The sequence below is a fragment of the Saccostrea cucullata genome, unplaced genomic scaffold (assembly GCF_032062105.1).
Source record: "Saccostrea cucullata isolate Sc308-1 unplaced genomic scaffold, CSIRO_AGI_Scuc_v1 ctg2141, whole genome shotgun sequence".
Lineage (NCBI taxonomy): Eukaryota > Metazoa > Mollusca > Bivalvia > Ostreida > Ostreidae > Saccostrea > Saccostrea cuccullata.
Window position 1 is genome coordinate 1 of NW_026934124.1, and position 72,089 is coordinate 72,089.

General features: G+C 35.3%; 2 protein-coding genes, 1 long non-coding RNA gene and 1 pseudogene across 3 annotated transcripts in view; 1 reads left to right on the forward strand and 3 right to left on the reverse strand.

Moving 5' to 3' along the window:
• The first annotated feature begins 67 nt into the window (after window positions 1–67).
• Window positions 68–26,103, forward strand: LOC134239980 (acetyl-CoA carboxylase-like; annotated as a pseudogene).
• An 18,946-nt stretch (window positions 26,104–45,049) lies between these two features.
• LOC134239982 (uncharacterized) lies at window positions 45,050–52,023 on the reverse strand. Its single transcript, XR_009986329.1, has 3 exons — window positions 51,616–52,023; window positions 46,514–46,589; window positions 45,050–45,310 (listed from the first exon to the last, which is right to left on the reverse strand). It is a non-coding gene; the product is annotated as an uncharacterized LOC134239982 (long non-coding RNA).
• A 19,026-nt stretch (window positions 52,024–71,049) lies between these two features.
• On the reverse strand, window positions 71,050–71,649 carry LOC134239983 (uncharacterized; the record flags this gene model as incomplete). Its single annotated transcript, XM_062722110.1, has 1 exon — window positions 71,050–71,649. A coding segment is annotated over one exon (600 nt), but the record flags the coding sequence as incomplete, so codon positions are not given.
• Window positions 71,648–72,089, reverse strand: part of LOC134239981 (uncharacterized) — a 3,623-nt gene continuing 3,181 nt past the window's right edge. Inside the window, exon 2 of the mRNA XM_062722109.1 lies at window positions 71,648–72,089. This exon is cut by the window's right edge and continues 629 nt beyond it. Coding sequence (XP_062578093.1) covers window positions 71,772–72,089 — 318 coding nt within the window. The 3' untranslated portion in view covers window positions 71,648–71,771.

Below are 72,089 nucleotides of genomic sequence, written 5' to 3' on the forward strand. Positions count from 1 at the left end.
TAACATTCAAAATAAAATAGGAAAGAGTTTTACTTTCTATTGTGTTTTACCACTAAAATTAAAGTTTGCTCTGTGCTTTCATTTTAGATTGCAAATGTGATAGACAGCCATGCTGCCACTCTTACAAGAAGAACAGAGAGAGAAAACTTCTTCATGACAACACAGGGCATAGTTCAACTAGTTCAGAGGTTAGAGGTCATAGTATTGCCGACCTTTGGTAATCTCAAGTGTCCCAAATTTCTTCTAAAGCATATCAGAGAGTATATTTTCTTCGACAAGCATGCATGTCAATCCATCCATATCAGATTCATAATTGAACCAAAAATTGAATGCCTCTTCCTTTTGCATGTGACAGTTCTATCATAAAGCTTAATGGAATGAATTTTGTGTATAATTGTTCTTTGTGTAACGCATGTGACATTTTCTTTTGACAGTGGATCTAAGGGGTAATGCTAGTGGGTTGTGAGTAGTATGAATCACAAGGTTTTAAGATTTCTGGTCACCCTTCGAACTTTTTTTCACACTTGATCCGAACAGATAAACTTGAAGTCCAGTACATGCACATAACTGAATTTTCTTTTCATTTTGTTAAAGAATTTAATAGTCAGACAAGATATGCATACCTCTTAAATTGAATAAGAGCGTGATTTGAAAGTCGAAAATACATCATTCCACTTGATACTAACTTTATTTATATATCTAGAAAGAAATTGGGAAATAATTGCCAATGCATTCAACTATTATCAGTTTCTAGGTTTTTAGTAAACATGCAAGGGGGCCCTTACTGAGACAAATAATCTTGAAAACTTGTATGGAACTGTTTTGCACTCTTCATAGACCTTCTGGCATTAACCCCATTTCTCCTCTTTTTGTTTCCACAGCCTAAATGTTCTGTGTTTGTCTTTGTGTGTAATACCAGGAACTACATTCTGTATTTTGTGGTTTTTGTCTGTGTCTGTTGATTGCTTTTCTCACCCCCTCCCCCTCTCTTTCTCCTTTCAATGTGCTTCAATAATGATCATAACTCATTATTAATCCCAGCCCTAAACATATGTACTGAAGTCCACACGACTTTTTAGAGAAATAGAAGGAATAAGTATCTGAAAATATGTTCAATTCATGGTACACTGTATTAATAAAAAGTTTTGAAGAAGAAAAAGACTAGTCTAATATCAAAACGTCGCCATATGTGCTTTGAAAATTCTTCAGTGTTTAACATGTGGGTTATCTCTGAATTCTAGGTACCGGAATGGGATCAGAGGTCACATGAAGAGTGTAGTACAAGACTTACTGAAACAGTACGTCAGGGTAGAGGTCCAATTTCAACATGGTAAGAATATAGTCACTCATCCTCCCCCACCCACTTCCAGTAAAGGAAAATGGATCAAAGTATATACAGTAGAACAAGCTTTTAATGAATATGCTTTCAATTGATTTATTCTTAGAGCAAAGTGATTTTCATTCTTATGAATTTAAAACATAATGTTAACTAAAAGGATTATTTCAATTGGAAGTTTGTTATTAGTGAATTTTATCGTACTATTAGTATACCATCATTATCCTTGTTTGAATCAAATTATAATGGCGTGAAGAAAAACGAAACCTTTTATATTATTAACAATTTATAAGATACAAGTATATTGATTAATGGATTTCCTTTTGACAGGTCACTATGACAAGTGTATAGCTCAGCTTATATCTAAGACCAAGGACATGTCTGCAGTGGCTGGCAGCATCTTCTCTCATCTGGCCGTACAGAAGAAAAACATCCTTATCACCATGCTCATCGTAAGAATCATCGACTTTGAAATCCTTTTTTCTTAATCAAAAAACTAGCTGATATAATAACAACAACAAAAAAATTCTTGATACAGAATTCCTTCAATTTCAGAATTGTTTGGGTTTTTCTCATAAAATATCATTTTCTCAATAAAAAATAACAAAATAACTGCTAACTTAGCTCATAGTTCCAAAATAAATAAGAAAAAATTGAATTTAATCAGGTGATGCTATAGTAATGATAGAAAAAGGGGATTTCAGAATTCAGTCAAAAAATCTGATAACTAGATATATTTATTATAGGATCACCTGTGCAAGAAAGAAGCGGGTCTGACGGATGAGTTGGCCTCCATACTTACTGAGCTCACCACACTGAACAATGCAGAGAACGCTAAAGTAGCTCTCAGGGCCAGACAGGTATTACAATGCCTTTATACACAATATTCATTTTTATATGCGTATCAATCTCACTGCCAATTAGATCTCTGAAAATCATAGGAGTGGATCAAGATATTTTAAGATGATGCAATTTTTATGCAATTTTTCCCCATTCACAAAAGTAAGAAATTCGTTTAAGTTAAACAGCTGGGTACTGTAGATCACTAAATTTTCATGACACCTTATTTTCGCGAGATAGTCATTGACAGTTGATTATGCGAGACAAAATTTTCACGAATTATGGTTTTTGCTCTATATTATCTTAAGGAATGCTATTATACGCTAGAATTAAATTTTCGCAAGCACACTGTCTCGCGTAATTAAGCGAAAATAAAGTTTTCGTGAATTAAAGGTGATTTACAGTATTCTAGATAACTGTGCTATATTCACAAATTCGCAATATCTGTGTTCATACTAAATGAATTTTGCTGTATCATTTGTTTTAGGTGTTGATAGCAGCTCACACTCCCCCCTATGAACTCAGACATAACCAGATGGAATCCATCTTTCTGTCGGCCATTGATATGTATGGACCAGAATTCAATCCTGAAAATCTACAGGTCAGGCAAATTTCTCTCACATGATCTTTATCTTCTCAGTTAAATGTCCTTGTCATTCAACCGAAAAAAAATTGGAAAGTAAAATTTCAGATATGTCTCCTTGTTCAATGTTAAAACGTTCTGGTATATTATTTAGAAGAGAAAGGCTTATTTGGATTTCTTGTATGACGTAAGCTTTCAAGGTTAATTTTTTTTTTGTAGTTTTTTGCATGATAATTTCTTGTTCTAATAGTTTAGATATTGTGGTTTTTGTTACACATTTCTCAGTATTCTGTAAAAATATATGAAATTAAAAAAAGGTAGAATAGACTTTAGCTAGTCAACAAAATGGATACAGATTAGAGAATCAGATATTTTAAAAGTCTGTAGCAGTCAATTCATGTTTTATGGAACATTTAAGTGGCTTTATATTCAATTTAGTTGTCATCAAAAATTATATTCCCTTACCTGGTATATACATCTATAATTATGTATATATCCATATCAGCACTTCAAATTTTTTCTTCAGAAAATCATCCATTCAGAGACGGCCATTTATGACATCCTTCAGGAATTCTTCTGGCACACTAACAACCTGGTCAGATCTGCTGCCTTAGAGGTGAGAACAAAGCAGTCAGAGTCAGGAATCAATTAAATGATCACAGTTTCATGAACTTATAGTAGAAAAGTCTTTCTTGAGTTTATAACGTTCTCTACGCCTCTGTTCACTAAAATGGAATTTCACTTTTATGATATGTTTTCTTTTTAAAAAAATCATATTGTGCTTCCCAAATTTGCTTTGAATTCCTAAATTTGACAAGCATGTATAAGAATAAGAATCATTTATCTGAATGAGAGTTATCTCTCTTAGAGTAGGGTCCAAGCACCTTTAAAGGACTATTTACTTCTCATTGCACTGTCTATATTTTGTAAACTAGTGCTTTAATATTTTGCAACATAGGTGTACATAAGGAGAGCCTACATTGCATATGAGGTAAACTGTCTCCAGCACAGAGAACTGAATGGGGACATGTCAATGGTGGAATTCAGGTTCCTACTCCCCAGGTCACACCCCAACAGGTAAAACATAATGAAGATATGTACACAAGTCAAAATACCTAATGAAAATATTTAGATAAAAATAAAAAATTCTGAATCAGTATTAAATTTGTCTGTTTTCTGGTCATTTCAGTAATTAGGATCAGATTACAGTTTCAAATTCTGTACTTAATTTTGTCGCTACTGTAGAGTATACTTGTACAATGTACATTAATAAGAGCAAGGGAGATATCTATTTTGATTATGAATTATAACAGTAACCAGTTAATTGTTTTGTTAATTATCAGGCTGATGGTGATGCGCTATGACAGCAGTGACAAGGTGTCCGGTCTGTCGGACCCTGAGGCCCACATCGATCAGCTGGAGGAACCGCCCACCTGTCAGAGAATGGGCATCATGGCCTCATTTAACTCCATGGCTGAATTCGAAATGTGAGTAGTGTCTGACAACATACCAAAGTTTAAAAGAAAACAACCCAAACCAGACATTATATGAGCTTCAGAGTCAAATTTTGTTTTTCTAGCATTTTTTAAATAAAAATAATGACTTTTCATTTAAAATCATTGGTAAAATTGCTTGTAAAAATATCATGATATTATCGTGATATTTTGGGAAAAAATTGTTAGTGATTTATCGCGATGCGAAATTTTTAACGATACCCATCCGTAATATTTGATGTGCATAAAGATTTTTTGTACAAATTCTCTTTGCAGCCACTTTGAGCAGGTGTTGGAGTGTTTTACAGTGGAGTCAGACAGCCCACCTAGCAGTCCCACTATACTGGCCAAGAGTCCCGCCGGCAACGAAGACTCCATCTCTCTTCATGTCAGTGTTACTTATTGTACCTTCTGATATGAAAAAATAAAAAGAAAGGAAAAAAGTTTATAAAAAGTCTTAAAAAATCACTTAAGTTAATTAACAATAAAAAGGTGCCAGACAATCAATGTTGATAAATTTTCTTGACAGAGTTCCTCAGATCCAGATGAACCCATCCATATCATCAATGTAGGAATTAAATTCAGCAAAAAAGAGAAATACGACGACAATGCCCTGGCCGTCAAATTCCAGGATTTTTGTAAAGAGAGGGTATGGACTCAAACCACAGAATACAATTATGAATTTTAAACTGCAATTCTCTGTTATAAATTTATTATGGCTGTAGTTTGAGATTATTGGATTGTGTGTTTTGTGATATTTTTAGGAGCAATATTTGTGTGAGAAGGCCATCAGAAGAATCACATTCCTTGTCTACTGTAGGGTACGTCTCAAAATGAACTTTTTTGCTGTTATTTCTGTAGGGCAGGTTTCAAAATGATAGGTTAAAAATTGAATGCTTTCACTGTGACTGAAGTTAAAAAACCTGGTATGGTAATGTGTCATAATTTATTTTGATTTATATGTGCAAAGCAGTTGATTATGTATTTTACATTTATAATTAATTTGAATTTTTTTTTCTCTTTTAGAGAAGTTCACCAAAATATTTTACATATCGTGCCAAATTTGATGTAAGTAAATGACAACATCAGGTAACAAAAAGAAATGTTTATACTTTAAATGATGTAAATAATACACCTGAAAACAAGTGACTGTGTTTCAAGAAGTCTTGTTCCTTTCAATGATTAGACTATGATAAATAATAATGGTTTATTTTTAGTTTGGAGAGGACAGCATTTACCGACATTTAGAGCCAGCCCTGGCCTTCCAGCTGGAGATCAACAGACTGAGGAACTTTGACCTGGAGGCCATTCAGACCAACAACTACAAGATGCATCTATATCTCGGAAAAGCTAAGGTAGATTTTAACTCCATTCTGATTAAAGGGAGAGAACTCTTACTGTATTTGTAATTCAGATTAAAAAAAGCCTAGTAGACCTCATTTGTAAACAAATCAAGTGTTTTGAAAATTAGTGAATAAATATGTCTTATCTTATTGAAATCATATTATTTTTATTAATGTTTGTTGCTCTACATAAATTTGTGGGAAATTGAAGTTGATTGAAAAATTTCATAATGTTGCAGACTCCGAACAAAGTTGATTGTATATCCAACAGTCCAATAAAAGGGACCTAACTCTGTGAAACTTACATTATAAACGTATTTGTTTATTGTATAACAGGTGGCAGCGGGACAGGAAGTGACGGATTACAGATTCTTTGTGAGGGTCATCATACGGCACTCTGACCTCGTCACCAAGGTAAATACAGACAATGAATCGACACAAAAATTTTTCCTCTCAAAAGGAAAAATAAATATGTTTTGATGCAAAAACAGTAACAACTGAAGATATTGTCTGATTTATACCATCATGTGTATATGCATTTTTGCACTTCTTTATTTTCCTCCCCTAAATTCTAAATTCTACTAGAATCAAAAATCCAATCAAGCAAAGTATTTCTTATCAAAGTTGTCCAATTTTTGTGTGTATGTGCTCTATTTTAAACAAACACAAGCCTTAAGTAACACTGAACTGACAAGTTTCTAATGCTTTTAATTTATTTCATCAGGAGGCCTCTTTTGAGTACTTACAAAATGAAGCAGAGAGAACCCTCCTTGAGGCTTTGGATTCATTAGAAGTGGCGTTCTCCCACCCACTGGTGAGCTAGGGTTTATAAAGTCATGTAAAATTTCTTATTTTCATTGATTTAGATTTTAATTTGGTATGTAGAAAAAGTATTGGTTCATGGGGATTAAATTCCATGGTTAATGTAAACAATTATGGTACTGGAGTTTGAAAGTTCCAATTTAATTTTCTGGAGGACACAATATTTAAAGAAAATCTTTGTACCTTGAAAAACAAAAATTACCCCCAACCCACCCCCACAAGAATTAGTAATTTCACAGTATTTCAAAATTTATCAAAGTGATGTTTTCAGTTTGTATCAGAATGAACATTCATGATACTAAATAGATCTTGTGTTATAATTCAAGTCCAAGAAGACTGACTGTAATCACATATTCCTGAACTTTGCACCAACCCTGACCATTCCAGAACCAGGCAAGGTAAAATCAACATTACCATGTAATATACTCATGTTTGAATATAAATACCACTCATTTTCTTACCATTTCTGGTCATTACCATTGTGAATCCACCATAACTCTGTGTTTACTTATATCTCGACAGCTGGAGGAGACAGTCAGAGCTATGGTGATGAGATACGGCAGTCGTCTTATGAAGATGAGAGTTCTTAATGCCGAGCTGAAATTCACAATCAAGTAAGACTACTTCTTAATGCTCAAACTTCCTATGAGACAAATAGTTTTGGTTGTACATACTTGTACAGTGGATTAGATCTAATTATAAGGATGAAAATTCTGGATAAGCTTTTAACATACAACACTTATTTTGGAATGTTTTAGGTTTGCATCCAGTGATACAAGCATTCCTATTCGTCTATACCTGACCAATGAGAGTGGATATTACTTGGACATGAGCATGTATAGGGAGGTCACAGATCCTAACATGGGACAAGTATGTGTCATTTCAGATTGCACTGCATTAGCAGCATTACCCCTTATAACCCTATAGTAAATGTACCTGTATTTTGAGATGGTCCCTTAAAATACCTATACAGATTTTGCCTAAACTTGGCAAGTATACTGATGTCAATGTTAGTTAAATATGGTATAAATTGAAGAGTTTTCTTCTGTAGTTTTCCACAATGAAACCCCAGACAGCTCCTTTGAGCTATCAAACTTGAGATTATCTTTTGTAGGTGATGTTTGAAGCCTATGGAACAAAACAAGGGGCCCTTCACTGTCTGCTGATCAGCACGCCCTACCCCACAAAGGACCACCTACAGCTGGAGATTCCAGGCCCAGTCAAGTGGAACAACTTATGTCTATGATTTTCCAGGAATGTTCACTCAGGTATCACAGAAATTAAGTCTCCATGTAATTATTTTTTCCACCAAAAATACCTGCTTCCATGTTATCTCATTTTTTCAGCATATTTCATAATTAAAAGTTAAAAAAGAATGGAAAGGTGATTAGTAACCAAATTTTTGCTGTTGTAAGATGACTGTTACGAATCATTTCTTTCTCATTCAGGCCTTGCAGAAGTTTTGTTGTTGTGGAGACATTATTATGATTCTGTCTTTCTCTTTCAGGCCTTACAGAAGTTTTGGAAGGATCACAGAGAAGAGAACAAGATTCCTGCTGATGCCTTCAGTTGTATAGAGCTGGTCCTAGATAAAGACAACAACCTTTGTAAACAGAACAGACTGCCAGGAGAGAATGAGGTTAGACTGTAGTATTGATACCAATCTGTTTTCTGTTCACGTCTGGAAAGTAAATCTCTTGATATTATGCTTTATTGGAATGTTATCCTCTGTTTGACATTTTACCTTTCAGATTGGAATGGTGGCCTGGCAGATGACCTTGAAGACACCAGAATGTCCTGAAGGTCGTGACATCATTGTTATATCTAATGACATCACATACAAGATTGGCTCCTTTGGACCTGTAGAGGATCTCCTGTTTAAGGTACTGTATGTGTACTTTAAAAAGTGAGCTTTCATATTTTAGTGGCTTTGGTGCAAACAAGATGCCCTATTTCATGAATACAGCTAACAAATCATTTATAAATACAACGCACAGCCCGGACCTGTGTAGTGCCAGATAATGATTACGCCATACCCAGTGACTACACTGCATTCATGCATTACAGTATCATCCAGTATCATAAAGCTTATTAAAGTTGGAAAATGATAAATAAAATAAAAAATGATTGATTTAAAAAAAAGTCTAATATGAACAATACCTATCTGTGAAATGGAATCTGGAAATTCCAGAGGTGGAATCAAGTGGCTTGGAGGAGTGAGCATCTTCTGTTGACTGTTGAAGACTATGTGATGATTACCTTTAATTTTCATTTTTGGTTGAAAAATCAAAGACTTCTTAGCCAGATCAACATTTTTAGCCTTTGAAAATCACCTTTCAGAAAGCCTCAGAGAAAGCCCGGAGAGAGGGACTTCCCCGAATCTTCATCTCGGCTAACAGTGGAGCCAGGATAGGTCTGGCTGAGGAGATCAAGCACCTGTTTAAGGTGGCCTGGAATGACCCCAAAGATATAGAAAAGGTAAGGCTTAGCTTATAAAGGTGGCCTGGAATGACCCTAAAGATATAGAAAAGGTAAGGCTTAGCTTGTAAAGGTGGCCTGGAATGACCCCAAAGATATAGAAAAGGTAAGGCTCAGCTTTTAAAGGTTGCCTGGAATGACCCTAAAGATATAGAAAAGGTAAGGCTCAGCTTATAAAGGTGAACTGGAATGACCCCAAAGATATAGAAAAGGTAAGGCTTAGCTTATAAAGGTGGCCTGGAATGACCCCAAAGATATAGAAAAGGTAAGGCTCTGTTTGTAAAGGTTGCCTGGAATGACTGATTATATACAGTAAAACATGGTTATGCTGAAAATGCTTACAAGGAATTCATTATTAAAGTGAAAAATTTTTCATTCCCAGAAGTTAAAAAAATATCACATGTAGTCAACATAAAAAATATAAGAAAAGTTGTTCATAAAGACTCAAATTGCTTGATGCCTGTGCATATATACCTATATTAAGCATATTGTACTGTATACAAAAGTCAACATTGAAAAAGTACGCAGAGATGAGGTTACTTTGTTTGAGGTCCTTAAAACAGTAATTCTTGTTTACATTTGTATTCTATAGAGAGAATTTTGTTTTGTTTTTAGGGATTTAAATACCTGTACCTGACCCCTGTAGATTTTAAGAAAGTTAGTGCCATGAATTCCGTCCATGCTGAGCTTATAGAAGATGAGGGAGAACCTAGATATAAAATTATTGACGTCATTGGTAAGGACTTCATTTCACCTTTTACATTGTGACTAGAGATTAAGACTGATTACCAGCAGAACATTGTTCTATTTTAACTTTTTATTATTTCACAGGTAGAGAGGAAGGACTGGGGGTAGAAAATCTAAGAGGATCAGGAATGATCGCTGGGGAGTCATCTATAGCTTACAATGATATCATTACAATCAATTTGGTATGTGCTTATTTTAACAAGAAATATTTTATTGAAGTTCATAAAACATCATTTGGACCTAAAAGCATTCATAAATAGCCTTAATAGTTCTCTTGGTTAGTGCTTGATTGAAAAACATTGACAGTTTTATTGTTAATACTGATGGTATAAGTTGAATTAAAAATAAAAAAAAACTAAATTATGACAGAAAAAGTCAGGAAATGCAAAAGGCTATAAGGGATTTTGGAAGCCATTTGAGTCATCTTTGGGTTAAAGTTTTTTAATTTGTTCAAAAATAACTTTATGCAAATTTTCATGCTGTTGGCATCATATAATTTGCTTGGTTCTACATGATTGTTTTGGTGTATATATAGGTAACCTGTCGAGCTATAGGTATGGGTGCTTATCTGGTTTGTGTGTAGCTTACAGATTGTCTGTTCTATATCTAGGTTAACTGTCGAGCTATAGGTATAGATGCCTATCTGGTTTGTGTGTAGCTTACAGATTGTTCTATATATAGGTAACCTGTTGAGCTATAGGTATAGATGCCTCTCTGGTTTGTGTGTAGCTTACAGATTGTTCTATATTTAGGTAACCTGTCGAGCTATAGGTATTGGTGCCTATCTGGTTTGTTGATAACTTACAGATTGTTCTATATTTAGGTAACCTGTCGAGCTTTAGGTATAGGTGCCTATCTGGTTTGTTGATAACTTACAGATTGTTCTATATTTAAGTAACCTGTCGAGCTATAGGTATTGGTGCTTATCTGGTTTGTATGTAGCTTACAGATTGTTCTATATTAAGATTACCTGTCGAGGTATTGGACAGGTGCCTATCTGGTTTGTTGATAAATTACAGATTGTTCTATATTTAGGTTACCTGTCGAGCTATAGGTATAGGTGCCTATCTGCTTTTATAGCTTACAGATTGTTCTATATGTTACGGATTTCCCCATGACCAAAATTACCCACAGATTGGATCACCCCAATTTATGCCCTGAATATTTAATCTACGTATCGTAATTTTATTTATAGATATTATGGGAATATTACCAATCATCGTATGTCATTTATGTATGCTTTATAATTCATTGTCTTTGTTTATTTCATGAATATCATTTGGTTTTATTGTACAAACCCGAATTTCCTCCATAGTTCAGCCCAATCGTAATAGCAAATAGCTGCCTGGCATTGTTATTCAATCAAGGTACCCAAATCCAACTTGGCATCGTAACCAAAACAATTCCCAATCAACAAATCATTCCTTTTCCCGCATTTGTAATGCTAAAGCCTTTACTTGATGCAAAAGTTATGAGTGTTACCATACAAACGTCGCGCGAATACTGGCGGTACCGCTTGTTATTCGCGCGTGAACTAATTCGCACCGGAATATGAAAAGGTATATAAAGAAGGCACTCTAGACTTTTTCTTCAGACTGGGGGGTTGGTCAGACCCTTTAACATCTGACCAACTAAGAGTCCCAACTTCCCATCATTGGGTAAAAACTGAGGCCTTCACATTGGGTAAATTAATCCAGTCTCCAATATTGGGAAACCCAATTCTATATATCCTGACCCAGCCATAATCAGCTGAACAGATTGTCCCATTGTTGATGTTGTGGAACCCAATCAGCTGACCCTTATATATATACTGACCCAACCATAATCAGCTGAACAGATTGTCCCATTGTTGATGTTGTGGAACCCAATCAGCTGACCCTTGTATATATATCCTGACCCAACCATAATCAGCTGAACAGATTGTCCCATTGTTGATATTGTGGAACCCAATCAGCTGACCCTTATATATCCTGTCCCATTATCCATTAGTATACTCTGTATTTTATAAATAATAAATCATTATTGTTATTGTTTGAATAAATTCATTTTATAGATAAACAAATCTTGTTGATTAATCGAGGTAAATCTCAGGAATAAGAGGACCCACATAATTTTTGTAACACCCAAGATTGGGTCACGTTACAATTTGGTGTCAGAAGTGGGATATCCATTTGCTTATTTCTGTTTACCAAAATTTTTCTATTATAAAGACAAAAGAATTCTTAAATTTTTGTATATTTTTATTGACCCAATCAATTTTTGTACCCAATAATTACAATGGAAACTGAGGTAAGTTTGGATTCAGAAGTCACTTTCAAATCACGCCCATCCTTGTCCAGTGCAGTGGAAGATAGTCGTGATCATAATTTACCCGCTCCCAGTCTCCAATCTTCCCCAATGGCATCAGATTCAGTACCGCCTGCAAAGAACAATCAATTGGACATGTTAGTGTCTATGGTACAAAGTGTTAACCAACAATTGTTGGGTATGAGACATAAATATCATGAATTGAGAGATCAGGTAAATCATTTAGAAAGAAAATTTGAAAACCCAACCTATGACGGGGGTGACAATTATCACACACCCAGTGTCTCAATATCCAGACCCATTCACCCAGTCCACTCTTATGATGATTTCCAACCCCATATTCATCCAGACCCAACGAATGGGCAAAGGGAATATACATGTCACCCAAGAACAATGTCGGGTACCCATTATTCCCCCTTACTTGAAATCAATAGAAATGAAAATGGAATGCCTCTCCAATCTACACCCAAAACCCATGTTACTATAAAACCCCAAACATTTGATGGATCAGAGGACTTTGATGAGTACCTTGCCCAATTTGAAATTTTAGTTGACTTGCATGGGTGGGACTATAAAACCAAATCACTGTATCTAGCCAGTAGTCTGACAGGTAGTGCCCGTGCCCTCCTGAGTGAACTGAATGAAATCCAGAGAAGAGATTTTAATTCCCTTGTGAAAATCCTAAATAGGAGATACGGCTCTATTGAAAGGTCAGAAATGTTCCGTGCCCAACTCAAAACCAAAACTAGGGGTGCAAATGAATCCTTACCTGAATTGGCCCAATCTATTAAAAAGCTAACTCGTCAAGATTACCCAACAGCCGACCCAACTATTATAAGCATTCTGGCCCTTGATCAATTTATTGATGCCCTACCAGACCCAGATATGCGATTAAGGTTAAGGGAAGCCAAGCCCAAAGATATAAACGAAGCTGAAATTTTGGCCATTCGTTTGGAAACATATAGATTGGCAGACGCCCAACGCAATAAAACTGTTCATGCCATTAACAAAACAGAACCCATTCAAAACTTGCAGGATGATCTCCAATCCCTTACCCAAGAAATCAGAGCTCTAGTAAGGAATTGTCAAATGCCTACCCATAATTTGATGGAAACCCCTTATGCACAGTATCATGTATATGAGAACTCATACCCCTATGCGAATTATTCCAATATGGGCTCCTATGGAAATTCAGTAAGACCCGACTACCAAAACAACAGACCTACAAATTATGGACCCAGACCCCAAGGTTCACCCTACCAAGGAAATTCCAACAATTGGAAAAATTACCCAAAGAACCCAAGTCAAAATCAATTCCAACCCCAAAATCAGGGAAACTACCCAACGTCGAATTCGGGGGTCGGAAGTCGACAGGTTCAAGGGGCAGGCCCAAACAACACTCACCATTAAATATGGCTCAACCTCTCTCACTAAAACCCGAACCCAATATTGAAAATAAAACAGAAATTGAATCCAAGAAAGATATCCCTTGTACTGAACCTATCCCCAAAGAAATTTTAGTGAGAGATATAAATGGGGAAAATGATGGAATTTATGTGACTGGAAAAATTGGAAATAAAGAAACAAATATACTAGTAGATACGGGTGCCAGTATGACTATTGTCAGCACCCAATTCTTCCAAAATTTGGATACTGCGGAAAAGCCCCAAATTACCCCGGTACATCTGCAAGTGGTAATGCAATCCCAGTTAAGGGAGAATGCCCAATCAAAATATCCCTTGAAAATTTACAAGTTACCCATAAAGTACTTGTGGCTGACATACAATACCCATGCATATTGGGACTAGATTTTATGACCCAGAATTCATGTGACCTTTTTGTTAAAAATATGAAACTAAAGGTACAGGGTATAGACATTCCCTGCTTTAGTAAATCGTGTGTAAAAATTGTGTCTTGTGGCAAGATAAGTCTTGCTGAGGATATTGGAAATCCTCCCCATTGTGATTATGTTGGACCCAAAAAAGGTAGATAACCCTTTACTTAAGGATGAGGTTGGAAAAATAGAACCTATCCCAAGTTTTGTTGAGAAAAATGATTATTGATTCCCCCTGAAACTGTAGACAGAGAAGTCACAGTTTGTCACATGAATGTGAATGAAAATACCCAATGTGCCACAGTCAAATGTGATGACAAAATACTAGATGTATTGGAAGACCCAATCAATACCCAAACCATTAATGCTTGTAGCCAAGAGCTCGGCCCTCTATGTATGAATGTTGAGAATGTCCCAAAAGAAATTACAAATGGATCCAAGAAAGAGTTCCATTTAAATGAAAATTGCCATGAAGCTTTCGACAAACTCCAAAGAGCCCTAACAAGTTCCCCAACCTTATCCTACCCCTACAATGGAAAATTACAAAATATTGTTGGAAAATCATATGTGTCATACCCATCACTTAACCCAGACATGATGATCCCTAGTTCATACCTTGCCGTGAGGGACCCGGAGCATTCCGAGCCGTATGATGTACTTCCGGACATTGATCCTGGACATTTCCCAATGATGCTGGATTCCTAATACATGGACGTACACTGGACCTTGTGGATATTCCAATGGACTATCTCGTATAACTTTGTGAACATTATAATAGTGAATATTCTGTGACTTGTGTCCGTCATGACTTTTCTATTCCAATGGATCCAGGATTGGTAAGAAGCGATGAACTGTGATGAACGAAAACATTTTGGTAAAAGTGAATGTGTTGATGATTATGAACTGTTATTCATAATTTTGTTATTCATGCCTATGATTATAATTTGTTGACCACATTGTAATTATTGATATGTATGTATTATTGTGGCCCATGATTGTGTTTACTGTAAATATCACTCTCAATGACAATATTCCCATGAAATATAGTCCCAAAAATGAGACTTGATGAAACGATCCAACATTCGGGACGAATGTTTTAGGTAACCTGTCGAGCTATAGGTATAGGTGCCTATCTGGTTTGTATGTAGCTTACAGATTGTTCTATATTTAGGTTACCTGTCGAGCTATAGGTATAGATGCCTATCTGGTTTTTTAGCTTAAAGATTGATCTATATTTAGGTTATCTGTTGAGCTATAGGTATTGGTGCCTATCTGGTTTGTGTGTAGCTTACAGATTGTTCTATATTTAGGTAACCTGTCGAGCTATAGGTATAGATGCCTATCTGGTTTGTTGATAAATTACAGATTGTTCTATATTTAGGTTACCTGTCGAGCTATAGCTATTGGTGCCTATCTGGTATGTTTGTAGCTTACAGATTGTTCTATATTTAAGTAACCTGTCGAGCTATAGGTATAGGTGCTTATCAGATTTTTGTGTAGCTTACAGATTGTTCTATATTTAGGTCACCTGTCGAGCTATAGGTATAGGTGCCTATCTGGTTTGTAGCTTACAGATTGTTCTATATTTAGGTAACCTGTCGAGCTATAGGTATCGGTGCCTATCTGGTTGATAGCTTACAGATCGTTCTATATTTAGGTAACCTGTCGAGCTATAGGTATTGGTGCCTATCTGGTTTGTAGCTTACAGATTGTTCTATATTTAGGTAACCTGTCGAGCTATAGGTATTGGTGCCTATCTGGTTTATAGCTTACAGATTGTTGTATATTTAGGTTACCTGTCGAGCTATAGGTATAGGTGCCTATCTGGTAAGACTGGGACAGAGAACTATACAGGTGGAGAACTCCCACATCATCCTCACCGGTGCAGGTGCACTTAACAAGGTATGTCATGCAAGATAGTAACTCATTATTAGTGAGAAAAAAATTTCAGGAATTGTGGTCATTGCTTAAAGGATTTCTAATATTTGGGCTTAATTACACAAAAATAAAGTTTTCATAAAAAACAGTGATTTACAGTACATTTATTTTAGGTTTCCTGTAGATGTAAATTCAAGAGAAAGGTTATGTTCATTACTAACCCCCACAAACAATGTTGTTTTCTTATTATAATTTGAAAATTTAATTAAAACAGGTCCTTGGTAAGGAGGTGTACACCAGTAACAATCAGCTGGGAGGAATCCAGATCATGTACACTAACGGAGTCACTCACGACGTAACAGCTGACGACTTTGAGGGAGTCTACAAAATCATCAAGTGGCTGTCATACATGCCTAAGGTACTGTCCATTCTTATAACTGTCACTGGAGAATAGAGTACAGCATAAAAGAAAAACAATATCCTTAGTCAAAAGAATTAGTCAAATAAGCTTTGTTTTCATTTTTACAGACTGAAGCAGTCTTTATTTTATCTGTTAGTGAATTATGTATTTAAATTAGTGTAATGGCTAGTTATTGAGTGCAATTTATCTGGATTGTTGTTTCAGTGTAAGGGTTCCCCATTACCAGTACTAGACACAGGGGACCCTATAGACAGACTGGTGGACTTCATCCCCACAAAGGCCCCCTACGATCCCAGGTGGATGCTGAATGGCCGACAAAATCCAGGTAAACATAGTGCATTTATAATGCTTGTACAGTCTCTGAATCTCTGTTAAAACATTTCTGAATCATCAATAATGTTCATTACTGTGGTGTTAATTGTAGATGACAAGAATTCCTGGCAAAAAGGTTTCTTTGATCACAAGTCTTTCCATGAAATCCTACAGCCTTGGGCTCAAACAGTGGTCACAGGTCGAGCAAGGTTTGTCTCCCTTTATGCATTTACTGTAGCTGAATTATACATCCAAAATAATAAGTAAGACTTGTATCAAAGGAAGAGGAATCTTGATCTGTGTTATTTTTATGTGTGTGTCTTACAGATTGGGCGGGATCCCTGTGGGGGTGATTTGTGTAGAGACCAGAACAGTAGAAATGACCATACCAGCTGACCCCGCCAATCTAGACTCAGAGACCAAGGTACTGGAACATATTATTTTACTTTGTACATCTAGTGTATTGTTAGAGAAATTTGTCAAAACAATAACAAATTAATTTACATATTATTTTTCTGTGTTCTTCAAATGTTTTGTAAAAGAATAAAATGTCAAAATATAAAAATTGAGCAATTTGTAAAAAAAAAATTTGCTCCAAATCTTTATTTAATTTGAAATATTTTAGATATGATATGATTTTAAACTGAGGATTCTTGTTAAAGGTACAAGACTTTAATTTAAAAAATGAAATTTTGTTTAAATGAAATTGCACTTATACATGTAGGTGATACAACAAGCAGGTCAGGTGTGGTTCCCAGACTCTGCCTATAAGACAGCTCAGGCCATTAAGGACTTTAACAGAGAGGACCTCCCTCTCATGGTGTTTGCTAACTGGAGAGGATTCTCAGGGGGAATGAAAGGTACTGGATATTAATAAAGTCAGAAAATCATGGGATCATGAAAGTTTTCATACGTAACTCTGGTATTTTTGTTTTGTTATTTTTGTATTTTTTGTTCAAATTATTCTCGTGGAAGGATTTTAATACAAAATTTCGAAAGATTTTTTTCTGTACAGTAGCTGTCTGAAAATTTTATTGAGCATGAGTTCAAAATATGCATCAGCATTTTTAGCTCTACTGGTCAGAGACCAGAAGAGCTTATGCGATAGTAATGCGTCCGTCGTCCGTCCGTCTGTCTGTCCGTCTGTCTGTCTGTCCGTCTGTCTGTCTGTAAACAATTTTTCAAAATGCTACTCCTCCTACAGTTTTGGTCTGATTTTAATATAACTTGGCACAGAAGTAGACTACACTAAGATACATAATTCTATGTATCGGTTTTTGTTTTCAATGAACGGTGTTGCCGTTGTTACTAAAAATAGAAATTTCAGTGAAATTCTTTCAAAATGCTACTGCTCCTACAGTTTTGGTCTGATTTCAATATAACTTGGCACACAAGTAGACTACACTAAGATACATAATTCTATGTATCAGTTTTTGATTTCAATGAACGGTGTTGCTGTTGTTACTAAAAATAGAAATTTCTGTGAAATTCTTTCAAAATGCTACTCCTCCTACAGTTTTGGTCTGATTTCAATATAACTTGACACACAAGAAGACTACACTAAGGTACATAATTCTGTGTATCGGTTTTTGATTTCGATGAACGGTGTTGCCGTTGTAACTAAAAATAGAAATTTCTGTGAAATTCTTTCAAAATACTAATCCTCCTACAGTTTTGGTCTGATTTCAATATAACTTGGCATACAAGTAGACTACACTAAGATACATAATTCTGTATATCAGTTTTTGATTTCGATGAACGGTGTTGCCGCTGTAACTAAAAATAGAAATTTCTGTGAAATTCTTTCAAAATACTAATCCTCCTACAGTTTTGGTCTGATTTCAATATAACTTGGCATACAAGTAGACTACACTAAGATACATAATTCTGTGTATCAGTTTTTGATTTCGATGAACGGTGTTGCCGTTGTAACTAAAAATAGAAATTTTTGTGAAATTCTTTCAAAATGCTACTCCTCCTACAGTTTTGGTCTGATTTCAATATAACTTGGCACACAGGTAGACTACAGTAAGATACATAATTCTATATATCGGTTTTTGATTTCAATGAAGGGTGTTGCCGTGGTAACTAAAAATAGAAATTTCTGTGAAAAAGTCTCAAAATGCTACTCCAAGTACAGTTTAAGTCTGATTATAATATAATGTGGCATGCAAGTAGATTACACTAAGAACATAAAGAGACTTAATCAAGGATCATTATTCTTTTTATTGCTGTGGTAAAGTTTCAATTCCCAACTGCTTAAGAACTTTTCTCTTCCTTTGCTATAAGTACAAACCAGTAGAGCTTCAGTCTCGACAGAGACTTCTGGTTAGAAACATATTTATGAATGACAGATGTTTTACCTGTATTTGCTTGGAAATTTATTTGATATAATACTTAACTGTACAGTAAATACAATATTTTATAACTTGATTGTTTTAATGGTAAACATTAATTTGATATACAGTGAACCCTCAGATATCTGGACGCCAGATATCTGGATGCTTCAGTATCCGGACAATTTTTCATTGGAACGAAATTTTTAAATGTTATTTTGTCTTGTTTAACTGGTGATTCAGATATCCGGATGCTTCACATATCCAGACAAATTGACTGGGAAAGTGTCCGGATAAATGAGGGTCCACTGTATGTATTGAACACCTATTGCAATGTAACATTAAAAACCTTGTTAAAAACCTTGTTCATGTTTCAGATATGCATGACCAGGTACTTAAGTTTGGCTCCTACATTGTGGATGCCCTCACAGAATATAATCAACCCATCATGATTTACATTCCCCCGTACGCTGAGCTGAGGGGTGGAGCCTGGGTAGTGGTGGATCCAACAATTAACCCCACCCACATGGAAATGTATGCTGATGAACTCAGCAGGTAGGAGATTTTGATAGAGGATTAAAGAGAAATATGAAATTATCCTCATAGCTACATTGAGAAACTAAGCAAAATTATTCAAATATACTTAGGTAAAAAAAGTTTGTTTAAAAAAAAAGAGATGGCTCAATTTTTCATTTACTATCATGCATGCCTTTGTAGGGAGAGGGCTATAATAGGCTTTTAATGCTGCTTTTCTAGCTGCCCATTTGTGAATAGAATATAATATTGTATGAATTATATAAAGTACTACCATGCACATATTTACTTAAATAAAAAAAAAAAACAAGAGGAAAGAACATGTTTAAATCTATCTCTTTTTAAGTCTTCCATACTTTCTCCCCAAATGTACAGTCTAAATGATTGTGCTGATTTTATTCCAGGGGATTGTCCCCAAATGTACAGTCTAAATGATTGTGATGATTTTATTCTAGGGGATTGTCCCCAAATGTCCAGTCTAAATGATTGTGATGATTTTATTCTAGGGGATTGTCCCCAAATGTCCAGTCTAAATGATTGTGATGATTTTATTCTAGGGGATTGTCCCCAAATGTCCAGTCTAAATGATTATGATGATTTTATTCTAGGGGATTGTCCCCAAAATGTACAGTCTAAATGATTGTGATGATTTTATTCTAGGGGATTGTCCCCAAAATGTACAGTCTAAATGATTGTGATGATTTTATTCTAGGGGATTGTCTCCAAATGTCCAGTCTAAATGATTGTGATGATTTTATTCTAGGGGATTGTCCCCAAATGTCCAGTCTAAATGATTGTGATGATTTTATTCCAGGGGAGGTGTCCTTGAACCAGAGGGAACCGTAGAAATCAAGTTCCGGAGGAAGGACCTGGAGAAGACCATACAGAGACTGGACCAGACGTGTCGCCAGATCGTGGAGAAACTGACCAGTCCACAGCTGAATCCGGACGAGAAGGAGGAGCTCCAGAAACAGCTGGCAGCTCGCCAGGAAAAGTTACTCCCCATGTACCACCAGGTGGCGATACAGTTCGCTGACCTCCATGACACTCCCGGTAGAATGGAGGAAATGGGGGTTATTACTGTGAGTGTAATTTAATGAAAGAAATGAAAAGAAATATTTAAACACTGTACAGATCAAGTATTTGAAAATGATTTGCAATGACCTATTTTAAAAGTATACATTCAAATATAACATATGAAAATTTCATAATATGTGATGATGTATTATAAATGTATTATAAAATTATAAACAAAAAAAAAAACAACAAAAAAAAAAAACAAAACAAAACAAAACAGTTTTTTTTTGTATCTTTCTTTGTATTTTCATGTTTTAAAGATTAAAGATTGACTTCTGAATTTCACTAGTCTGAATTTCTTTCATTCTTTGCCATACGTATAAAACAAACTTTAACTTTTCTAATAGGTAGTGATTTCACTGATATACATTGTATGTACTCTAATGTAATTTGAAAAGCATAAAGTATTGTTATAAAGACACAAACTTTTTTTTTAACACTACACTGCACTTGTTTATAAGTTTGTTGCACAACATAACATAACTCTTTTTGTCACATAGGACATACTTAAATGGCAGAAGAGCCGTGAGTTCTTCTACTGGCACCTGAAGCGACGGTTGTTAGAGAGGCAGCTGAAGAAGAAGATGAAGCAGTTCACACAGAACGTCGGGGAGGGGGAGCTCAACTCCATGTTACATCGCTGGTTTGTGGAGGACAGGGGCACTGTCAATGTAAGTAGTTGAGCTGTACCAGTCCTATTTATAGTTAGTTAATAAGTTAATTTAGAGGTTCACAGTTATTGGAATTTCATTTACTTTTTCATAATTTATAAATTGATATATTGACATACCGGGTATATTTTTGGCAGTCCAAACACTATCTCTTTTAAGAAAAAAGTACAAGAAGCGTATTTTGTTATAAATAAACTTTATTTGAGAGTTTTGTATCATTGAACAAGTAACTTGTGTCTATCTCCTAGTAATTCAGGGTTCGACACTAACGGTAACAGGCTGGGCTGGGACAACTGCATATTGAGGTCGGGCTACTAAACATGCCTATAAACTTGCCCTGCAGGGCTATTAAGATTTTTACCAAATACTCACTCAGAGCAACAGAAATAATTATCAATTACACACAATGTACATGATAATTGTTAAATTTATTTTTTGACATGTGTTATCAACATAATTATTATTTTTGTTAGTCAGAATAAAAACTTTAAAGGTGATTCGAAATACCATAAATGATTATAAATGTTGACTTTTTAAATAGAAAAATGTACATACCCGGTAGGTAAAATTATAGAGTGACATATAATTTTTACCCAAAATACAGCCAGAATGCAGAATTTGGCATGATCTTTATTTTCAAAATTTCCTGGGGGAGGCCCCCTGTATCCCCACCAGCATGAGGGGGAAATCCTACCTCCCGCACCTACCCCTCTGGTTGCTTCGCGACTCGGCCACCAGCCTTCGGCTGCTGAACCAAGAGTACATGAACAGGGCTAGTAGAAATTAGAAATGGCTAGCCCTGCTGACAACTATGGACTTAAATTTAGTGTCGATCCCTGTAATTGTATATTTTGGCAAGGTATATGGTGTAGATTTTGCTAAATCATATTGCCATGCATATGTTTAATTTCCCCCACTTTCGCGAAAGCGAGGGGACATTAAATCTCATTCGTCTGTCAGTCAGTCTGTCTGTCCGTCACAAAAACTTTAACCTTGCTCATAACTTTTGATTTAGTGAAGCTATGACTTTTATATTTCATATGTGTATTTCTAGTGACAAGACCTTTCTTTGGGTACCACCAAATTTGACTTTTTGACCTTGACCTTGGAGTTTGACCTACTTTTACTAAAAAATTCCAAACTTTTAATTTGGCCATAAATTTTGAACGGTAGAAACTAGGGCTTTCATATTTCACGTATATATTCTTTGTGGCAAGACCACTCATTGGATACCAACAACTTTGACCTTTAGACCTTGATCTTGGAGATTTCCGTCTTCATGAAAAAACTTTAACCTTGGCCATAACTTTTGAATAGTAAGGGCTAGGGCTTTCATACTTTACATATATTATCATTATGAGACGACGTTTCAACAACTTTGACCTTTTGACCTTGACCTTGGAGATTTCCGTTCTAATGAAAAAACTTTAACCTTGGCCGTAACTTTTGAATGGTAAGGGCTAGGGCTTTCATACTTCACATATGTAATTATTGTGAGATGACTTCTCATTGAATACCAAGAAATTTTACCCTTTGACCTTGGAGTTTGACCTTCTTTTCTTGATCTTGCCATAACTTTTGAATGGTTTGGGTAAGGGCTTTCATATTTCACGTATGTAATACTTGTGGCAAGACTTTTCTTAAGAAGCTACCAATATATATAATCTATTTTGTAATATGGGGTCATCAGGTTCACTTCCTTATAACTTATGATTGAGAAGAAATAGGGCTTTCATAGCTGACATTTGCATTACCTTTGACAAGATTTGTCACAATATGTCATAATAAAAAATGACATCCCACCCACAAAGACACCGAAAGCTGGGGACCACAATTCTTTGAATTTGCTTGTTGACACTTCTTTAAAAAAAAGCTGTAGGTAAGTAAATAGCTTTAGTAGTGATCAATGCCCTATGGGGTTTTTTTGACTGAGATAATCTCCTGATCTATCATTGATACTATAGGCTTACCTGTGGGAGGATGACAAAGCTATGGTAGAGTGGTTGACAGAACAGATCAGAGAAGACAGTGTAGACAACGCTGTATCAGACAACATCAGATGTCTACAGAGGGAACACGTCCTACAACAAGTCAGGAGGTAGGTATCAAATGTCTACAGAAGGAGCACGTAATACAACAAGTCAGGAGGTAGAAATCGGACAACAACAGATGTCTACAGAGGGAGCATGTCATACAACAAGTCAGGAGGTAGGTATCAGATGTCTACAGAGAGAGCATGTCCTACAACAAGTCAGGAGGTAGATATCAGATGTCTACAGAGGGAGCATGTCCTACAACAAGTCAGGAGGTAGGTATCAGATGTCTACAGAGGGAGCACACACTACAACAAGTCAGGAGGTAGGTATCAGATGTCTACAGAGGGAGCACGTCCTACAACAAGTCAGGGGGAAGATATCAGATGTCTACAGAGGGAGCATGTCCTACAACAAGTCAGGAGGTAGGTATCAGAAAACATCAGATGCCTACAGAGGGAGCATGTCCTACAACAAGTCAGGAGGTAGGTATCAGATGTCTACAGAGGGAGCATGTCCTACAACAAGTCAGGAGGTAGGTATCAGACAACACCAGATGCCTACAGAGAGAGCACATCCTACAACAAGTCAGGAGGTAGGTATCAGATGTCTACAGAGGGAGCATGTCCTACAACAAGTCAGGAGGTAGGTATCAGATGTCTACAGAGGGAGCATGTCCTACAACAAGTCAGGAGGTAGATATCAGATGTCTACAGAGGGAGCACCTCCTACAACAAGTCAGGAGGTAGGTATCAGATGACTACAGAGGGAGCACGTCCTATAACAAGTCAGGAGGTAGGTATCAGATGTCTTCAGAGGGAGCACATCCTACAACAAGTCAGGAGGTAGGTATCAAACAACATCAGATGTGTACAGAGGGAGCACGTCCTACAACAAGTCAGGAGGTAGGTATCAGATGTCTACATAGGGAGCATGTCCTACAACAAGTCAGGAGATAGGTATCAGTTGTCTCAAAGGGAGCCCATCCTACAACAAGTCAGCAGGTAGGTATCAGACAACACCAGATGTTTACAGAGGGAGCCCGTCCTACAACACGTCAGGAGGTAGGTATCAGATGTCTACAGTGGGAACATGTCTTACAACAAGTCAGGAGGTAGGTATCAGACAACACCAGTTGCTTCAGAGAGAGCACGTCCTACAACAAGTCAGAAGGTAAGTATCAGATGTCTACAGAGGGAGCATGTCCTACAACAAGTCAGGAGGTAGGTATCAGATGTCAACAGAGGGAGCACGCCCTACAACAAGTCAGGAGGTAGGAATCAGATGTCTACAGAGGGAGCATGTCCTCCAACAAGACATGAGGTAGGTATCAGACAACACCAGATGTCTACAGAGCGAGCACGTACTACAACAAGTCAGGAGGTAGGTATCAGACAACACCAGATATCTACAGAGGGAGCACGTCCTACAACAAGTCAGAAGGTACGTATCAGATGTCTACAGAGGGAGCACGTCCTACAACAAGTCAGGAGGTAGTTATCAGATGTCTACAGAGGGAGCACGTCCTACAACAAGTCAGGAGGTAGGTATCAGACAACATCAGATGTCTACAGAGGGAGCAGGTCTTACAACAAGTCAGGAGGTAGGTATCAGATGTCTACATAGGGAGCATGTCCTACAACAAGTCAGAAGATAGGTATCAGTTGTCTACAGAGGGAGCCCATCCTACAACAAGTCAGGAGGTAGGTATCAGACAACAGCAGATGTCTACAGAAGGAGCACGTCCTACAGCAAGTCAGGAGGTAGGTATCAGAAAACATCAGATGTCTACAGAGGGAGCACGTCCTACAACAAGTCAGGAGGTAGGTATCAGATGTCTACAGAGGGAGCACGTCCTACAACAAGTCAGGAGGTAGGTATCAGACAACATCAGATGTCTACAGAGGGAGCACGTCCTACAACAAGTCAGAAGGTAGGTATCAGACAATATCAGATATCTACAGAGGGAGCACGTCCTACAACAAGTCAGAAGGTAGGTATCAGATGTCTACAGAGGGAGTACGTCCTACAACAAGTCAGGAGGTAGGTATCAGATGTCTACAGAGGGAGCACGTCCTACAACAAGTCAGGAGGTAGGTATCAGATGTCTACAGAGGGAGCACGTCCTACAACAAGTCAGGAGGTAGGTATCAGACAACACCAGATGTCTACAGAGGGAGCACGTCCTACAACAAGTCAGAAGGTATGTATCAGATGTCTTCAGAGGGAACACGTCCTACAACAAGTCAGGAGGTAGGTATCAGATGTCTACAGAGGGAGCACGTCCTACAACAAGTCAGTAGGTAGGTATCAGACAACATCAGATGTCTACAGAGGGAGCACGTCCTACAACAAGTCAGGAGGTAGGTATCAGTTTTCTACAGAGGGAGCACGTCCTACAACAAGTCAGGAGGTAGGTATCAGACAACATCAGATGTCTACAGAGGGAGCATGTCCTACAACAAGTCAGGAGGTAGGTATCAGATGTTTACAGAGGGAGCATGTCCTACAACAAGTCAGGAGGTAGGTGATGGCTCAACTAGGGTTTGATAGCATTATTTCATTTCTTCATGTATAGATGAAGAACAGCATACTTTCAATATTAGGAACCAGACTGTCTGACTGAAAGGCTTTAAATTCTGATATTTAAATATCAGTTTAATTAACCATAAGTTATTGCTTGGTTGCACACTCTAGAAATTCTGATAGTTGTCTTCTCCTCAGGGTAAATTAAATTTAGCTAAAATATCAGGTTTTTGACATAAGATTTACAGATTGTCTCCCTTTAATTTATAAAATAATGCTCTAATCTTACTTAAAAATCAACACACTTTTTGTTTCTGTTTTCAGTTTGATACAAAACAATCCAGAGGTTGCTATGGATTCTATTGTCCACATCACACAACACATGACCTCAAGTCAAAGGTCAGAGGTCTCCAGAATTCTGGCCAACATGGACACGTGACCAGGATGGACAATTAGAATCAACAGTGACTGTATTTAAAAACATGTCTATTTAACAAATCATATGAAGTCATTAGGTGCAATTTGGATCAAATTTGCATAAAATTGCATTATATTATTATATGAAATCCATATCTGTCATTCATAATGACTATTATTATACCCCCCGCTTGAAAAGCGGGAGGGTATATAGTAATCGTTAATTCCGTCCGTCCGTCCGTCTGTAATTGTCCGTCCGTCCTTCTGTCTGTCTGTCCGTCCGTCTGTTACGCTTTGGGGTACCCATCTCTTATCCGTAACTCCTCTCATACCACTGAATGAAATTTGATGAAACTTTCACAGAATCTTTATTACATATTGCCATTGTGCACCTCCTATTTTACTTTTTGATCCGACACATATTTTGGGTTTCCCGGCCACAGGAAAACATGGACTTTTTCACCACTTATAACCATAAGGGAGGCGGGGGGTATCATTTAGTGAGCTCATCGCTCACAGTACCTCTAGTTATTAGAATTGTTCATGAATTCGTTTTGTAATTCAATTCAGTGAACCATTACCAGGGTTTGTAATTATTTTTGTACTAATTTATTATTACTCTACCTATGATGAACATCATGTATAGTGCTCACTTTTAAACCAAGTTATGTATGTTCTGAATATTAATTTATTGACTGTTGAACCAATTGTCTATTTGTGTGCATTGAATTTCAGTAAATGTAATTTGGTATATGGAACACAAATTTAATAATTGAATGTAAAATTAATATTGCTTCACCTAGCAATGTTGTGAATTTTAATAAAAAGTAAACATTTACACGAAAGTCATTATCAATGTCCATCAGAAATAAAGTTTAACACAAACAAATCGTTTTATTTTATAATTAACAAAAGAAACGCCGTCTTTGACCATTTGATAAGCAACAATCTAAACCGGAAACATATTGAATAAAAATATCTAAAACCTGATACAGACGTCTAACATATTTAATTCCGATTTCCGAGATACCAATACTAGCGATGTTTTACGACACTTGGAATATAAAACTTGATGTATTTTGATTAAATAAATATAAAACATTTTTCACAAGTCTTTTTCACAAGTCTTTGAAAAGTGTTTTGATACAGTCAGCAGGTCTTGTTTTACTTTTTTCAAGATTAAAAGATCCATCTTTACAATTCTTCTTTCTACGTCCGGTATGTAGCCAAACAAACCAAGCAGTTGGGTGACGAGGTAGAAAGTGAATGAGTTTAATGCGCCTCAAATTCTTACGTTTAAGTCATAATGACCAACAATGTTGTAATAACAACTCATACTTATATTAAAGTGAAAGAATTGATTATTAAATTCGAGTTTCATGAGTAAGTAGCCATAAAAATCCAACATAGAATATCTCCCGTTTAAACGGTACCGTTTCGTTTACTGCTATCCGTTTAAACGTTTACAAAATTCAGTAAACGTTTCACCCTTATTTGGAATTAACAGTTTCGTTTTTTCCTGTGCATTTAAAACAGATGGTGAAATAGGATATAATCTGATGTCTGTACTAATACAGACAGGATATGTAAAGATCATTTGTCTTTTCCATCTCATTTTAGCTACACAAATACTAAAGAGGGAATTTAAAACTGTTGAAATTAGATAAAGGCTGGTAGTATACAGTGGTGGAAGAAGGGGGCTGACCCCCCATGTGTTTCTGTATATATTTATCTTTCGATATAGAAATTTTCATTTTGATGCTTTGATTGGCTGCTTTACTTTTTTGTTGCCAACCCACCACCTCTTTCAAAAAAAAGGGGTTTCGAGTTTTAAAAATTTAAATGTTTTGTTTCTTTATTTTAGCTCTACTGGTTGAAGACCAGATAGTAAGGTGTTTGTCCGTCTCTCACCCAATTCAATCCGTGGTTACAGTCATGTACAGTGAATGGTTGTCGCTACTGCCTATCTTATTAACTTAGTGTTCTTTGATACATGACTTCATCTCATATTATACTGACTCGCAAAAGAAATACTAGTAGGACAAGCAGTGAAATACAAATATCTGAATATTTTGTGAAATGATTCTCGAAAATGAAGACAGTAAGGTAAAACTTTATTTCGACAATGTTGAATGTTATCTTTTACAAATGTAAATTCAGATGGTAACACATAACTGCCCTACCCCCTTACCTTTGCCATTCCCAGCGTGCAAATCCACCATTTACACAATAAATGCAGCCAGATTTTTGCCATGCATTAAATTTATCACTCTCTTGATCAGAACAAAAGAATGAAATCTTTGGAAATATAAGTGCCTCAGATGCTGCAGTAGAATTTTCTCGAACCTGGCGCAGTGAAGTAACCCTTGGACTTCCGGATCACGGACTGTCTTTTATGTGAATGTTACCGGTTCACATAAATGACTGAATAAAAAAAAATCTTCTTAAGCTTCTCCCTCTGTTGACTAAATATTGTAGAACTTCTGTACATACAGTGACAGGTCCCCCCAGGGTAAGAAGACAAGTGTTTTTATACTAAATTTGATTGCGAAATGCTCCGTTTACTTGATCAACACATATAGCTCACACCGATCAACAAGGGATGCTTACTCCTCCTAGGCACCTGTTTCCATCTCTGGTATTCCGTGGGGTCCGTATTTTTGCCCTGCTCACATATTTGTATTTGTAAATTTTTCGACATAAATCAATGCACATTATCCTCACTTTTTTAACAGAAATATTCGACTTTTAAATAGAATGGGTCCAGACTCCATTTAGAAAAAAAACACAGTGGGTTTACTTTTCCGTAATATAAGCACAAAAATTAGGATAGAAACCTGACCCATTCATATTCAGAAATAAATTCTTATGGCTGGAATCGTTTAATATTAACGTACCCATTTACCATGTTTACCACTAAATTAGTTTAAAAAACAATTTTCAATCAACATTTCTTACAATACAATACTATTATATGAATCAAATATGTTGAAGATGACATAACCGACAACATAATAGTAGAAAAATCAAATTTTTTTCCTCATAGAGCGGGTCCTTTTCCTAATTATAAAGTCACCGAATTTGCGTTACTAATAATATACATTCTGATTTCATAAACCTTTATATCATTTTACTTTCTCTACTAATAACTAAAAAAAATATGTCTGTGCTTAACCCTATAGCTGTAAGAATATGCTAGAGTGTGTAATGTTAGGACCGGGGTTGCAACTGAAGTAGATCGAGTAGATTAGGTAGTGTTTGTGTTCGAAACTTTCATGATAGTACCAAATCTTTGTGAATATTGTCTATTACTCCAGTGGATCAGTTTCTCAAAAAGTCTGTGACATGTAGACTGTTAGTAAACGAATGCAGTTGATTATTCGTTTTCTAATGTACTTTTGGTTTCAGAATTTAAATGTTTATATGTAATCAAGTTCCTTTGAACTTCCCAGTTTTGAGTTTAAAAGTTAAAAAGTGTATTTTACTTTTAATTTTGCGAGACTCGCTTTGATGCATGTGAGTACTATTTTTTTCAGATGAGTAACCGGTTAACAGTTTGGAAGCAAATATGACTTTTCTTTTATACCCAAAAATTATTATTTTGTCCATAAACTTTATTTCTACTAATTTTATTTTGTAACCCTATTATATTTCAAAATTTTAAAAGAAATCGTTAGATCCACTGAAAAATTAACACATTCCTTGTCCCAAATTAAACTAAAGGGTCTTTTGTACGAAAGTCTATTAGAATATCAAAAGAGAAAAAAATTAAAACCTTTCAAAAAAGCGTAATTACACGTGAATTAAAGCATTATAACGCCTTTCTATTCTAAAACACTCCCTTACACCTTTGCAAACTGTCCGATCGGGACAAAATACCGACCAAAATGCAAAATCTGCAAAATGACCCCCATTGAAAAATGACCCCCCTGTAAAGTGAAAAGAGATTCTTTGATTGAAAAGTAAATAAAATTTCTTTTTAATATTCCTCCTTATCGTGTTTGCTTAAAGAATATTATTCTACTTGTTTTTAGATATCAAACTATGCAACAATCGGGCTCCAACACTCTTTAATAGAAAAATTAATTGTTCCTTCATTTCATTTTGTATAAGTTTGGTAAGTCCTATCTGACAATGAAAGAGGAGGAAATTTTTACCCCCCCCCCCAAAGATTATGTTTAATCAAAACAAACCAAAAAAAATAAATTTTTAATTGTAATCGTGATATGAAATCCTCCCTTTTAAATTAAATTTATAATATATATCATACAGCCATGATTTTTCTTGTCATTTATTAAATTATTTGATATATTGATTATATCTATGGCATATTCTTATGAATTAAAAAAGAAAAGAACGATTTGATTGCCTCTTTATCACTTTGACATGTGCGGTAGGAATCAAAAGCCTGAAAGTTAATTCGATGGTCGGTACGATCTCCAGACAAGGTACACAAGATATACACAACAGCAGCAAACTAAATGTCAATCAAATCAAAGTATCTAATCCCATGCTAAATTTCGGATGATTGATAGGGGTTCTAAGACCAGGTAAATTTTAAGGGATGCTTATTTCCTCCCCCCTTTAAGCTCCACCCCACACCAAACTTACCTGAGGAAAACCGTACGGTTGAAAACCTCGGCCTTTAAGAAACCATCAACTTTGACCATTTGACCTTTGAGTTTGACCTTCCTTTGAAACACTTTTCCTTAACGATAAATTATGAGCAAGTGGTGCTAGGGCTTTCCTATTTTGCAATTGTATTTCTTGTGAAAAGACCCTAATTTGGGTACCATTATATTTAAATTGCCTTTAAGGAAAGTTTAATCTTCGCTATGTTGACATACAGGGACATAGCTGTTTTACAAATACATCTTTTTATATATAAGAGCAGTTGCGGATAACAGATGGATACCCGAAACCGTAACAGACGGACAGACATCCCAATAACTATATATCCTCCCACTTTTAAAGCGGACGATAAAAAATATATGATACTGGTGATTTTTTCTGTCAGTACGATAATTCCCACCATCGAAAAACTATGTTTACCAAACCCTTTAGGCTCGATAAATCTTTACTCCTTTAGATTCTGAATCATCGTATTGACCTTAAAATATAGCTATGTGGCAACGCACTTTATCATACCGATTATTTGAAGGAATATTGACCAATCTTTACATTTTTTCAAAGTGTGTTAATATGGTCGATATTAACGCACTTTGGAAAAAAAATATTTTCAAAGTGCGTTAGCTTGGTCCAAAATTTTAATGCACTTTGAAATTTTTTTTTCAAAGTGCGTAATTTTTCAAAGTGCGTTGTAACATAGCTATAATCGTATGTTGTGAGATCAACATATCATCAATTTATTCCAAATAAGCTCAAGTGAGCATTTTGGCCAAATGCTTCTTTATCCATTTTTTTTTTGCCCCCTAAAATTTCAGCTTTAACCAACAGGGAGTCATTTTTCTACGGGGGTCATTTTTCTTCACGTGGGTTCTGCAAATTTTAGGGTGGTGACAATTTTTTTACGGGCAAAAGGGTCATTTTTCTACGTCGAATAATGACCGGTGGTCATTTTTCGCTTTTGAATAATGACCCCCGGCCATTATTCTATCGGGGTCATTATTCGTCCTTACACCGGCCAGAACTCAAGTTACCCGGAACGTTTATTATGCGACACTGGACACTTATCGAGGCGTAAAGTGTCGACCACGATGACAAAGCCGTATATTGGTGATTCAAACGTAACTGGCAATTTAAAGAATTAAATCGTGCCTCGATAATGACCACTACTAACCTACCCTGAAAACCTTGTATTGAACTAGCAAAATAGCCAATTAGATTTGTCAATAATGCAGTGTCTAAGAAAAATAATCAGGTTGTTTTAAGTACCCTGATATTATATTTGAATCATTTTAATTAATAAGATTTTAAATGTAACAAATTATCAAAAAAAAAAATTGATTTCCTTTGTAGACCAAATAACGATTATTTCAGATCGACTGTTGCAAATCAAAATATCATCATTTAACCTTTTCTAGAAAATAAAACAACTTTTTCATTCGTCAGTAAAAATAATTTAGCGTTTTTTGTAAACTACTCGTACTTGAAAATAAAGCTGTTCTGCCTTTTTGCGATTTTATTTTGGTCAACGTAAACGCTTATAGCATCAACCATTTTCTAACATGTACCCGTATTTCATCCGCAGAATTATAAACAATTTTAATCACAGTGTTATAAAAATTGAAAAGATTTTGCATTTTGGTCGGTATTTTGTCCCTATCGGACCTTTTGAAAAAGTGTACGAAATGGAGCGTTTATGAATGACGAATCAATTTAACAAATCAAAGTATAAAGTTTAATCTTAGCTAAAAATACATCTCCCTCTTTAATGTTTATACAATGTTATAGACAACGCAAACAACAAGAACTTTAAAACTTAAAGGTGAAAAAAAATGTTTAACTACCAAATAGAATACGTATTATTCTGCGATATAGAAAATTAAGTCGTGAGGAAGTCACGTGAGGAAGGCGATAGCAGAATAAAGTACCCACACTTGTTTTCAACCTATACGATAGGTTTAAAGCACACGTATTCAAAGCTTTTAAAATCTCCACTGCATCTTAGTTTAGAGCTGCTAAAAATCAAGCATTCAATCTTGTCTTTATGATGCTTAATACACACCTCTCCAAAAAAAAAGTTTACCGAATGTTGTAAATCAAAAGATCTTAATCTGTTCATTCGAATTCAATGTCACGAATTCTCGATCGGTGTTACATTGTATCTGCTATGAGTCAACACACAAACTTAAAGTCTCATGCCTTTTGTATTGAAATTCATCTGCAGTCATCTCCAATTCTTCTGATATTTCATAAGAAATCTTGCACGTGTAATGCTGAAAATCAGGATTGGAAACAGTTTGCACAGAAGCATTGTCTTCGGCAATATTTTCTCGAAACAGATCTGTAAATTGTATGTCGAAAAAGCTATCCTGCTTGTTTTCTGAACAATCTTGTTTTTTCTTTGTATTGTGTAGTTTCTGATTTGGATTATTTTGTTCGTTTATTGAATCATTTGGTGTCTCCTTTGCATTGTCTTGCTTTTTATTAAGATTTTGTTGACTGTCCTTTGAATCCTTTATATTTTCGTTTGTATTGTCTTGTTTCTGATTTGGATTGTTTTGCTTGAAATTTGGAATATTTTGTCTGCTTTTAGAATCCTTTGGTGTCTTCTTTGTATTGACTTGTTTCTGATTTGGATTTTTTTGTTCGCCTTTTGAATCCTTTAATATTTCATTTGTAATGCATTTAATGTCTTGTTTCAGCTCTAGATTATTTTTTTCGTTATTTGAATCCTTTGGTGTCTCCTTTGGTGTCTGTTTCTGTATTGATTTATTTTGTTCGGTTTTTGAATCTTTTGGTGTCTTCTTTGTATTGCCTTGTTTCTGAATTGGATTATTTTGCTCGCCTTTTGAATCCTTTAATTTCTCATTTGTAATGCATGTAATGTCTTGTTTCAGATCTAGATTATTTTGTTCGTCATTCGAATCCTTTGGTGGCTTACTGGAATTGAATTGTTTCTGAAATGGATCACTTTGGCCGCTTTTTGAATCCCTTTGTGTCTCCTCTGTATAGTCCTCTTTCTGATTTTGATTATTTTGTTCCTTATTGGAACTCTTCTGTTTCTTTTTTGAACCTTTTTGTTTCTTTTCTGAACAGTTTTGTTTATTTTTTGATTTATTTTGTTTCTCTTTTTTAACTTCCGCGTTTTTCATCTTTTTGGGATCTTTAGCAACCTTTTCTCCAGTTTTATGTCCACTTGCACCGTCTTCGTAAATCTGTTGAATAAAATCAATCCATATTACAGGATCCTTTGGATTTTCTTGAAGGTCATGGCATGTTTTAAGAAGTCCACTCTTTTTCCCTTCGCCATTAATTTTCGAATCAATTGTGTAAGATAGAGAGTCCATCGCCATTCCTCCAGATATTCCCCCCGCCACAGCCCCCGCAGGACCTCCGACGACCATTCCAGCAACAGCCCCTGCCGCTACTCCAATCGGTCGAGAGGCAGATTTCATAATTCTATCCCCTCCATCCTTATCACCAGCAGCATAATGAACTACAGCTTTCAAATGTCCAAGACCGGGCTTACTGTCAATACATCCGGCTGCGTTACAAACAAACTCTTTTTGAGTTTTTAGTGCAGCATCTGGGTCACCAGCAATGGCCTCAACCACAGATCTGATCTGAGAAACACCGACACATCGTTTTGTAAAATTGTCACATGTCTTCTTTGCTCCTTCAAAATCGCAGCAAACCAACTGACACGCTGCTTTCACACAGTCAATTCCTAACAATGAAAAAGTCATTTATATTCTCATTTAATAACTCAAAATATGGAATTATAACGTATCCTGGAAATAACACCAGTTTAAGCTGAATCATCTAAAATCAATGACTGATAGAAAGAAATGCGGACATTTGAAAATTTTCAGTGTTAAATTTCTGTACAGACAAAAAACACAGGTTAAGAATAACTGGGAATTTCTGGTTCATTTTAAAGTTCAAAATCAGTGTATTAGTTTAAATACAGCATTAAAAATAAAGAATCAGCCAATCACCTCTAATGTGCTTTTCTGAATATCGATTTTTTCAAGACGGATTCTTAGGTAGTTTGGTTTTTAAATGGTGCCTTTCAAACTTGATCAGTGTCTTTGTCATTTAAAATCATAAAATTGATTTATATAGAAATTCAAAGTAAACTGGAATAATTTCAAAAATTTAATTAAATTCTCTCTTTTGAAAATCTGTAATGATAGTAGTCGCAAACTGCATGGACGACATTTGATTTGATTATTGCGATTTAAATGTCCTTCATTTTTTTAAAATAAGAGTTGCATCATTGACTGCAAAAGTTTTAATTTATCATTGAACACAAAAGTTTTCTTTCATCTGTCATCCTTAGAAATTATTTCAAATGTTTTTGGTCCAGTGGATGTGTATAATACGCAGACGAATTCCTTAAGGTGGTTGGACACCAAACAAAACTTCACCTGCATATTTTTTAACCCCAATAAAAAAGATTTGTAAAACCATCATTGTTCAGTTTTTTTTGCTAAAATGTAATTTTAATATTTTTCTTGTTATTTTCATGAGAAATATATAATTGATCTGTTTCTTAATTCTTAATCCCTAATTCTTTCAAAAGCTTAATATTGAAGACAAGTGTTTATAAATATGAAGTGTACATAAACTTAAAAATGGCATAGAATTAATGTTAGCATTTTTGTTAAGCATAAAACAGGTAAAAGTTCATTTCTTTAAAACAGCCGGATAACTTCCCCTGAAACTGTCATACTGTCATACTGATTCTACCTCATCAGTCTCCAGTTTACTTCGAGACTTGTTTATTTAAAGTAGCAGTAATTTACTGGCGGTTAATTAGTGAACAAAGAATTTTGTAACTGGGGTCATTTGACGATGAACTAACATCAGATTGAAAGCAAATTTTTAATGCTTTGACTAAATGTCAAAGCACTATGGACACAGTTGCTACTGGCATCAATTAAATGGGATATGCTTTTTCTGCAGTTTATGATTAGCTACAGCAGGCCTGGCTTTCAACTTCCAACAAGCGTTCTTCTGGAGGAGGGGAGGCAGATTGATGCTTAGTATGATGATACTAATGGCATTACGAGTCTTTTGGAATCCGGAAATTCCGGAGCCAAAGCTGATTAACAGAGTGGTTCAGTGTTAGAACAAATAGACGACCTTTAAGAATGATGTTGATTCAGCAATTTCTAAAAAAAATTGCCAACAAAACTAGCAATGCATTTGTCTAAATAGCATTCTGTTGATGCTGTAAAGAGAGAGTTATATAATTGTGAAAAAGTTATAGTGCCTAAAAGTCAACAAGGACATTTGGTGCCAAATACACAAACAAAATTTTACTAAAAAGCATGACCCAAGAATGATGAATGTTCAGAGTTTGATCACAAACTTGATCATAAAATCAACTTGTTCGATTATTAATGTATTCTACCACGGTTATTGAAAACTTGAAAGGAAGCCGCAAGACATCATTCGCCAATAGACCACGAACGTCATCAAAAAATTATCAGATCAGAAACACGTTTCAAATCTGAACAATTCAAATGCATGTTTGGCGGTAAAATGAAATACTTCATTAGACCGCATTGATGTGTCGTCTTTTGCAGTATAAAACTGTAAATTGCATCAAGTTGCTTATGAATGTCGGTTTTTATAGCTAAGCGGGGCAATTCCACGGACCTCCCTACACATTAAACAACGAGTAAAACAAGAACATGTTTTTGTTTTTGTATATTCATTTTAACTGATCAATATATATAACGAACAAATTTGTAATTAAACAAGACTATTTTTAATGCACTGAAAGCTCAAATCATCTGCATTCTATATATAGGTAAGTCAACAAAATTTCTCTCTGGTGTTTAATAGAACAGCGTAATTGAGACATGGTGGCCTAATTCGTTTTTCTATAGAGGAAACAATCGACCGTATTTATCGCCCTTGGTAGAATAGAAATAAAGTCCTTGTTGTCGTGAATGATGCAGAATAACCTCCTCGATCTCGAAATGTTGGTTGTCTGAAATATAAAACAACATTTCTCGACCTCGGAGGTTATTCTGCAACATTCACGAAAACGCGGACTTTATTTCTTAAGCAAACAAGTTGTTGAATTTGGATGGCCAGAAGCATTATGCAGAAATAAGAAATTATCTTGGTTCACCATGCAATACCATTTTGTCTTTGGTCCGGAGAGATTTTTAAGACCAGTGATTAAAAGGGATTATGCTGCATTATGTGACAGAAGGCTCGTCAAGTAATCAGTATTGGAAGGGATTATAAAAACATAGGAAAAGATTTGGACTCATTCAGAGGAACAAGAACGATTTTTCTTGGAAGAAGAAGAATCAAAGTCAGCAGAAGAGATACAAGAAAGATCAGTAACAGAAACCCTGACTGAGGTAAAACTTCAATCTACTACATCTGAAGAATATGCAAGTTTTATGCAAGTTTATAGAAAAAACTACTAGTATGAGTAGGCAAAAAGAGGCATTTTACAATTTGAAGGTGGCAGGATCATGCATTTTAAAGATCCAGAAATATTGAGAATTGTGAATGATATTGAACTTGAGTTTATTCGTAAACCAGTTCAGAACATTAGTGCAATGCATCAATGCAAATTTAATTTGATAGAGAAAAAAGCAACTGACGACGAAATACAGAAATTACCTGATAAAAAGTAAATGGAGATCTTAGCACTTTTACAGGAAACTTGACTTAGAGTGGTGGAAACTATACATTGGGTTTCTAAGGCCCCAATCACCTGAGATCAATCAGATTTGATAACTGAAACAGATGCAAGTTTGCAAGGCTGGGTTTGCAACTGTTTATCACTGAGCATATCAAAAGGTGGCCCACGGAAAGATTCCGAAAGGAATTCTCATATAATGTTTCAGAACTTCAAGCTGTTTATTTTTCATTGCAATCAATATGTAATGATAAGAAAGATATGCACTATTAGCGTTTAATGGACAATACAACTTCTGTAGCATACCTATGTTGTATTAGAGAACAAGGAGGTAGTCGTTCTTTAGAGTGCAATTAAATGGTCAGGAAAATTTTGACTATGGCATACCGGTATCAGAGAACTATACTTGTCAAAATTTCTAATTCCCACTTTTATTTTTTCAAAAAGTTAATCTTTACTTCAATTTACTAGTTGCTCACAAATTTGCCTTTTAAAATTTGCAATACTAACCTGCCAAGGTCATAACATTGTAATCGAATGTGTAATTACTCTACCGTGACCTTTTTTGTTTTAAAGCATGAAGTGCGAATTCCAAATGTTTTTCGGGTATATACTTCATTTTTTTTTACTTCCATGTGTTCTCCATTTTTAATTCTCCACACAACAATGTGCAAGTGAAGTTAAATGGCCCAAGCTGGGCGTAGTTAACGAAATTATGTTTCCTTTTACTATAAGACTAATATAATTTACTTAAAACTTTATAATTACCGTCCTAAAACCTAGAAAGCGGGCCTGAATTCCTTTTAATCGATAGAAATCGCTAGATTTTCAACAAACACCACAAAATCATCTAGAGTTTATCTGGAAAAATCAATTAGAACCGGAACTGAAGTGGCCTCCACTCAATGTCAAACTAGAGGATTGGGGAATGCATATGAAGACGTTATATTACTATTGTTGAGCGTTGATAAACCCCTTTGTTATTCTAATCTCAACCATAATTTGCATGCATGGAAGAAGAGAGATCGGAGTGCAGGACAGATTTTCCAGCAGCAGAATCTAGTGGAACTAGAGGACGACCTAGTCTAAAAATTCAACAAAATAATTTTCTTAATAGTGTGAACTCTTTGAGGAAGGGTTGTCTGCTGTGAATTCGTTTGAATGGAGAATAATGCAGTATTTAACGTTGTGAATTTTTGAATAATTTCTAGGATTCCTTAACGTCTCTGCATATTGTGTTAAAGCGCTTCAATAAAATATATTTAAGTGAGAAAAATTGTTTTGCTACTTTATTTTCCTGTATACTTATTAAATTATACTATTAAAATAATTCAATATAAGAGCAGTGTAAAGCAAAAATTTGCTCGGGGGACTTCGAAATTTTGACTAGTATATTTGGTTACAGCTGCTCATATTCCAGGGAAAAAACACTGCAAGGCAAATTTTGAAAGTAGAGAGTTTAAACATGAATATGAATGGATGCGAAATAAACAATTTTATCAATCAGCTTGTGATAATTTGAATTTTAATCCAGATTTTTATCTAGTTTGCTACACGCCATAATCGTCAATTAGAACAATTTGTGTCATGGAAACCAGAGAATCTTTTGCAACTGATGTTTTTTTCTATTTCTTGGGCAGGCATGAAATTATACTCTTTTCAACCTTTGATTTGATACCATCAGTTTTACAGAAAATAATGTTAAATAAGCCATTGGTACTTAAATAAAGATTGGCCAACGCAACCATATTATGCAACTGCAATGAAATTACTTAAGAAAGTCTAATCTTTGTTCAGAGGGGGAAACTCTGTTGGGCATTTCAGAGACAATGCAGATATACAAAATATGGGAAAATGTCTGTTATCAGAAGATCAATCCAGAGTAGAGATTTATCACGGCAAGCTAAAGAAATGTTGTTGTCTTCACGGAGGGAAAAAACAACTAAATAGTACAAGTTGCCTGTAAGTGGGAGAAATTCAGTATCGTAGACAGGAAGTTAATCCTTTTTAACCACTGAGAATGATGATTTGGGGTTCTTAATTTTTAGCTTACTTGAGCTGAAGGTTCAAGTGAGTTTTTCTGATCAAAATTTGTATGAGACAACATCAGATTTCTACATATGGAACACATCTTACAAAATGTCAGGATGTAGGTATTATATGTCAACTTAGGGAGCATATCCTACAACAGGTCAGCAAGTAGGTATCAGACATGATCAGATGTCTACAGAGAGAGCATGACCTACAAAAAGTAAGGAGGTAGGTATAAGACAACATCAGATGTCTACAGAGGGAGCATGTCCTACAACAAGTCAGGAGGTAAGTATCATATGTCTACAGAGGGAGCACGTCCTACAACAAGTCAGGAGGTAGGTATCAGACAACATCAGATGTCTACAGAGGGAGCACGTCCTACAACAAGTCAGGAGGTAGGTATCAGATATCTACAGAGGGACCACGTCCTACAACAAGTCAGGAGGTAGGTTTCAGATGTCTACAGAGGGACCACGTCCTACAACAAGTCAGGAGGTAGGTATAAGACAACATCAGATGTCTACAGAGGGAGCATGTCCCACAACAAGTCAGGAGGTAGGTATCAGACAACATCAGATGTCTAGCTACAGAGGGAGCACGTCCTACAACAAGTCAGGAGGTAGGTATCAGACAACATCAGATGTCTACAGAGGGAGCACGTCCTACAACAAGTCAGGAGGTAGGTATCAGACAACATCAGATGTCTACAGAGGGAGCACGTCCTACAACAAGTCTGGAGGTAGGTACATGTATCAGATGTCTACAGAGAGAGCACGTCCTACAACAAGTCAGGAGGTAGGTATCAGACATCAGATGTCTACAGAGGGAGCACTACCTACAACAAGTCAGGAGGTAGGTATCAGATGTCTACAGAGGGAGCACGTCTTACAACAAGTCAGGAGGTAGGTATCAGATGTCTACAGAGGGAACACGTCCTACAACAAGTCAGGAGGTAGGTATCAAACAACATCAGATGTCTACAGAGGGAGCACGTCCTACAACAAGTCAGGTGGTAGGTATCAGACAACATCAGATGTCTAGCTACAGATGGAGCACGTCCTACAACAAGTCAGGAGGTAGGTATCAGACAACATCAGATGTCTACAGAGAGTGCATGTCTTACAACAAGTCAGGAGGTAGGTATCAGCTGTCTACAGAGGGAGCACGTCCTACAACAAGTCAGGAGGTAGGTATCAGATGTCTACAGAGGGATCACGTCCTACAACAAGTCAGGAGGTAGGTATCAGATGTCTTCAGAGGGAGTACGTCCTACAACAAGTCATGAGGTACAGGCAGATACAGAATACTGAAAACAGAACACCAAAAAACTCTGTTTGACTAATAGGTTTGACATTATGTTACAAAATTTTTAATTTGACACCTCATTACTCACCTGGGAATCGTTGGTATTATTTCGTTTCCTTATGTAGAGAAGAATGAACAAGCTTACAAAAAATAGGAAAGTTTCTATTAGTGACTGAAAGGTTCCACATGCTAATAAACTATATATATATATAACAGACACTTGCAGAATATAGTGCATTTAAAGTGTAGTGTGGAACATTGTACATGTAATTTACGTATACGATTTAGAATTTTTTTCCTTTAAATGCTGCAATTAAAAATTACCATTTCTTTCATTTGATTATCAGAAGATTGAGATATTTGAACATCAGTTTAATACAGGTAACTCTTGATGGCTCGAACTTCGATCTCTCGAAGTTCTTGATCGCTCGAAGTGAGTCTCCGGTCCCGATTTTTCCCCCTATATAATTAAGCAAATTTACTCTTGATTTCTCGAACTCTTGATCTCTCGAAACCCTTGATCCCTCGAAGTCAAAATGCAGTCCCGCTATGCATATTCTATTGGAATTTACCCTTGAAACCTCGAAGTGGCTATTTGTATACAATGTTACATAATTAGAGACCTTACCTGGACATTTAAATGGCCCCAGGCAGAAGACGCAGGTCTCGAGAAACGGGATGTTTATTCAGGTGACAATTATACTGCTAGGTGATAATTGATTTAGAATTAATTATATGTTGCCTATATGCTATTAAAATAATTATCATCAACTGACTTACGATAATTCGGAGAAGCGGTGTCAATGAAAAGAAGTAAATTGAAGAAAACGAAAAGCTAAATAGTTTAATTTTTATTTCGAGTCAGCGTCAACGTTAAACGAAATATGACAAGCTAATTCAGAGAATTCGTGTCCCCCGCTTAGGGAAAAAGTCGGCTCCCCCTGACTGAATTTGTAGAATTATTAAATGTATACATGTATACTGAAGGAAATAAAATACATGTATGTCAATATCCATATAAAGATTTGATTGCTTATTCTTTATTATGTGTATAGAAGATTTTTTATATGGAATATTTATCACACTGTAATGATGATTTTATAACCTCATAAATTTTTCATTTCACATGCTGAATACTATCATTTAGTAAAAAAAAAAAAGTATTTAAAAAAAAAAATGAAAGGTTCGACCGAGATTCGATCCCGGGACCTCTCACACTTGAAGCGAGAGACATAACCAATAGACCAAGGAGTCGCTTTAAACGGAGTGAAGTATATGCAGAACTGAAGTCACATACATGTGTATATTCATGTTTTCATGTTCGGTATTCTCAAAATTTTACACAATCCATGGTGTTTGATTTATTTAGCCTTTATTAAACAGTTATGATAGATGTAATAAGAACATAAAGTCCGCCGAGAACCTGTTTTATACGCACATGCCCCTGCGCTAAAAATAGCGACATGTAATACTATAAATACTAATAAAACAAACGGGGCGGGGCACTTTGAGAGGGGCGAGAGACGTCCTAGGGAGTTTTGGTATAAAATTACATTGCATAAGCTCAAAATCTTCTTGAAATTTCGCCCGGAAATGATAGTGTTACACACAGACAGAATGTATAAATTTACGACCTTGAACTTTGACCTTTTGACCTCAAAATCAATAGGGGTCTTCTTTAGGCCACGGGGAGTTGTTATGTAAAATTTCATTGCGATAGCTCAAATGGTTCTAGAGATATCGTGTGGAAACGAAAGTGTTTTAACAGAGAGAATTTGCTTATTTATGACCTTGACCTTTGACCTTTTGACCTCAAAATCAATAGGGGTCTTCTTTAGTCCATAGGGAGTTGCTATGCTAAATTTCATTGCAAAAGCTCAAAGGGTTCTCGAGATGTCGTGTGGAAACGAAAGCGTTACAGACAGACAGAAAGACGGACGGACGGACGGACGGACGGACAGACGGACGGACACACATTTGGTTATATATTGGGTACATCAAGTCCAAGTCCTATTGGATACTGCTTATTGGATACAAAAAAAGTGTACACACGAGAGAGCATTATTTGGGTAGTTACTGTTCAAATCTTATTGGATATTAATCCTCGTGTCCGTATTTTATTGGGTTTTTTCTTATTGTTTTTTATTCATTTCAAATTTATTATATATTTAATGTTTGCTGGTAAATTAAGACAAGACTGAAAACCTTTGGTTTTGAACCCATATTTTTGTCAATTTCTGTGATATAGCTCTTTTATTGTGTCACCAAACTAATTTGTTCTTAGCAATAAGGATAAACACCTGTATATTTCAAAATAACTAATATTAAAATATATGAATACCTAAGTGCAAAAAAAAAATGAATTGTGAAAACACAACTCAACACATCTCAGACTCTGTTCAACCTTTCTTGAATAACAAAATTAAGTATTTAAGGAGAAACCTTTTTGAGTCATGACCAATTAATAATAAGCAAATGCCCATTACATGTTTGACAGAATGAAGGTATCCTACAGGCATTGGACAGGTGTCCTATACCTGTTGGGTTGTATTTTGACGAAGGGATTAAACTACCCAAGAACAATTGAACATGTGTACATTGTCCAATTCTATTTGGGTTTCTTGAATCTCCTCATCAAAATACAACCCAACAGGTAATGGACACCTGTCTAACTCCTCTTGGATATCTTCATCCCACCCAACAGGTAATGGACACTTGTCCAATTCTTCTTGGGTTTCTTGAATTGTTTCATCAGAATACCACCCAACAGGTAATGGACATCTGTCCAATTCCTATTGGATATCTACATCCCACCCAACAGGCAATGGACACTTGTCTAATTCTTGGGTTTCTTGAATTGCATAATCAAAATACAACCAAACAGGTAATGGACACCTGTCCAACTCCTCTTGGATATCTACATCCCACCCAACAGGTAATGGACACTTGTCCAATTCTTCTTGGGTTTCTTGAATTGTTTCATCAGAATACCACCCAACAGGTAATGGACATCCGTCCAACTCCTCTTGGATATCTACATCCCACCCAACAGGCAATGGACACTTGTCTAATTCTTGGGTTTCTTGAATCTCCTCATAAAATACAACCCAACAGGTAATGGACACCTGTCCAACTCCTCTTGGATATCTACGTCCAACCCAACAGGTAATGGACACTTGTCCAATTCTTCTTGGGTTTCTTGAATTGTTTCATCAAAATACCACCCAACAGGTAATGGACACCTGCCCAACTCCTCTTGGATATCTAAATCTCACCCAACAGGTAATGGACACTTGTCCAATTCTTCTTGGGTTTCTGAAATTGTTTCATCAGAATACCATCCAACAGGTAATGGACATCCGTCCAACTCCTCTTGGATTACTACATCCCACCCAACAGGCAATGGACACTTGTCTAATTCTTGGGTTTCTTGATAATCCCCTCATCAGAATAGTACCCAACATGTAATGGACACCTGTCCAATTCCTCTTGGATATCTTCATCCCTTCAATAGAATATAAACTAAAAGGTATTGGACATTCTTCTTGGGTTACTCAATTTTTTTTTCATAAGAAAGAAAACCCAATAGGTATTGGACATTGGTTCAACTCTTCTTGGATACTACATCCCAACATTAAAATAAAACCGAACAGGTGATGTTTACCTGTCCAATTCTTCTTGGGTTACTTATACCCTTCATTAAAATTGTCAAATTTGTCTTGGATATTTATACTCTTGCATTAGATTGCAAACCCAATAAGTATGACATTTACCTTCCCTAGTTGAATTCAAATTTATCTGCATAAGCATACATAAGTCCAAAACATATTCAATACTTTAATTCTAACATTCCACATCTCATTCAGTGTACACTTTACAAATAATAGGAAATATATAAGCATTTTGTGCCTAAACTATTTGGCTTTTAAAGAATTTTATAATCATGTTTGCAAAATTTAAATTTTAATATTGGAACTTGGAGCAAGTCATTACAGGTAGAGCAAGATGCTGAAAACCATATCGATAAATAGATCACACCCTTGATAAAATTTTGCCTTCAGTTGCTAAGATTGTGTTGTATTATATGGAAATTTTCTATAAGTCTGTTTATTACAGATACATGTACAATGCATATTTTCCCTGTAACAATAAAAATACTTCTGAGATGTAAAAGAATGGATTAAATAGTCACCGATGTTAAAAGATATTACACGATCTCATTAATCTGGTTTGGAAATCACAAACTTAGTTTCGAAGCCGATAAAACAGTGTCACTGAGAAAACTCAGTTACAAGTACAATGAATGAATTCGTTGTATCAAAACTTTAAAATAATTGAGGCACTATGTCCAAATCTTTTCGACAAATCGGGATAAAGATATTCAATTAAATCATCACTGTTATAAGTCTTAGAGCTGGAGAAAAGTCATTATATGCCCAAATTTTACATGTAAGACTTTGATCCTATATTTCAATAAATGTCAAAATGGTTTTATTTTTGTTTCTGTTCAATACTTTCTTCTTCAGGGTCTCTCATGGCCTATACTGTATGATACCTCCATTGACCCTGCTCTTTTATATTGATATATGCTTATCCAGTAGCAGTGGTTATGCTCAGGCAATCTTTGAAATATTCCTCATTTCATGCATCTCCTTCAGTTCTGCCTCTGTCCATTTTATTCATTCTGCAATTAGATAAAGGCATTTCTTTGCCGTATAAAACATGTTTTTCTTGACTACAGCAAGATCACCCTTTATGTTGATCAAACCCAACCAAGAAGTAGAAGTATATTTCTTATTCAGAAATATGTATTGATAAATAAAATGGAAGAAAAACTAAATTCTATCAACTCTTTTTTTTCTTCTATGTCTAACTGCATCTTCATCCTAGCCCCCATCTGCCATAATTCTATCAAAATGGAATCATCATTCAACACACAAAACGATGTTGCATATTAATTAGACAGTATGTTAGTTTCTGATTGTTAAGAAGTAGATTTTAAAAAAGGTTTTACACCTATTCCTTGCAAATTTTAGACTTCTAATGTAATCTAAAACATTTCTACACTTAATGATAAAGCTTTCACATTAGTATTGTTTTTTGCCCAATGGTTCGCTAAAGAGGATTTAAAATTGACCCAAACCTTACTAACTGCTTTGAAATTATATTGACAGGGACAGAGACACACTTGAAACTCCATCCCCCCTTCCTGGGGTATGCTTTGCACAAAATTTAATTAAAATTGACTACGCTGGATAGAAGTTGAAAATATGAAAAATTACAGTCAAACAGATTATGAAAAACTTTCAGCACATCAGACATGAAGTAGTGTTCCTTAAATAAAATACAGCTACAAGATGAAGCTGTTTTATTCCTTTGAAGTGATATCTAGTATTATTTCTTTTCCTGTATGCCACCTCTATCATAACAAAATTGTTATACATGTATTAACATAACCTATGACCGTATAGTACCCCAGTATTTACTTTACAATTAATTAAGTTTTGGAACCAACCCTCAGATGCCCTTAAAACAAATGATTCTAAACTGGCAAAGGTAAAGGGCATCTGAAGAATTTAAAATAAAATGATAGTACAAACAAGCAAACAGTGTGCATGAAAATGTTGGCAAACACTAGAAAAAATACTAAGGTACTTTCTCAAACTTAACATGAATACCAAAGAGGTTTTATGTAGGTAATGACTAGATGCTATGGCGTAAAAGAAGTCGATGGCAAAGCTTTCCTGCAGTTAAAGGTTGGTTGCCTAGTAGTTATTTAGTATGTACAAGTTTTTCCCTCTATCTCTTCTAATTTAAGGAGCGAAAATGTCTCTAAAAATCTTATGGTTGGCATGAAGTATTCCTGTTCATTTTACTGATTACTTACAATTGTCCTATTTCTGAGGGTCATCTTCTGATGAGTGTGTTCTCTGCAATGTTCACAATTGAAGTTCCTGTTTGACCTGTTACATATTGAAAATCCTCAATGAGCATGATTATGGTTTTAATTTCCATTGTAATCATTGATTACTTTTATATAAAAAAAAAATCTAAACCAATTTATTGTAACATAATACTTAGGAAAATATTTATGTAGTATCAATGGAAAAAAGGAATCATTATCTGCAGTTATCCTAAAATCACAAGTTAGCATTAATCATATAAATTCACATACGTAAACCCATTAGCTTTTTGTGCTATTGAATCATAGTCATCGCTGTGCAATAAAGGAAATCAAAGTACTAATCCACAGCTTTGTGGCAATAAAGTTACTATCCCCGAGTAAAAAGTGACAAGCCCAAATATAGAGGCAAAAATTAAAAAGTATACATTGAAAAAAGTTCATCGTGAAAAAAGTCAGGGGCCCGTTTCATCAAAAGTCGTAAAGTTAAGCCTTAACTTTGGCGTACTTCCGGGGATTACGCCAAAATTTAGTCGGGCGTAATTTGCGTTTCACCAAGTGGCGTAAGTCTAGTCGTAAAAGATACGCTTAGTCACAGGACCAAGTGCTTGACAACATTGCATTGCGCAGGCGCAAAAACATAAACATTGCCCAAAGCGTACAAACATGTATAAATTGTAGCACGTCAAAGTACAGAACAAGAAAACATTGATGTAACCATCAATAGTCGCCCGGGAAATATATAAAGTAAACAATGAAAATGAGTCTTGATCATCAAACCACTTCGATATGAGTGAAAACGCATGCGTCTAATTGATGGAGACGATAGTCGAACTTAAAGTCGGATAAAAATTATTAAAAAACGATACCATTTTAAACTTGATCAATTCCTCAAGTAAATGTTGGCTGTATAAAGTATAAATTCAAGTTAGACACACGCATCACCTATATCTAAAAATGTATTATTTTCAATTTTATAATATAAAACACGAACTGTGCAGAGTACGTTTTTATCCGAGAAGTAAAATTCGATGTTCTAAAAAAAGGATCTGTCGTTTTTTCGATAGAAAATGATAAGCAACTATATATATGAAAAACGTATATATTTTTACAGATTCACTTTATGGAAGTAATTATATTATGTATCTCGTAATTTATAAACTGAAAGACCATTCTGATAAACAGTCTTTTCAATGTTTAGAAAACCTTTAATTCTAAATAACTACTCCCACCCCAATCCCCATACACCAACACTTAAACTTATATGTATAGAGCAGCCCGGTCCTCCGGGCTGCAATAACACAAGTTATAGATAAATTAATACTTGCACTAATTGAAACATGCATGGGTATATAGTGTTATGTAAGAGACATGCATCTTTTAAGAAACCAATTTTAGTTTTTTACAATATTTCAATAATAAAAGTCTAATAAATTGAAAGGATGAAAAGGTCACAGAACATGTACTTGTATTTCGGAATTAAGCAAAACTATTCATTTTGGAAATTTAATTACAGCCAAACCCCCTCTTCCCGAAATTGATACAGGTTTATAACTTCGCCTTTGATAATAAATTTCATGATTCGATAAATACTGATTCTACTGACAAATACTAATAATTATGTTCCCCAAACGGAGTTTGGGAACATATTGTTTTTACTCGGTTTCTTATTATTATTATTATTATTATTATTCTTTTTTTTCTTCTTTGTTCTCCGGTACTTTTTTTGTCCGCGAGTGTTCTCAGAAACTGTTCACCCAACTAAGTTAAAACCTTTTTAGGGTTAATAGGTGTCAAGTGTAGGTGTGCACAACGAAGGTCATTTTGCGCGCATACGCATGCACGTGCGTGCGCGTGAAATGAGTGAAATGACTGATATACTTATTATAGCCATAACTTTTACATTTTTTATTGAAATGCTTTGAAACTCATTCTATAAGGATATATTTATAGTCTAGATAATATGACATGTTCAAATTAGCACGAACTCACGTGCATGCACGTGCGCTTCCCTCTGATTGGCTGAAACAAAGATTTAAATATCTCTTTCGTTTTTTGACGAAATGCTTTGAAATTTTAAACATAGTCATGCATTAGGATATACTACAATATAATATATAGTAGGTATCATGAAAACACGCGCATGCACGTGCGCTGCAATCTGATTGGCTTAAACTTTAAATGGGTATAACTCCTTTGATTTTCAACCAAACAGGATGGGATTTAGAACATAGATAGACATAGTGGATTCCTACAAAAAGGTAAGGTCATCATGCACATGCATGCACGTGCATGCACATGAGATGGATAAAATCAAAAATACACTTGATGAAGCGTATTTTTTAATACTTTTGGATTAAATGCTTTATTATTTTATTATATTAATGTATATAGATAGTGTAGACAAGAGAATATGGTCATTACGCACATGCATTTACATGTGCACGCGTGCAAATGCTAACATTTGAATATACTCGGTATACTTCAGGGAAACGTTGTTAAAGTGTAAAATGCATAGAGTTTGTTGTTTTTAATGAAGCTTAAAGGGAGTATGGCACCAAAAGGGAGTTGGGGAGCGTTTGGGGAACATCTGTAACGGTTCCCGTTACAATTAGCCCTAGTTAAGTTTGAGACAGAATAAGATTTAAAAATTTTAATAAGAAATGTATATGCAAGCAAAAATAATGAAAACAAAATGCAAATGGTTTACATATGAACAAAGTTTGAGTCAAGAAATAAATTTTACACGTTTGCTACTATGGTACATGTAAGATAATGCTCTCTGTTAATTTTTTGTCAATTCAATTGATTCATAATTGTTCAGTTATAGAAAAAAATTCTTCACTATCTGCAGATTAAATGTGATGTACCGTTTTAAAAGTACGCAGAGAGAGAGAGATAGAGAGAGAGAGATGTTTGGAAAAATGACTACAAAGATATTCTTACAAAAATTCTCTGCTTGTGTGGTCTCTGTCTTTAAAATTTAGTTACAGCTACTCTTTATTTTGTTTTCATTAAAATGTAAGTAATGCAGGAAATCAAAAACATGTATATTTTCATCTTATATGTGCTTTATATGCGCTCAGATTATCTTATACTATGTAAGATTTGTTCTTTTAAACAAAATTATGAAAACTAAAGATGTCTTCTGCATCAATGTTTGTCTGAGAAAAAAAAAATTGGGAATAATTCATTCTTGAACTTAACTATCAAGGAACCTTACTTTTTCTTTAGAACTCGCTAAAATTTATAAAAAGGCCTTATTTTAACTTTACGCCCTAACTTACGCCTACCCATGAGTAGACGTAAAATTTTGGCCTAAATTTAGTCAGGTGTAACGATACGCTCTTTAATGAAACAAATATTCGTGCTAGTCCGACTTTACGCCGGCGTAGCGCTACGACTGGGCGTACGACCTTTGATGAATCGGGCCCCTGGGTATTAACTACAGATGATTCTTTTTAAAATAAAAGTTTAATTTAATTTTCGCTTGTAAAATTCAATTATATAAAATATATAAATTAATGATTTAAAAAAAAATGAAAAAAGATTTTAAATATTCCTTCTCTGGTCATTCACTAGTTCGTCTAATTAAAACGAAGCAAAAATCATTTTGTTTTCATCTTGAATCATTTAAAGCAATATGGCGTATGTACAATGAAAATTATTAAACTAAAATTATAAGAACTTATAATTTGTATCATTACTTTATATAAACATGATAAAGATAGAAATTTTCCGTAAATTACAAAATCTAAGTCGATTGCGTTATAAAGATATCAAAATTTAATTTGGATTCTCGGAATTTTCTCCGACTTGGAAGAAAATACAGAAGATTTAAATAACACATTACAGAGAAGATAAAATCGTATTATTAGATAAAACGAGGTGTTCTCCGCGCTCCGAATTGTATGAAAAGCTTTAATTTAAATGTATTAACTATATTTCTTTACTTAATTTTGTATTTTTCAAAAATATATTTTTTATCAGTTACGTCATATATGGCTTTAAATAAAAAAAGCGCAACATAATTGCATGACACTTATCATTGAGCTGATTGAGTAAATGTATATAATTTAATATTGAGATATCTGTGAGGCATATATGTACATGCAAATATTGCTATATTAATTAAAGGAAAGGGGGAATTCAAATTAGGAAATAAAAGATCGTTTTTTTTTTAGTAAATCAGCCTTGTAGTACTGCAAAATGGATGCAGTTGTGGAAATTTATGGATAATATGAGGATGCTGTCTGGAATACTTCCATATTAGGGAATTTAATAGCAAAAAAGAGTGAAAATACCGGTGGTGCTTTTCATGTATTACATGTGTATTTTATAATTCCTAATAGCCAAAGGGGATTCCTCAGTGCAGAAAACCACTAGCCCCATCCTCAAAAATGGAAGCCTCGGGTGTAGCGCAATGCTAATTACACACCCATCATGTGAAATAGTCATAGTAGCCCTATATCAATTTCAGTATTGTTTTAAATTAATTAAAACAAATGACAAAAACAATAATTAAAGAAAAATCAAAATAAAGCAGATACTCAGTCAAAATCAAAGACAGAAAGAAGCACTGTTTTTACTGAAAGTTTTTCAGTAATACAATGAATCTCTTAAGTTACATATCAGATGAGATAAACTTATATACAAGTATTTAGTTGTTGTCAATTATCCCATTTATCATCATCTCGGCTCACTTTGCGATTGTAATACTGTCTACATGAACCGATAATTTACAGCTGATTTATGAACACACGATTGTTAAAATTTTCATTTCCCTTTTCATTATACATTGTCAAAACATACTATAGTAAGTTGTTATGATATAAAATTCAATAATAAACACTTTCGATTTATTAAAGATTATCTAACAATACACGATCATTTACTAAATATTTCTCGCCCTCAAGAGAGTTAAAAAGACAGAGAAAATTCAAAATACAAATAAGTGCAACTTAGGATTAATTGTTCCGATATATCTATTTTAATTTTGTGCACAATTGTTTTCAAAAATTACATTAAAATCTATTTTCCTTAAACAAGAACCCAGCAATAAATAAATATTAATCGAATAAACTTACCTTTTCTCTTGTCAATCAGAAAATCTTGTTGACATCAAGTGTTTCTTAGTCGCCATATTTTTTTTCCATGAAAACAAACGTTGTTATGATCAGGATCAACGGAAGTTGATTTTCGGAACTCTCGAGAATTTAGAGTTCCGAATGTAAAACTGAAACAACAAAACACGGTGCGTCCGTGAAAGCAACTTTTTTGGACACTTTTTTGGACAAATCGTCGTGTCCAAGTTTTGTTGGGTACTAACCTGCAAATACCCAATTAGGGTGTTTTAAGCATATTCAGCGACACTTCTTATTGGGTATACCCAATAAGCAAAAAGTACCCAATAAGTACAATCTTGGCATGAAAAATACCCAATAAATGCACTCTCGTAAACACGGACGGACGGACGGACGGACAAACCCAAATTAATATCCCCCACTTTTCAAGCGGGGGACAAAAATGCAGAATCAGCTTCAATGTCAATATTACGACTGTTGTTGCACAAATACTTACAGAACTTCGTTCAACATTCAATTATCATGTTTGAAGTACTTGTCAATGCTGTGTACGACGCGGTAAAATGTCGTTTTCATTCCAAGAATGTGTAACATGCATAACAATTATTACATCCGGTAAGACTAATTTCAAAATCGGTCCACAAACCCGGAAAATTCCGGACTCTTGAAATCTCGAACTCTTGATCTCTCGAAGTTTTCTCTCGGTCCCGCGGACTTCGAGGTATCGAGAGTTACCTGTATTACCATTAGTTATTTATTGGTTCCATAGGCCTGATATTCTGAGTTGGGATTTATCTTAAAAAATCATGTTTTTGTCAAAAAGATTTTCATATTGTCTCCCTTTAATTGATAAACTTATGCTATTAACATATTAAAAAAAACACACTTTGTTTTTGTTGACAGCTTGATACAAAACAATTAAGAGGTTGCCATGGATTCCATTGTCCACATCACACAACACATGACCTCAAGTCAAAGGTCAAAGGTCTCCAGAATTCTTGCCAACATGGACACGTGACAAGAATGGACAATTAGAATCATCAGTGACTGTATTTAAAAACATATCCATTAACAAATCATAAAATGTATTTTAGAACAAATTTGCATAAAAATGCATTGATGAAATCCATATCTGTCATTAATAATGACTTAATTTTTGTAATAATTTTTATATATGAATTTCTATTGTGATTCATTTCTCAGTATGATACATGTAGATTGATATGATACACTTTTAGATTCCTCGACACCTGAATTTAGGCTTGGTTCTGTGATTATGGATATTGCATATCATAGGCTTTTTAAACCCGCACGTTACAAGGAAGAAAATGCAGCTAAAACAACCCGTCTTTTCCTTAAACTTCAAAATGCCAATAAAGGAATTGACGCGGTTAATATTAGTAATATTCTTAATCACAAAAGGGTCCAGTATTGTATTTCACCATATTTCAAGTTAAAGACTTCACCTTGTATTTCCTACAAATATACATCGACCATTGCTTCCAAACTTTTCAATTACAAAAACACTTTACATGGCCTGGATATCGACTATCTGAAAAATAATCCCCCTTCGTGTTCATGTTCTTCTTCGCCCTATAACTATAGTCATGCTGGACACTTTACTACGGGTGACGTAAGAATAGTTCGTAATGAGGGCCTTAGAGCACTTATTTTAAAAGGTCCAAAATATAGGGAACCCGGATCCTTCAACTGGCGTCGGAATTTCATAAATATAATGGATCCTGTTGAAAATTATGCCAGACGATGGGCCAGATATGAAAAATAAGACATTGACACCTTGTCATTAAATGTATCAGATCCATGTTAAAGTCACTTATTAAAAGATTGAGGGGCAAAATGAAAACCATCTATCCTTCTGTGTTCAATAAACCAGAAGTGAAAAAAGAATTAGATAGATTACACGATCAGGACGTACTGGTTCCTGCCGGCAAAGCAGGTAACAACATTGTCTTCCTTTATATAAATTACATTCTAGAAGAACTTGGATTTGAATCTACGAGTGGTAATCCTACTTAAACTCATACTTCTCTTTTTAAGGAAGAAATTCTTCAAAATCACTTGTCAGTTTTGAATACTTTTAATATTCCACAGAGCCAAAATAGAATTAAACTACTTTATATATATTAGATTCCGAAACTTCATAAGAATCCTTACAAACAAAGATATATTGCAGGTTCCAGTAAATGTTCAACCAAGCCTCTTTCGTTACTTCTCACTAAAATATTGACAGTAGTGAAGAAAAAACTTCAAAAGTATTGTACAACTATATAATAAAGAAGTTTTCTAAATCAGATGTGAATACTTAAAAATTCTAAAGAACTTTAAGATAATTTGAAATCACAAGACTTTACAAAAATCAACAACTTAAAAACTTACAACTTTTCAACTTTATACACAACTATTCCCCATGACAAATTAAAATCCAGGCTTTTTGATATTATTGACAGCTGCTTCTTCAACAAAAATGGAACTTGTAAATTTACTTACCTCGTCATTGGTCATTTGAAAAATTATTTTGTTAAAACAGATTCTGATTGCACACATAAGCACTCTGAAGTAAACATCAAGAAGATGCTTGAGTTTCTGATTGACAATATCTATGTGGTGTTTGGAGACCAGGTATTCCGACAATCTATTGGAATTCCCATGGGTACAAATTGAGCTCCCTTATTAGCAGACTTATTTTTATATTCATATGAAGCAGAATTTATGCAAAATCTTCTGCGTGAAAAGAAGAAAACAGTAGCTGTGGCCCACAACTCGACATTTAGATGTATCGACGACGTACTGTCAATTAATAATGATAATTTCCATTCCTCCGTCGACACAATATATCCTAGTGAGCTTGAGATGAAAGAGACCACAGAGTCCGACACTTCTGCTTTTTACTTTGATATTTTACTTGAAAAAGACACTAATGGTAATCTAACAACCAAGCTATATGATAAACGTAATGACTTTAACTTTTCTATCGTCAACGTCCCTTGCTTATGCAGCATTATACCTTCATCACCTGCATACGGAGTATATATATCTCAATTGATTCGATACGCAAGAGCATGCTCTACGTATAAACAATTTCTTACACGAGGTAAATTATTGACAAGCAAGTTGATGAAACAAGAATATCAACAGTCTCGTTTAAAGTCATCATTTCGTAAATTCTATGGTCGATACAATGACCTTGTCAGCAAATACAATTTATCATTGAATGAAATGCTGACTGACGTTTTTCATACCAATTGTTTGTCCATTATTTATACACTGAATTGACGACAGATTTTTTCCGTTATTTTCTGATTATGACAACGAGCACACGGCGGGTGTGACCGGTCGGCAGGGGATGCGCACTCCTCCATGGCACCTGATCCCGCCTCTGATGTTTCGGAGGTCCGTGTTTGCTCTGCTCTTATTTTGTATATTGTTTAATGGACGTTGCGAATGAATAATGTTCATTATTTCCATATCCTTCATGTAGATTAGTATGTGATGGTTTGCCAGGGTTAGAAAAAGATTATTTTTGTACTTATGTATTTTTATAATTTTATTATTTTAACGGTAATGAATGTTAAGATAATTAAAGTGCTAAATCTTTAAACAAGATGTAAATATTTTAAAAATCAATTTATTGACTTGTGAACAAATTATTAAATGTGCACATAGAATTTCAATGAATATGTATTAAAGTATATTGTAATATGTTAATTACAATGACATGATATGTAAAAATCCTTTATATTTCATCAGAAGATGTGATGAATTATTAATAAAAGATATGAATAAGGTATGAATCTTCTAATGGTCCACATGAGCAATATACTATAAATGTATTATATTTGGCGTATAGAATATTTTTGGGGAAATTGAATACTGAGTATACACAAAGCATTTAGCGGAGGCTGCTTTCCGTGAAAGGCGCTAAAAGGAATACACAGCCAAATGTAATACGTTTACAGTAGTCTGGTTATTTAATTATGAAATTTGAAGATGATAATATCCCAAGATGTGTGTTTAGTGATATATTTAAATTGACAATCTCATAAATTAAATATGGAAATCGTTTCACAGCTTATTTAAAAAAAAACAACCCAATTCAAAGAATTTGTCTCCCCCATTAAAGAAAAAAAGGAAGAGCAAGCAGCACGTATCTAGTGATCTATCTAAACATGTTATAACTTTGTACATGGGACATAAAACATGGACCCCTGGAAATTCTAAAGGTGGAATCATGAGAAGTAAGCATCCCTTGTTGACTTGTCACATCCACATCCACTTTGATCCAAACGTTTTGATTACGTACACACAATGAATTCAGTTTAATTCAGAATCTTTAAAATAACAGATTTTAGATTTTGCTAAAATTGTTTAGATTTGGAGGTTTTACTGACTATAGATAATAAAAATCAATTAACAACTAAATTGTGTATGAAAACCAGATGATTTTATTTCCATCTTTTTTGTGAAGTAATATCCCTCTAGCGCCTATATATAGTTTTTACATATACATGTACCATTTAATTCAAGGACATGCTCCAAGTAAATATTTATTTCGAGGCTATTGTCAGTTAAGTTAATGTTGCAGGAATTGGGCAAGGTGTTTTATAACAATTCTTACGTTTTTGTTTTTATATCTAATTTGACGAGGGAATATTATGACTACCTCACCAAAAATAAAGGCTCAAGGCAGGTGTGACGAGTCAACAGGTGATGCTGACTCCTAGACACTTTATCCAACCTCTGGAATTTGCAGCTGTCCTACCTACAGATGTTTATTATTTATCATGCTGTGAAATTCAGAAAGTGGTGTCAAAAGTAAATGTTATGCATGAAAATAAGTTAAATCTGTACTTATCAACAACTAAGTTCCATACTCGGGTTGATGTGCCTATTTTCTTTTATTCTAAGAAAAAAAATGAATTGAAATATAAATATATACTTATATAGACACAGTTAATCTCCATGATATTAAAATATCTGAGTAAAGACAATTCACAACTCCCTAGTTCGGGTCAATATTCAACTGGGTCAATTTTAAACATGTTGAGGTCATAAGATATTAGAAAAATATCCAGACTGTTGAAAAATGACCCCAATCATAAACTCCATGACTTCTGAGTCGCTGAGTGAAGAGTTGATCCTTAGACGTCACAGGTTTGAATCCCACTGTTGGACGTGGAGACGGTCCTTTGGATGAGATCGCATAAACCGAGGTCTCATGTCGCAGTAGGTCCTGGCACGATAAAAGATTTTTCACTGCTCAATGGCCGTAAGTGCCGAGTATTATAGTATATTAAGCATTCGAACACGGAACAGATGTGGCAGACCTCGTGTTCTCCTCCACAGCATGCATAGCGGGAAACATCAACATATGAATGAAGTAGCTATCACTAAATGCTTTGTCGATATTAATTTAAAAAATATAAAAACTTATTTAATGATTAACATCAATTCGTGCAGCGTCTGCGTTTATGTCCCGGTTAAAGATTTAGGAACAAGTCCATTCCCAAGTAACTTATTAGGTCCTATCGTGAAAAAAACTTGCATCTCTTAGGATACACTCTATCAGACTTAATTCGGATAGTGGACGCATTAATTTTGATTCTTAACTGTTTCAGAACATTTTTATTCGAAATGCCTTGAAAACTTGCGTGCTACATATTAATACTACGTACTTTTCTTCTATCTCTTTTATAGTAACATAAAACTTTTTAAACTCAAATTAATGATTTTTAAGGTAAATAGCTCGAAAACATATGCTACCAGAAACTATTGAAAGAAAAACAACTCATCATGAACTGCACACATGACTATTTTTTTGTCCCCCGCTTTCGCAAAAGCGAGGGGACATTAAATCTCATTCGTCTGTCTGTCTGTCCGTCAGTCTGCCAGTCTGTCCGTCACAAAATCTTTAACCTTACCCATAACTTTTGATTTAGTGGAGCTATGACTTTCATATTTCACATGTGTATTCCTTGTGACAAGACCTTTCTTTTGATATCACCAAATTTGACCTTTTGACCTTGACCTTGGAGTTTGACCCACTTTCACACAAAAATTTCAACTTTTACTTTGGCCTTAACTTTTGAATAGTAGGTACTAGGACTTTCATATTTCACATATGTATTGTTTGTGGCAGAACCTTTCATTGGATAACAACAACCATGACCTTTTGACCTTGACCTTGGAGATTTACGTACTTATGAAAAATCTTTAATCTTGACCATAACTTTTGAATGGTGAAGACTAAGGCTTTCTTACTTCATATATGTAATCCCTGTGATAAACTTTTCATTGGATACCAGTAACTTTTAACATTTGACCTTGGAGTTTTAATTACTTTTTAAAAACTTTAATCTTGGTCAAAACTTTTAAACATTAGATAGTCAAACTTTTACATTTCACATATGTATTCCTTGTGGCAAGACATTTCATTGGATATCAACAACATTGACCTTTTGACCTCGACCTTGGAAATTTACGTACTTATGAAAAATCTTTAACCTTGACCATAACTTTTGGATGGTGGGGGCTAGGGCTTTCGTACTTCACATATGTTTTTCTTTTGAAAAAACCTTTCATTGGATACCAACAACTTTTACCCTTTGACCTTGACATTGGAGTTTTAACTACTTTTGAAAAAAACTTTAACTTTTGAACGGTAAATACTACGACTTTTATATTTCAAATATGTATTCTTTGTGGCAAGTCCTTTCATTGGATATCAACAACTTTGATCTTTTGACATGGACCTTAAAGATTTACGTACTTATGAAAAAAAACTTTAACCTTGGCCATTACTTTTGAACGGTAAGTACTATGGCTATCACACTTCATATATGTAATCCTTGTGAGAAAACCTCTCATTGGATATCAACAATTTTGACCCTTTGATCTTGACCTTGGAGTTGTCCTACTTTTAAAATTTTTTTTTTCTTTGGCCAAAACTTTTTATCGGTCAGGATTACGATTTTCATCCTTTAAAAAAATCAACTTCAGTGTTACATTCTAAATAAATGACTTATGATAAGATGTTCATATTACACACAATATGTCATAAAAGATAACATCTCACCAACAAAGACACCAAAAGCGGGGGACCACAATTCATTAAATTTGCTTGTTTGTGTCAGATCACAAGGGGTTGATCAATATGCACCTTGATAAATTCGAAAAAATAGCGGTCAAGTGTAGGCTTTGCGTACTTCCCACCCTGCTGATAAACACCTGCGAAAATCATATGACAAGTTTTATCTAACCTGATTCAATTCAAATTTATTTTAAAACAAGATGTGTTTGTGAAACACTGATGCCCCCGTATGGCAACATAGAGGAGATTAAACTTTAATTTTCTTAGATGTAAATTTAATATGTCGGTACCCAAAGTAGGGTCTTCTAACTGGAAATACGATTGTAAAACATGAAAGCCACAAAGATCACATATTTGAAGTATGTGGAAACCCTATCCCTAACCATTCAAAAGTGATGGCCAAGGTTAAAAGATTATATGAATACATTATACTCTAAGATCAAGGTCAGAATGTTAAGGTTTTGGGTATTGAATGAAAGGTCTTGTTACAAGAATTACCTATATGAAGTATGAAGCCCTAGCCCTTACTGTTCAAAAGTTATTGCCAAGGTAAAAGTTTTTTCATAAGTCCGGAAATCTCCAAGGTCAAGGCTATTGGAAGCAAATAAATGCTCATGCTACAAAGAATATATATGTGAAGTATGGAAGCTCTAGTCCTTGCTGTTCAAAAGTTATTGCCAAGGTTAAAGTTTTTTCGTTATTACATAAATCCCCAAGGTCAAGGTCAAAAGGTCAAGGTTGGTGGTATCCGGTAAAAGATCTTGCCACAAATAACATATATGTGAAGTATAAATGTCCTGTTCAAAACTGGTCAAAAGTTATGGTCAAAGCAAAAATTGGAATTTTTTGTGTAAAAGTGGGTCAAATTCCAAGGTCAAGGTCAAAAGGTCAAATTGGTGGTACCCAAAGAAAGGTCTTGTCACAAGCAATACACATGTGAAATATGAAAGTCACAGCTCTACTAAATCAAAAGTTGGGGACAAGGTTAAAGATTTTGCGGACAAACAAACAGCTAGACAGACAGACAGACAGAGAGACAGCTAGACAGACATATGGACACGACAAAAACTATAAAACCCGAAACTTCGTTTAAGGGGGCATAAAAAAAGAAAAGGGAAAGAAAACAACATTTTAAATAATATTTATAAGTGAAACCTCTCGCAGTTTTCTATATCTACAGTTTGTACGGAAGCCCTGGAGGGACAATGACTTAAATTACTTCTTAGGTGTTCTGAATTATAGCGAGCGCAGCGAGCGTCGCGAAGCGAGCTCAATAGACTAACGTGTATGAACAGAGGAAATTCAGATTGAAATCTGTACATACGTCAGCCAAATTTCTCTGTGCAACATTCCCAGAATTCCTGGAACATAGTTTCTTACCGAAATCTTAACGAAATGATTTTGCCTCACCTTATTCAAAAAATACCCCCATGCCACAACACCGGCCTTCACCTTGCCTTTTGGAAATGATACAAATTACGTCACCGGAAACTTACGAATATTGACGAGTTATGTCGGTTGCTTCCGTGAGACTCGGAAAACATGTTGCGGTGTATATAGCAACATGGTGGTTAAAACATAGGAATTACAACTTACTTGAAAAGAACGATTTAATGCAATCTCTTTTCCAAAAAACTAGCGTTTGCGTCCTAAGTCAACAGAACCTTTCATCTGAAGTCATACTTTCGTCACTTCAACGGTTCGGGTATTTCCGATTTTGTCGGAAACTTCCGAGAAGTTTGGAATCTCGATCCCGAATTTTGGGGAATAATTTCTTTTTATTGTTTTGTTTTATTCCTTCGCTTTCTTTTTCTTGAATGATAGACAGTACATGTGTAGGTTTATGATAGTAAATAAACTGCGCTCGCCCCAACGGTCACACCGTAAAACATATTAGATCTTTATGACTTACTTGTTAACTTTCATTTTAAATTTGTTATTACACGTTTACTCGACCCATAACACTTAATTATAATAACTACAAAACATTCACAACAAATACGTCATAACAAGTAAGTCAATGTCCCTCAAGGGCTTCCGTATTCCAAGGCTTTTAATATCTCTACTTAAATTCATACATCCAATTAATAAGTTTATGCAAAAGTAAAAGCATTTTTCAGTGACAAACTTTCGTACTACCTTTCATTAATTTTTAATCTGAAGTTGAAAATAAATACATGATAATGAGCGCATTTTAATTTCAACAGCCAAGAAGCAATGGGAACATGCATTTAGTTTATTTGCAGTCATTAATTTTTCAGAATCAATACAATAAAGAATCGCAGCTCTGAAAATCAACCTCTGATAACCTTTGACTATCAATTAACAACAAAATTTTAAAAAGTTCTCGTCAAAAACTGGGGGACATACGAGTCTAATATATCTGTAATTTACAGAGTATTTAGCGAGACAGTTTTAAATAGGATCTTCCTACATGGATGAATAAGGTTTCGGAATGTAATCTATATAGATATTAAAGATCTAAAATTTCCTGCCTAGGAACGGAAATATTTTCTCTTTAAATATTTAATCTTTCTTTTTTCAGAATGGCGACACACTGAGGTAACAATTATTTTTTTATGCACATACATGACTCACCTGTCTTATCTTAATATTAGTTGGTATCCTTTACAAAGTAGGTTGACGTTTATGACATTCTAAATTTTGCTAAACAAATGCTACTTTTTTTTACGTTCTTGTGTTTCTAATGCCTTTTCTATTGATAAAGATAGTGCGATTATATTTATTAAATTTCAAAGTATTTACAGATAGTCTATCAACTCAAAGTGAGTGGGTTACATGCAATCTTCAAAGAATTTAAAGAAAAGTGTATTTTGACAAGATAAGACATATGAGACATTAATTATTGATTACCCCCTCAAAGCGTCATCAGTCTGAAAAAGTATTTATTGCAAAAACAAAAACATTCATGCTGCAAAAAAAACATACTTTAGTTAATAATTTGACTGTTTTCTCTGGAAGTAGTGGGACTGAGTAAATTCTCTTTTTAACTTCTTAAAAGCAAACAGTGCCTAGCTCGGGGCAATATAGTTCTACATTCTTTTCCTCTCTCACAGAATGCATGAAAATCCATCCAAATTGAAACACCAAGAGAACGCTCTTTGACAAGGCATCGAAGGATGACCTAGCTTTAGTGCACATTGCTTTATTTACTACCACCCGGTAAATTAAAAAATACAATATGCATCAAGGTCGCTCATGCAATAGTAACAACCAGTAATAACATCGTAAAATCCGCAGACTCTTAGAGAAAGACGCAAAATAAACAACAGGACGGCTAGGATGACAAACTTTTTGTTAGCACGTGTTCATGGTATTTTGGAAAAAAAATCTTAAGCCTAGAAAGCTAAACGCTAGGTGGATACCATATTTGCTTAGCGATGAATATTGCAAAGAAATAACTAAAATTGTATCCAAAATATAGCAGAAAGACTTTTGATAATTTAGGTATTAGTGATGAGATCTGGGTAAACTACTATAGTATTTTGAACTAAAACGTAAAGGGTTATAAGAGAATCTGAGCTTTAAATAGTGCAAAGCCTCCTAGTATTGCTTAAAGATTATGAACTGTGAAGAAGGGAATTTATGCCCCATAATCGAGGATTCGGGGGTAGATAGTTTTAGCCCTGTCCTTCTGTCTGTTCGTCTGTTTTTCCGCAAATTTTTCAACTTGTCCATATATAGCCGCCTTTGATTGGTTGAGGCTAATTTGATTTCATATTTCACATGTATATTCCTTGTGATAAGACCTTTCTTGAGTACTATTAAAGGACAAGGTATGGTACAGGCCGAAAAGACCCCTGATATGATGTAAAAATCAGAGCAAATTTTGTAGTAAAGAACTTAAAATGATGCTTGATTAAAACACAACACTAATTTTTTTTAATTCAAAGCTTACACTGAGTGCACAAGGGGGCGCAGAGGTAGGACATTTTTTCCAAATTTCCTCAATTCTGGTGGATTTTCGTCAAATTTTAGACACGTTTTACTATAGGAAGCATAGAGCACTAAGATATACATATATACTCATATTTTTATACACAAGAGATGCATTTGATACAAATGTATGAAATATATGAATTTGGTAAATAGACTCTATGTTTTTAGAAACAAAGTGTGTTGCAAATTTGATGAAAATTTGAGAAAATTCGGATATTGACGTTTTTTCTGATCTTCATGTGACCTCTGTGTATTCTGTAACTTAGAACCGATACTCATTTTGTGGCACTGCTGTCAAGAAGTTTTTATTGATTAACTTTTCTATCATTTTAAAAGACACCCAAACTAGAGGTGAAAAAGGAGTCTTAACCTATCTTGTCTTTTGATCTTTTGACCTTGACCGTGGAGTTATGTTCAGCTGTTTTGGAAAATTTTACCTAACTTTGACCTCTGCCATAACTTTTGAATAGTCGGTGCCAGGGCTTTTATACGTCACATAATGCAATACTTGTGAAATGGCCTTCCATTGGATACAAATTGACTCTTTGACTTTGAACTAGGAGTTTGACTTTAACCTTGGTCAACTAGTAATATTTGAACACTTATAGCTCTGGCGTTCATACTTCAAATACATGTATGAAATCGTTGTGACAAGCCTTCCCATTTTGTTTCTTGTTTTGGAACATCTGTTTAATTGTTTATAACTAGAATTCACACAGTTCATATATAAATCAATATGTACAAATATTATACAATTATGGACTCTTTTGGTGTTGAATATGGTTTGTTATTCACCAGAAAAATATTCATATTGACCGAGGTGAATAACAAACCATATTCAACACCAAAAGAGTCCATAATTGTTTTATTATATAGTCGGGATTTGAAAAGATAAGACATTGAAGGCTGTATGACGACACCATTTTCGTTTGCGATCTTCCATTGTTGAAAATAAAAGATATCTCCAGGTTACTGTTTGTAACTTCCTTTCCGAGTTTCGCTATTTGTGACACGTCCAAATATGAAAAAAAAATCCTGAAATAGGTATGAATAATTGTTTTCCTGCTCAGATACATAGCTCGCCGCAGCGGTTGCAACCATTGTTTACAATGTTGTTCGATGTTCTGATTGTGACGTCACAATGCCGTTGCACGCTCAAGATATTTTAGCATATAGGTCACAGTCAAGGTCACAAGGTCATTGTCATTTGAAAGAACTTGATTAGTGAAGTATGCATACCAAATATAAGGTCTCTTATGGTTCAAAAGTTATGGTGAAGCTTCAAAAAAGATATTTTTAGCATAAAGGACACAGCCAATGCCACAAAGTCATTGACCTTGGTATCATGTGAAAGGGCTTAATTAGTGAACTATGCATGCCAAATATTAAGTCTCTATTTTTCTTCGTTTAAAAGTTATGGCGAAGATTAAAGTTTGCCGACAAAAAAGCTATATAGGTCATAGTCAAGTTCACGAGGTCATTGACCATGGTGTCATTTAAAGGAACTTTATTAGTGGTGTATGCATACCAAATATGAAGTCTCTTTCTTTTATGTTTCAAAAGTTATGGCGAAGGTTAAAGTTTGCAGAAAAAAAAACTATTATTAGCATATAGGTAACAGTGAAGGTCACAAGGTCATTGACTTTGATGTCATTTGAAATTTTAATTAGAAGAGTATGCATCCAAAATATGAAGTCTCTTTCATTCTTGGTTCAAAAGTTATGACGACGGTTAAAGTTTGCATACAAACAGACAAACAGATAAACAGACAGACAGAAAAAAAAAACAATATACGCCTCGGATCTTTCGATCCGGCTGCATGTAAAGGAAAAAACTTAAGACCAACGTTTCTTAAACACTACATAGTTTATGAGTCAGAATTAAAGTACAAAGTACAGGTGATAAAAAATTATTCATCTGACAAGCTATAAACCATATAGGGGATTGAAAGAAAATACAAATTTCAGACATTTCAAAGCATGATGTAATATTATAACATAATACACTCTGATACCTTTAAATGGAGAAAAGAGAGACAATGTTGCCTTGAGCTACATTATATACTCTAGTAAGCATAATAAACGTGCCATGGTCTGAAAGATATCTATTGATACCTATGCTTGATAATACAAAGAACTATTGCATAAGATTAACTTGTTTATAACTTGAAGGGCATGAGAACCTTCACATAACAATACTTCTAGCCAAGCCCTTAGCAATTTAATAGCCATGGAGTGTCGGAAAAATGATAATAAATCATAAAATTTCCAGTATTTTGATGCTACACAACATCAGAGTTCTCTTATTTCAGGATATGTGTATGATAATTTACATTTAAGATCAAAATTCTTTATTCTTATCGCGGGTCCTTTACAATTTGACATTATTCTGCAACATTAAATTAAAGTCATTACGCAAGATCGGATATCTGCATTTAATTATCCTCAATAAATTTGAATACCGTTTTTTTCACCCTATTTTCCCATATGTTTTGCGTTTAATCTGCCTATCTGCAATCTGCGTAGGCAAAACTAGAGAGTGACTGAAACATGAACAGCTAAAATAAATGAATGAACAATTTTAAAAATATTCTCCAAACACATCCCTTTGAAGTATTCCCTTTTTGTTTCATTTCCATAATGTAATCATATTCCAATTTTTTTTTAAACTATAATACGTTCCTTTTTTCTGATGCACTTATACTTTCATAAACTTCAGTAAAATATTTATCTTTAAATTCAATTAAAAAATCAGACATGTATGTAACTTTAACAATTGAGAAAAATAACTCTGGTTCACAATGCTCATTGAGTATCAACCAACATTTTAAATATATAAAAATACTAATGAGATGCAATTTCTGGATGCAGTGCAATCTCTTGAGAGGGTTTTATAAATGTGCTCCCTTATAATGATTAAGCCTTCCTGAATCATCATTTTACAGTTGCGATAAAAACATTTGCTTCTCTTACTTTAAATAGCATATACATATCAGATTTCATATTTTATCTGTACATTGCTATTAGAATCATGAATATGTTGGGAAAATGTATCCATCCTTTAAAAAATTGAGATTTTTCACAGAATAGACAGTCCTTTTCTTACAAATAGAATAGTGATAGGTAAGGGTTTCAGTGGTATATTGACTTATTTCAATCTAAAACAATAAGTCAGGAGGTAGGTATCAGATGTCTACAGAGGGAGCATGTCCTACAACAAGTCAGGAGGTAGGTATCAGACAACATCAGATGTCTAAAGAGGGAGCACGTCCTACAACAAGTCAGGAGGTAGGCATCAGATGTCTACAGAGAGAGCATGTCCTACAACAAGTCAGGAGGTAGGTATCAGACAACATCAGATGTCTACAGAGGGAGCATGTCCTACAACAAGTCAGGAGGTAGGTATCAGATGTCTACAGAGAGAGCACGTCCTACAACAAGTCAGGAGGTAGGTATCAGATGTCTACAGAGGGAGCATGTCCTACAACAAGTCAGGAGGTAGGTATCAGATGTCTACAGAGGGAGCATGTCCTACAACAAGTCAGGAGGTAGGTATCAGATGTCTACAGAGGGAGCATGTCCTACAACAAGTCAGGAGGTAGGTATCAGATGTCTACAGAGGGAGCACGTCCTACAACAAGTCAGAAGGTAGGTATCAGACAACATCAGATGTCTACAGAAGGAGCATGTCCTACAACAAGTCAGGAGGTAGGTATCAGACAACATCAGATGTCTACAGAGAGAGCACGTCCTACAACAAGTCAGTAGGTAGGTATCAGATGTCTACAGAGGGAGCACGTCCTACAACAAGTCAGGAGGTAGGTATCAGATGTCTACAGAGGGAGCACGTCCTACAACAAGTCAGAAGGTAGGTATCAGACAACATCAGATGACTACAGAGAGAGCACGTCCTACAACAAGTCAGAAGGTAGGTATCAGACAACATCAGATGTCTACAGAGGGAGCATGTCCTACAAGTCAGGAGGTAGGTATCAGATGTCTACAGAGAGAGCACGTCCTACAACAAGTCAGTAGGTAGGTATCAGATGTCTACAGAGGGAGCACATCCTACAACAAGTCAGGAGGAAGGTATCAGATGTCGACGGAGGGAGCACGTCCTACAACAAGTCAGGAGGTAGGTATCAGACAACATCAGATGTCTACAGAGGGAGCATGTCCTACAACAAGTCAGGAGGTAGGTATCAGATATCTACAGAGGGAGCACGTCCTACAACAAGTCAGGAGATAGGTATCAAATGTCTACAGAGGGAGCATGTCCTACAACAAGTCAGGAGGAAGGTATCAGATGTCGACGGAGGGGGCACGTCCTACAACAAGTCAGGAGGTAGGTATCAGTTGTCTACAGAGAGAGCACTTCCTACAACAAGTCAGGAGGTAGGTATCAGATGTCTACAGAGAGAGCACTTCCTACAACAAGTCAGAAGGTAGGTATCATAAGTCTACAGAGGGAGCACGTCCTACAACAAGTCAGGAGGTAGGTATCAGACATCAGATGTCTACAGAGGGAGCATGTCCTACAACAAGTCAGGAAGTAAGTATCAGATGTCTACAGAGGGAGCACGTCCTACAACAAGTCAGGAGGTAGGTATCAGATGTCTACAGAGAGAGCACTTCCTACAACAAGTTAGGAGGTAGGTATCAGAAGTCTTCAGAGGGAGCACGTCCTACAACAAGTCAGGAGGTAGGTATCAGACATCAGATGTCTACAGAGGGAGCATGTCCTACAACAAGTCAGGAGGTAGGTATCAGACAACATCAGATGTCTACGGAGAGAGCATGTCCTACAACAAGTCAGGAGGTAGGTATCAGATGTCTACAGAGGGAGCATGTCCTACAACAAGTCAGGAGGTAGGTATCAGATGTCTACATAGGGAGCACGTCCTACAACAAGTCAGGAGGTAGGTATCGGATGTCTACAAGGAGAGCATGTCCTACAACAAGTCAGGAGGAAGGTATCAGATGTCTACAGAGGGAGCATGTCCTACAACAAGTCAGGAGGTAGGTATCAGATGTCTACATAGGGAGCACGTCCTACAACAAGTCAGGAGGTAGGTATCGGATGTCTACAAGGAGAGCATGTCCTACAACAAGTCAGGAGGTAGGTATCAGATGTCTATAGAGGGAGCACGTCCTACAACAAGTCAGGAGGTAGGTATCAGATGTCTACATAGGGAGCACATCCTACAACAAGTCAGGAGGTAGGTATCGGATGTCTACAAGGAGAGCATGTCCTACAACAAGTCAGGAGGTAGGTATCAGATGTCTATAGAGGGAGCACGTCCTACAACAAGTCAGGAGGTAGGTATCAGATGTCTACAGAGGGAGCATGTCCTACAACAAGTCAGGAGGTAGGTATCGGATGTCTACAAGGAGAGCATGTCCTACAACAAGTCAGGAGGTAGGTATCAGATGTCTATAGAGGGAGCACGTCCTACAACAAGTCAGGAGGTAGGTATCAGATGTCTACAGAGGGAGCATGTCCTACAACAAGTCAGGAGGTAGGTATCAGACAACATCAGATGTCTACAGAGGGAGCACATCCTACAAAAAGTCAGGAGGTAGGTATCAGACAACATCAGATATCTACAGAGGGAGCACGTCCTACAACAAGTCAGGGGGTAGGTATCAGACAACATCAGATGTCCACAGAGGGAACATGCACTACAATTAAGTCAGGAGGTAAGTATCAGATGTGTACAGAGGGAGCATGTCCTACAAAAAGTCAGGAGGTAGGTATCAGATGTCTACAGAGGGAGCATGTCCTACAAAAAGTCAGGAGGTAGGTATCAGATGTCTACAAAGGGAGCATGTCCTACAACAGTTCAGGAGGTAGGTATCAGATGTCTACAGAGGGAGCACATCCTACAACAAGTCATGAGGTACAGGCATATACAGAATACTGAAAACAAAACACAGAAAACTAACTGTTTGACTTATAGGTTTGACATGATGTTTCAAAATTTTAAATTTGACACCTCATTGCTCATCTAGGGTTCTTAGCATTATTTTGTTTCCTTATGTAGAGAAGAATAACTCTGCAAGCTAGCAAAAAATAGGAAAGATTCTATGAGTGACTGAGAGCTAAGTTTCACATGGTGATAAACTATACATTTAAGAGACACTTGTAGAGTATAGTGCTGTTAGAGTATAGTGCGGTTTAGTGTACTGGATTTATATATGATTAAAATGTTTCACATTAAATGCTTACCTTCTTCAGTTCAAAACAATTTCTTTCATTTGATTAACTTAAGATGAAGATATTTGAAAATCAGATTGATTTTTAGGTCACCTGAGTAAACTCATGTTTTCGTCCGTCGTCATGCGTCGTGCGTTAGCATTTGAACATTTTCAGCTTCTTCTGTGCAACTACTCAACCAATTTCAACCAAATTTGGCACAAAGCATTTATGGGTAAAAGGGAACAAAAATTATGAATTTCATGATCCTTGCCCCCTTTGGGCCTGAGGGGTGGGGTCAAAACCACTAAAATTAATGCATTCTTTAAAAATCTTCTTCTTTATTCCTGGACATCAAGCAGTCAAACTGTTTGCATTATTGTAATTAGTAATAAGTCTTCTACTAAAATTGTGAAATTCATGGCCCTGGGGTAAGGGGTACTAGTGCAAGGGGGGGCTAAATAAGTAGGTAGTGAAAATGCATTATTTCTCTGAAAATCTTCTTCTCTACTCCTGGGTATTAAATAAACCAACTAAGTATATAGTTATGATGAGCAAGAGTGCAAGAAAAATTGTGAATTTTTTGGCCCCAGGGTCAGGGGTTCTAGTGCTAGGGCGGGGCTATTAATTGTATACTGAAAATACATGAATTCTTTGAAAATCCAGAAATTAAATAAACTAAGTACATACATGTAGTTATGATAAACAAGAATGCCTCTTTCAGAATTGTGAATTTTATAACCCCAGGGTCAGGGCTTCTTGATTTAGGGCGGGGCTCTATTGATTATATAGTGAAAATACATTAAATCTTTGAAAATTTTCTGCTTTGCTCCAGGGTATTAAGCAGATGAACTACCTATATAGTTATTTCGCGACATTGGACTTGGACGACAACAGAAACAAACATGATCAGATAAACCCTGTAAAAGGTTAAGGATGTCTAAAAATAGTCAATAAAACAAGTCAATAATTGTTTTGGCGTGCTTGTCATGGCCATTTAATAAAATATTAGATATAATACAATGTATGCGCCGATGATGATTATATGGCAGCATAGGTAAATGAATATGGATAATCATAAGCAAGAGAAATACCATCTTGATCCAAGGAGCCTGGAAAAAACAGTACCCCCCGGAGACAGCATTCTTTGCAAAATTATGCTTAACAAAGTTAAAAACACCACAAACAACTGGAACTTTGAAAGGTCTGCCAAGCACATCAATAAGGTGGATCCTATTCAGCATTTGATCCATGCCATGACGCTGAAACGAGAAATTAAACGAAAACGAGAAAAACACCAAAAGAAAATTTACATTGCAATAAAACATGACATATATGCTTAAGGGGAATATAAAATCGACTTAGGGGGAGGGAGGGTGGGTTTAAAAATTTTGAGTGTCTGCTTCACTCAAATTATGGAATAGAAAGGAATATTCTAGAAGACATGCGCATTCAACAAATATTTTTGAGCACCGAACCCGATGAATTATGAACGTAATGATTAGGAGTTATCGATCTTAGCATATGTAAAAAACTAAGCTGCGCGAAATAACCAGGTTTATCCATATTTGATAAACTCCATTATTTCGCGACATTGGACTTGGACGACAACAGAAACAAACATGATCAGATAAACCCTGTAAAAGGTTAAGGATGTCTAAAAATAGTCAATAAAACAAGTCAATAATTGTTTTGGCGTGCTTGTCATGGCCATTTAATAAAATATTAGATATAATACAATGTATGCGCCGATGATGATTATATGGCAGCATAGGTAAATGAATATGGATAATCATAAGCAAGAGAAATACCATCTTGATCCAAGGAGCCTGGAAAAAACAGTACCCCCCGGAGACAGCATTCTTTGCAAAATTATGCCAAATGGGTCAAGGGACCAAGTCACATGACCCATCCGCCACAAACTAACATTGGGGCGGCAATTTTGCAGCCCAAAGTAACAATAAAAGCACAAATTGTGCACACAAAATTAGGTACCAATTGCACCGAAATTATGCCAAATCGGCTAAGTCACATAAGGCACAAATTGTGCACAAAAAATAAGGTACAAATTGCACCAAAATTATGCCAAATCGGCTCAAGTCATTTAAAGCACAAATTGTGCACACAAAATAAGGTACAAATTGCACCAAAATACAATTGGCTCATGACAAGCATCAAGGAAATGTTGACGAAACAAAATTACAACCAATGAAATGATCCAAAGCATTCCTCAAAGTATTGATAAAAATACTGTTTCCCAAATCTGACAAATGAACTCCATCTTTTCTAAATAATTCCTTGCATTGAGCTCTAATATCTGGATAACTGACTGATGCACCCCGACCCTGAAACTTATTTAGCACAAATGTAGCACAGGCACTATTAATTCTACGTCTACAGTTTTGTCCTTCTGTATTTGCAAGACAATTAATCCAATTATTTCGAGGCAAAATATGTGACCAAATTATAAAAGTTTGTGGAAGTAAATTAGCAATATTTGCCAAAGTTGACTTGTAATATTTTTGAAGACCCCTTAATGTATTGTGAGCCTGACCAATATTATTGCCCCCACAATGTATAATAATAATCTTTGGCTTCTTGTTACGAGCTAACAAAAATTCAATTGTGGGATATAATTGCTCCCAGACCATACCCCGAATTCCATGCCACAAGATGTTGGAAGACTCCTGCCCAAGATTCTCTTGATTTGAATTCTTCGCATATATGTGAGCCCAATGAATAATTGACGAGCCTATGATCCAAATCGAATCTAAATATAAAATTTAAAATTGATGAGCAAATTAAACGCTTATTATTATTATTTTTTTTTTTTTTTTTTTTGAATTGTAACTTTGTGTCATATGACAATACATATACAGTGTAACTCAATGTAAATTTACAACGAACATGGTCTTATGTACGATTTGTAAGCTGCTGACTGCCACCTTCCCATCTGCTTAATATGATCCTCTGAAAACCCTTTTGTATACAAGTGGGTTGCACCCCCAATGCGAAATGAGTGCGTCTTAAATTGAGTTGACTGTATATTCAGAAACTGCAAAGCTTTGTTTAACATGGACGAAAACTGGTATTCGGTTAAGGGTTTGGAATTTAAATGAGAAAAGTAGGACACCCTTTTTACATTGGTACTTAATGCAGCAAACTTCTGCAAAGATTGAAACAATAAATTTGTATCATTTGATTTTTTCACATG